At 43.7% G+C, this 72,089-nt stretch overlaps 1 protein-coding gene across 5 annotated transcripts; it reads right to left on the reverse strand.

The window, feature by feature from the left end:
• Positions 1–21,198: 21,198 nt before the first annotated feature.
• On the reverse strand, positions 21,199–52,529 carry eif4h (eukaryotic translation initiation factor 4h). 5 transcript variants are annotated; one of them, XM_084327750.1, is made up of 8 exons: positions 52,383–52,529; positions 48,799–48,989; positions 44,157–44,221; positions 38,626–38,761; positions 35,281–35,352; positions 34,230–34,400; positions 32,532–32,647; positions 21,199–21,395 (listed from the first exon to the last, which is right to left on the reverse strand). In XM_084327750.1, exons 1-8 carry the CDS (start codon positions 52,442–52,444, stop codon positions 21,378–21,380), a joined length of 831 nt encoding a protein of 276 aa, XP_084183876.1. In that variant the 5' UTR covers positions 52,445–52,529; the 3' UTR covers positions 21,199–21,377. The 5 variants fall into 5 exon arrangements, with proteins under 5 accessions (XP_084183876.1, XP_084183875.1, XP_084183874.1 ...); XM_084327749.1 differs by having other exon boundaries at positions 35,266–35,352; XM_084327748.1 differs by having other exon boundaries at positions 38,593–38,761.
• Between the last annotated feature and the right edge of the window lie 19,560 nt (positions 52,530–72,089).

A 72,089-nucleotide genomic window follows, 5' to 3' on the forward strand; every position in this document is an offset into this window, starting at 1 on the left:
AGGTGATGTTAAAGTGGTTAGTCAGTTATGCTGCAGATTATGTCCTCTTGAAGTTTGCAGGCTTCAAATTTGAAAGGACATAATCTTCATCAATTTCTGCCATGTTTTCTATGCAAAATGTTTGTCTTCTAAGTAACTAGTAAGGGATGGGTTCAGATGAATGTAGTAGAGTAAAAAGTACATTTCCTTTGAAATGTAGTGGAGTAAAAGTAGAAGTTCCCTAAAATGGAAAGTCCCTCAACATTGTGAAATTGCTTAATTCACTCTCCATCAATGAACATGTGTAACGATAAGGATAATTAACTAATAATTTAATTGTTCCAGGCTATGGTTGTATTTGTTTATATTTACATGAATGAATGAATGAATGAATGAATGAATGAATGAATGAATGAATGAATGAATGAATGAATGAATGAAAACTTTATTGAACAGATTGCAGAATGGGTACAATACAGTACGGCTCAATACACACAATTGTCAAGGGGATGCAGACCAGAGAAAGACGTTTGTCTTGTTTACATCAGGGTCCCCCATTTTCAATTCATAGTGACATTTATGACATACACAACATACATGACATCATGACATGTATGGCATAGGGACATACATGACATACAGGTATAGTACTGTTACATTTGTGACATATATGATATGCAAATATACAGTACTGTTACCCATAGATCCTGACAGAGAGTATATACATATGATGGGGAGGAGACTGTACATTAGGAGGGGGTGGGTGGGTGGGAGAGAAATATACATACGGTGGGGAGAGAATATATACATACGGTGGGGAGGAGACTGTACATTAGGAGGGGGTGGGGGGGTTTGGACATTTACGGTGGCCAGTTTCGAATTGCAGCCTCCCGTAGGTGCTCTTTTAGAGCGGTTTTGAATGTGGGTAGGGATTCACATTCCTTTACAGCTTTGGGTAGGGCGTTCCACATTGATGTGGCATAATTGCGAAACGTGTTTAGTCCTTTGTTTGAGCCGAATCTGGGTTTAACATGATTTGTTGAGCTTCCTCTGGTGTTGTGGTCGTGGTATTCACTGACCTTTGGGAAGTATTTTGACATGTACATGGGTACCTTAGTCGTATAGTATAGTGTATCTTGTAGACCAGGCCCATTGCAAGTTGCTGTACTCTGTAGTCTACTCTAAGCCATCCTAGGTAGTCAAAGTGGGCAGGGGTGAGGTGGGTTCTAAGAGTAAGGTCAAGTAGTAGTCTGACCAGTTTGTTTTGTGATGTTTGTAATCTTGTTTTTAGCACCTTTGAGATGCTTTGGTACCATGAGGTGCAAGCATAGTCGTAGTACCCTTGAATGAGTGCTCCTGCCAGAGTCTTCAGGGTATTCTTGTTTACCAGAGAGGAGATCCGGTGCAAGAATCTAGTTTGTTGGTTGACTTTTTTTATTACCTTGGATGCCATTTTGTCACAGGAAAGATTTGCCTCTAGGATGGAACCTAGGTATGTAATTTCATCTTTCCTTCTGACAATATTGTCACCCACTGTAACTGAGAAGCCGTCGGTCTTGCTGAGTTTGTTATTTGATCCGAAGAGAATGGACTCTGTTTTACCCAGGTGTAATGATAGTTTGTTATCAGCGAGCCAGGTGCAGATTCTGCCGAGTTCTGAGCTGAGGGTTTTTTCAACCTGTAACTTGTTCTTGTCAGAGACCAGCAGGGCTGAGTCGTCCACGAACAAGAACAAGTTGCAGTCACAAGCTGACGACATGTTATTTGCATAAATTAGGAACAGTAGCGGTCCTAGTATGCTTCCTTGTGGAACACCACAGCTCACTGTGAGGGGGGGGTACCCTTTACCTCCACCATCTGTTCTCTCCCCTCAAGGTAGGATTGCATCCAGCTCACTGATAAACTATCAAAACCAATAGCTTTTAGCTTGTCAATCAGAATGGAGTGATTGACAGTGTCGAAGGCCTTTTGTAGGTCCAGCATGACCATGCCGCAGTATTTGCCCGCGTCCACCTCTTGTTTGATGTGGTCGTTCAAATAGAGAAGGCATGCGTCAGTGGAGTGGGATGTTCTGAAGCCAGATTGGAATTCGTAGATTAGATTTTTTTCCGCTAGGTACTTTTCGACCTGTTCGTAGACTATTTTTTCCATGACATTCGAACATCTGTGACGAGACAGAATGTTTGCTGTGAAAAGGGCCTATTAGAGCTTGAACTGATAGAATAATTTATGCAAATTACTTGGGACTGCAACTTGTTCCTGTTCGCGGATGACTCAGCCCTGCTGGTCTCCGACAGAGACAAGTTGCAGGTTGAAAAAGCCCTCAGCTCTGAACTCGGTAGAATCTGCACCTGGCTCGCTGATAACAAACTATCATTACACCTTGGTAAAATGGAATCCATTCTCTTTGGATCAAATACCTACCTGGGTTCCATCCTAGAGGCAAATCTTTCCTGTGACAAAATGGCAACCAATGTAATTAGAAAAGTCAACCAACGAACAAGATTTTTGTACAGGATCTCCTCTGTTAAATAATAATACCTTGAAGACTCTTAACAGGAGCACTCATTCAAGGTTTCTACGACTATGCTTGCACCTCATGGTACCAAAGCACATCAATTTCAAAGGCCCTAAAAACAAGGCTCAAAACATCACAAAACAAACTGGTCGGACTACTGCTGGGCCTTACTCCTAAAAAACACCTTACCCCTGCACATTTTTACAATCTAGGATGGCTTAGAGTAGACAACAGAGTACAGGAACTTGCAATGGGCCTGGTCTACAAGATACACTACACCACAAAGATACCCATGTACCTGTCGAAATACTTCCTAAAGGTCAGTCAAGTCCAATCAGTTTATTTGTTTATTTGTTTGTTTATTGATATTCGCACTTACAAACATACATTCTGGAATAAAATAAGTAAAAGAAGAACAGTTAAAATGTGCAGGAAAGGTAAAAAACAAGAACCAAGGGCTTATAAGCGACCTCCCCTCTTAAACCTATATAGGATAACTACACAACCCCCACCCCCCACACACACATTATGCACAAACACATGCGCATATCCCTCTCTCATACACACAGATACATACAATACAGCATTATACAACTATTATAATGTTGGGGGGGGGAATTAAAAAAAACTTTACACAAATACACATGGATAATAGACTACAGGATCTGTAGTTCTTTTTTAAGCTTACTTTTAAATATATTTAAAGTGGAACATGTTTCTATTAGATTTTGTATATCATTCCACATCACTGCACCTTGATAAACAAATGAGAATTTGGCAACAGAGGTCCTACAGAAAGGAATGCGTAAGTCTTTATTTCTTCTTGTGAGATGTGCATGATAATGAGAATTAAACTCAAAATAAGTTTGAAAAAAATTAGGCAAAGATAAAGGAAGACCAATTACTTTGTACATAAGAACCCCTGTTTGATACTTGTTGACCGCATAAATTGTGAGTAGTTGCAGTTGTTTAAATAATGGTTTGGTTGGGGCTAAATAAGAAGAGTTGATTGCAATTCTTACAAAGGATTTCTGAGCTCTATGGATTGTTTGTAAGTAAGATGGGTAAGTGCTGGCCCAAATTATATTGCAGTAAGAGATGTGAGGATAAATTAAACTGTATAGTATAGTGCTCTTTTTTAATTGTTTTTTAACCCTTTTTATAATGCCCAACGATTTTGAAACCTTCTGGCAAACAATTTCACAATGATTCTTAAAGGAGAGTTTCTCATCGATATTGACACCTACGAATTTCACTGATGAAACTTGTGCAAGTTCATTGTTATTGATACAAATCTTGGTTCCGTCTGAAATGTTTTTGTTCTTATTTCTAAAAAGAATGAAGTTAGATTTTTTGACATTGAGTGATAGCTTGTTTAACTGAAACCAATAGGAAAAATGGATGAGTCCAGAATTTGCTTTATCAATAAGGGAATAAAAATTCTTGTCAGTGACGAAGAGATTTGTGTCATCAGCAAATAATATAGGTGACAATAAACTGGATGCATTTGCAAGATCATTCACTTAAATCAAAAACAACAAGGGTCCTAGAATGGACCCTTATGGAACACCACATTTTAGTACAGCCAGCTGTGATCGATTACCATTGAAAACTACAAATTGCTCTCTGTTGTTTAAGTAATTCTCAACCCATTGTATAACCTGTTTTTAAGACCATAACATGACATTTTTGATAATACAATTTCGTGATTCACTGTGTCGAAAGCCTTTGATAAATCTAAGAAAATGCCGAAGGTATATACATTTTTCTCCAGTGCAGCTGTAATTATTTCTCTAAGGTGCAAAAGAGCCACATATGTAGAGTATTTTTTTCTAAAGCCATACTGATGTTCGAACAAGATATTGTTATCATCTAGATGTTTCATGATTCTACTATATACCAGCTTTTCAAGAATTTTTTAAAAACAAGGTAGTATCGATATAGGACGATAGTTTGAGAATACAGAGGGGTCATCAGCTTTAAACAGCGGTATAACCTTGGCAACTTTGAAGGCTTGAGGGAGGGACATGGAAAAAATGAATGATAAAGGATCAATAATTGAAGATTTAACCTTTTTGATCAAAGAGGCTGGAATTTCATCATGGCCAGGAGAAGAGTTTTTTAGGCTCATAATAATATCAAGTACTTCTGAGGTCTTTACAGGCTCAAAAGCATTTAGAGAAGCATACTCTTTACTTATAAAATCAGTTGGAGAACCATGAGCATTGCCTATATGTTTTGCAAGACATTCCCACATTCACGAAGAAGTTAAAACTATTCGCAATTTGGGATGGCTGTTATCTTATCCGTACCATCCTGAAATTCAGTTCTGTATCACAATAGCTCCCGCTCAGCGTCTCATTGCATATATCTCGCTTCAGCATATATATACTGAATACATTTAAAAAATGTACCTTTAAATGCCAGCATTCATCTGGCCACACCCCCATCCGCTTACCTACATAAGCAGGGGTGGTGCCACACACTCATCTCCTTCTCAAATTTCATCACAAGCAACGTGTTGCTCATATGCCCACTTGACGTGGAGAAAAATATTGGTTGACAATGTTTACGAGGAAAGGAAGAACAGGAGATACGTTGACATCATATCTTTATTTTCTCTCTCACTATTTTCGAGAAAATACGGCAATATTGTCTTTGTCACTGGAGTGTCTGGAAGATGGTGATCATTCTAAAATCCTCCACCGGTTTTCGTATTGGGAGCACGCCGCTGCATGCCTCTCAACTGCAGTTCCTTGCTGTGCTGGTTGGGGTGAAACCTTTCAGGACACAGCTGAACTGTAGGACGCGCCGCTGTTGTAAGAAGCGGTGGGTTTCAGGTTGGCGAGTACTGTTTTGCTTGCGGCTCCACTTGTCTGTTAGTGCTATGGGGGCTAACTGACAATGTTTACGAAAACCGGCCCCAGATTAAAGTCTTTTGTTCAGCCTCTTAGGCAACAGCGGAAGACCTTAGTCTGAAGCCCATTTTAGTTAACTAGTGGGCCACGACCATTAACACTGGTGATCCCTGTGTTTTCTGGACGAGTGGATGTTTCCTCTGTCACCATGTAGGCCCCATCTTTCATATCCAAATGAGAGTATTCCCTCACGAGGAAATATGGGCATAGATGTTCGTTAGTGGAAGATCTGTGTTCAAGTCAGCTACAGGCCAGTTTGGTATTGTGCTGGCTCCGTCAGGTGTTGGTAAAATCACCGTTGTAAAACTGTGTTAACATCTTGTTTCTCTTTTCTCTTAAAAAGTGAGGAGGGTTTCAGAACGGCGGCCTGTCTGATTGAGTGTTATATCATTGTGTACAAGTTCAGGTGATAGCTGCTTAGCTTACGTGCTAGTGGTGGCCTACTGTTAGCCAGTCAGCTTTTAGCTGCGGCGCTAGCCTGCTGTGATCACTAGGCTAGGAAACGTTAGCTTGCTGCTATCGGCCGAGGCCCAGCGCGGGGTGGCTCCGACCCCTCGCGCGCCGCCGTGGTTCCCAACTCCCCTCTCCCTCACGGGGAGAGGCGGGGGGGGATTCGAAGTCTCCCCTCTGGTCGCGTGCGCTGTTCGCTCGGCGTCTCGCGGGCAGGGGCGGTAGCGACCGACGGTTAGAGCGGCCGTTAGCTTAATGCTACTCTGTTGAACGTGCTTTGATTATAACATGTTTTAAACACTCTTGACTACGATGTCATCTTTGACAGAGGATGTTCGTCGAACCTGCCCTGGGCCAGGACGGCAAGGACTGCGTCAACAAGGGGGACCGTAGCGACGGGATGGAGCGGCGACGCTGCCCAGATCGACAACACAGTACGGCTGTGTTTACTACGGTGCCTTGAGACTGCACTTCGCTTGATCTACGCTCCGGATAGGCAAGGTTTGGCCAGACCTTGTACACTTCTTCTGGCTTTCCCTTCTAAATGTTTTGTAAATAACGGTGTTTTCCAAAACGAGTGTTGCTGCACTACATTTAGGATACGACGCGAGTTATGTGTGAATTGTCTTGTCACTGGTATTTAGCTTCTCCATGCAAATCGGGTTGTTGTTACAGATGTGAAAATGATCTGGTTTGTTGTGTTGAGAAACATCATGTGTGTTTATATGTACCGTGTACTCACAACTAAGGGGGTTAACTAACCTATAAAGCTATGCTTAGTGACAAATGAGTAAAGAATGATTCTTTTCTCAGCCTGTAATGACAATGAACAGTGTGTTCACATATTAACAGGTTTTCCTGTTTTAACTGGCCGTATTAAGGGTAAAGTAGGAGGATTGTGTTTCCCCCCGGTTCCCTGGGGACTTCTTCATCCTCCTCTCAGACATGTTGTTGCACTACATTGTGTCACTGTGTGGTAGGGATACGATGTAACCCTTAGCTTGATTGCTGAGGTTGTGCTAAAACTGCTGGAGAAACTTTATTTTCCTAAAAGAAAAGATTGTTTGGTCGCTTTCGTGTGTGCTTAGCAAGGCCTGTGGCCGATACTAATCGAGAATTATGTATTCTCTCATTATGAAAAACGGCGTTCCTCTGTAGAGTGTTTTTGCCATTTTTTGTAGGTAATGATGGGTTGTGTGTGTCATGTGACCTACAACTGGGTTGGACTGGCCACAGAAGCACATGTGTAAGTTTGGTACCGGGGCTCTTGGAGAGCCCTCTCTATTCTGTGTTTTTTCCTTAGTAAAAATCAGATAGCAGGTTAGCTCATGCGCTGTGTGAAGCTGTCAGACGCTTCATGGAGCTGACTATGACTGTGTCATACTCTCTTTTTGTCATTACATCGTATCATGGGTGTGGGGTCGTACAGGGGTGAACTGGTAACCTTTCCTCCCCCTTCTTTTCTGTTGGTCAGGGGTAAACCCACCTGTCCTTCAAGGTTCCTGTCACGTTGCGGTTCGGCACGTTACAGGGTGGGGGGGGGGGGAGGGAGTTTCCTGGTCCCACGGCCTGGAATATTGGGCGTGTGCACCACAGAAATTCCCCCGCCATAGAGTACGTCACCGTGCGCGTCTCTGTTGGTAGGACTTCCGTGTGCTGTTCAGGTCCATGTGATGGATCTGTTTCGGGGGGTGGTCAGGGCTCCTCCTCACCAAGCTTCTATTCGGGCCTTCTGTGAGTTGGGACTCCTTCCGTGAGGAGGGAGCCTCCTTCAGAGTACAGAGCCTCCTCCTCAGATTGTCAAGGTGAGTGGACCCTCTAGAAGGAGTCCTACTCTATTGTGTATGTATTCGATTCAATTCGATTATTGAGTGTGTATGGGTTCAGTGCCTCTTCCCCGGAGAGCCCTAAAACCAATTTTTTACATGGCTCAAGGTGCAATATATTCTTTTCAATCTGTACAGCTCGCGTGGGAAGTCTCTCTGGGGATTCCCGTCTCCTTCCTATGGGAGGGTGGTGGGATGTAAAAATGTGAAAAATGTTTACCCCCGGCTGTGTAGACTGGGATACATACTGTTGGTGCTTCCTTCTTTTCTATTAAAAAGAGTTGGAGTTAGGAAGTATCACACCCCTCTTGTCATTCCCCTGGGCGCCTTGGGGATTCAATGACAGGTCTAAATAGCCTGTTCATTGATGTGGGTGTGTCCCGACGCACGTATAGTGCTAGCTCGGGGTGTTCTGTAAACAGGCGACTGACTGGCACGCCTTGGTTGCTTGAGGTTAAAACGGCGTTTTTATAAAGCAACTGGGATGGAGGTTTTTCCTCTTCCGACGACCAAATCCGACGACCTGGTTTGGTTATCGACGGATTCTCGTTCATATCTGGGGGATGATGACGGAATGGATCTGAACATATGTAGAGAGGTCTCACGCCCTGGGGGTGGGCCACCGGGCGCGGTTCGCCCGAACGTCTGGGTGGCGCCTTCTTTTCATGTTAAGATCAACACGCATATCGGCCCCTTCTCCTGGAGTAGGCATGTCGGTGTGGTTAGGGCACGGGACTGGTTCTGGTCACGCTGGTCCGGATCAGTTGAACCCGTTGTCCGCCGGGGATGCAGATCTGCTGTTCTGGTACCCTGAGGGACTTGGGCTTTTTTCAGGGGGAAAAATGCCAGGTCGGTCCGGGTGTCACAGGGTTAAGCGCTATGGAGACCCTGGTTGGGTAAATTTTTTACTCAGCACTGTCGTAATGGCTTACGGCCATGCCAACCTGTACACGCTCGATCTCGTCGGATCTCGGCCGCTACACAGGTTGGTCCTGGTTAGTACTTGGTTGGGAGACCGCCTGGGAATACCAAGTACGGTGTGCTTGGGTCTGGTTCTCCATTATTTTTCGCTCCTCTCTCACGCATGGCGAAGAGGGGCCTGTTGGGTGGTCTTTGACCTCCTCTGGTGACCCTGTGCTTCCCGTATCGCTGGGCCCGGTCCGAAGTCATGTTTCGTCGACCCGTAGGCCTGGGTTAACCCTTTTTTGAAAAACTGAAACACTTGTACTGCGGTATAGCCGGTGTATACCCGCAGGTGTGTTTTGGAGTTTTTTTCTTGAGGGGTTATAGGAACAACCACCGCATTGGGTAACACCAAGGTGGTTGATTCCCTGGTGTGTTGGAGCAGTGTCTACTCCCGGGTTCACCGGTTGAGGGTGCCCCTGCACGTTCATGACGTCTGCCACTCGTGTCAGCCTTCTCTGCCTCAACCCCTCTTGGTGGGTTTTTTTTTTAAATGGAGGCTTGGTCATGCAACGCCAGCTTCCGCCCCTTCCGCCAGGCGGCTGTGTTCAGCTGTCCCCTCTGGCGCCTGTCTCGTCCGCAGTTTCCAGGCTAGGGTTAACAGCCTGTTGCCTGGTTTTTCCCCGGTGCGCTGCCTGCTTCCGTTGGTTAACCTTTTTTGTGTGCTTACGGCCATGCTGACTGCCTGTTCTGCAGGGTCAGTGTGCCAGGCGGTGTACTATTGGGGGGACAGGGCCCGCTCGGCTGAGGGGCCTTTGTCCGAATACGCTGGCGATGTGGGGGGCGGGGTCACTAAGTGCCCACCTGGTGGGGTCTTGATGCTGGCATCATGGACTTCTCCGGGCCCCCGTTCCAGGGGGTCCAGTCCCTTTGGTGGGTCTGGGTCTTCCTTCGCGCTCCGCTGCTACGGCCTTGCCACAGGGTTGGGTTTGCCCTTGACCCCGTGATTCTGGGGGCAGTAACGAGGTTGTTCCCTCCGTTCCCGGGTGGCATGCGGGTTGTGCGTGTGTGTAGTCGTGGGGTCAAGCCACGGTCTGCTCACCCTGTGCGTTGAGTTGCTTGAGTGCCTCTTCGCACGGTCGGGTCCGTCGCCCTCCCGTGAAGCCCCCAATAGGGGGGGTGCCCTCCATTAGGGGGGGTCGGGGGGGATGATGGTTGTGGGGGGCCTCAGCGGGGTACATTTGTCGAGCTTCTAGCTCCCGCTCAGCTCCTATTATGCAATGAGACTCTGAGCGGGAGCTAGTGTGATACAGAACGTTAGGTTATGACTATAACCAAGTTCTGTTAACACTAGTGGACGCTCAGCGTCTAGACGCCGCTGCGGCCCTTGATTTTTCATTGTGGTGAAATTTGTTGGGAAGGAGATGAGTGTGTGGCACCACCCCTGCTTATGTAGGTAAGCGGATGGGGGTGTGGCCAGATGAATGCTGGCATTTAAAGGTACATTTTTGAAATTTATTCAGTATATATATGCTGAAGCGAGATATATGCAATGACCACTAGTGTTAACAGAACTTGGTTATAGTCATAACCTAACGTTGTGGATGGAGAAGAGGAGTGTCTCATATTGAGTAATGTTTTCAGGGTGTCCCATGTCAATTTAATATTGTTTGAAGAGCTAATAAATTGGTCACTATAATAATCCCATTTGGCATTTCTAAGAAGATGATTATGTTTATTCCTGTGTGTCTTATATGAAGCATACTTTAATGGAGTAGGACTTTGTAAATATTTTTTATATAATTTATTTTTCTTTAGAGCAGATTTTCTAAGTTCAATGGTGAACCATGGTTTGTTCAAGTTTGCAACGTTTTTGTTACTGTTAGTTATAAGAGGAAAACATTGGACAAAAACTAAATAGAATTTGGTATAAAAAAAATGATAAGCTGTATTTGCATTTTGCGCCTCGTAGACTGTTTCCCAGGACAATTCTGCCAACATCTCTCTGAAGTTGATCATATTTATATCATTGAACCTTCGAAATGAAGACCTCTTTGGTTTAGACATAATTGACTTATCATGGAGAATAGAAACTTGAAAAACAGGCATATGATCAGAGATATCAGTATAAAGAATGCCTGATTTTACAACATGAGGGAATGCATTTGTAAAAATATTATCTATTAGTGTAGAAGATGTACGAGTTATTCTTGTAGGCTTGCTAATTAAAGGATAAAAGTAATTGGAAGACAGTATGTTTGAGAGGTCATCTATGTGGTGTTTTATTTCCTCATTTAGAAGGTCGATATTAAAATCACCTAGTAAATAACACATTTTACTCTCCTTATCAACTTGTTCCAAGATATCTAATAGACCTACTTTGAACTTGTTGATGTCTGTATTAGGAGGACGATATATACAACCTACAATCATTCTTTTATTCTCATTCAGAGCAATAGATTGAACCTCTAGAAAAACAGATTCACAGTTGCAGTCATGAAACTTCACTTCAAGGTCAGATCTCTGTTTAAATTCCAGATCCTTTTGAACATAGAGAGAAACTCCACCACCTCTGCCTTCTCTACACCTATGTGTGGCTGTATAGTCGGTGATTTCAAATAGCGAGGTAATTTCCTCTGTAAGCCATGTTTCCGTTAGTGCTATAATTGAGAATACATGGTTCAGTGATGAGAGATAATGGTAGAAATGGTCATAGTTTTTGGGAAGACTTCTTATATTTAGATGTAGAGTAGAAAAGATGTTGGTCATATTGAAGGCTGAAATAAAGGAGTTAAAGTCAAGGTAGACCGCGCTTCTCAATATACTGAGAAGCGCGGTCTACCTTGACTTTGATATATAGCTACTTTGGTATCTTAGAGACCTGCAGCTCCAGAGTTTAAAGTTCACCTGTCCCTAGTGGACATACAGCAGCTTTCGTAGCTACAACGATGGAGTCAAGAGACTCATCCTCGCCTGAAGCAGAGGGAGACTCTTATCCTCCATGGCGTGACCCTTACTAACTACTGGCAGGACGCCATCATCCCGAGGGGCCTGCTTATCGCCAAGGCAAGACATCGAGCGGCATAAGAGACGCTAGAGACTACCTACACACATGGTGCCTCCTGCACTCCTGCAGGCCTACTGGGCAGCCCAGAGACCGACCTAGGAAAGAGATGTCTCCGTGCAAGAAAAGTTCATCGGTCCCGGAGATATACACTATTACAAACATTGGTAACATTGCAGCTGCATATTTGAGTGATTAGCACCACAATGTCCTTTCTTAAGGGTGAATGTTTGTACTGTTTTTCTCCTAATGCAATCTTATTGTTTATGGGACTCGTTAGTCTACAATGCTCTCTAGAGGGGGAGACAGGTTACTATATTCATTTGATTAATGGCACTGTACCAAAGGGAATGAATGAAAAAAAAATGTGTTATCCTGTTTCCTATAAGTGACTTTTTAACTTTTACTTTTATTATCAAGATTATATTATCATTATTATTATTATTGAATGGTGAAAAGTTTCCTTCTGTTGTTGTTCTTTGCTTATAGAATTTTGTGTTTGCTACTGGCTTATCTAAGTTTCTGGTTTATATTTGTTTTCAACATTCTACATTATTAAGTCCTTACGCTGAAGGTCAAAGTTGACTAGCATTCCCAAGCTCACCTCTATGATGTCACTTCCTGCCCACATAGTATATAGCTCCCATTTTTACAAGCTATCACGGTTAGCCTATTAACACTGAAGATGGAACACCTGTTCCGAAACATGTCTGTATCATAGGCTGCCATTAATTATTTTTTTGAAATCTGAGAGTGCTGGTCCGGCCTTCGCCTTTTTTCCTGAAATAAAGGAGTTAAAATGATTTTCAGAAAAATAATCACATGAAGATGAATCATGAACAATATCATGCGAGTCAACCTTTGTAGATACATTTCTTTTTGACAAAAATCAGGATTAAATGAATTAGTATAGTCACTGTCATCATTTTGGAGTTGCAATGAATGAAAAACATTTTTGATTGTTACATTAGACTGAGTATTATCAGTAGGAGGATTACATGAGATCATTCCCCTTTCAGCGTGTGAACACTGGGCTTGTTTAGACATGAGATATCATGAGTGAGTAGATACATGGTTTAGAAAGCCTTGGGCGACAGTTTATTACTTCTACTTACTAGAGCTGTTTTGCTGTTCTCTCCTGGGTTGCACGATGAGTCTATCATATTTCAGATAGGCCCATTCTCCCCTTGCTCTTGCGGCTCTCATCTGAGGTAGAAGTTCTTTACATTTTTGGCACACAGCATCCGAGAAGTCTTCATTCATATAAATGTTGGTGCCTTTTAGATTGTTAGCTTTTGAGAGAATTGCCTGTCTATCTTTATACCTGAATAACTTCAGTAACATAGATCGTGGCCTCTTGCCATCACCATCAGCCGATGGCCTTCCAATACGGTGTGCTCGTTCTATTTCTATATGCTTTTGATCAATTTCATTTTTTCACTTAAGATTTCTCTGAATTTCTTTTCAGAGTCTGACCAATTTTCGTCAGGTGATTCTGGGATGCCGTCAATGACAATGTTGTTTCTCCTGGACTGGTTTTCTAGATACTCAACTTTGTCCAGCCAGCGTTTGTTTTCAGCTTGAAGAGCATCAAGAGTTGGATTGAAGGTGTTTAATAGCACTAGTGGTCTCAGTCACTGGCTAGAACCCTGTTCTCATGGTCGTTGGCCGCTAGAACACCGGTCTCATGGTTGTTGGCTAGAACCATGTTCTCATGGTCGTTGGCTAGAACCCTGTTCTCATGGTAGTTGGCTAAAACACCGTTCTCATGGTCGTTGATTGATTGAAAACTTTATTAACAGATTGCAGAATGGGTACAATACAGTACAGCTCAATACACACAATTGTTAAGGGGATGCAGACCAGAGAAAGACTTTCGTCTTGTTTACATCAGGGTCCCCCATTTTCAATTCATCAGGACATTTATGACATACATGACATACAGATAGTCAGTACTGCTACATCTATACATTTATGACATACCAGATTTGCAAATACAGTACTGTTTGTGATACAGAAGGAGTCAAGAAAAGGGAGTATATACATTTGACGTAGAAACTGTACATTGGAGGAGGTTGGGTGGGGGGGGTTGGGTACATTGGGATATTGACAACCATACTGGGTAATTTACATTGGAGGTGGGGGGGGGGGGGGGCACACTGTATAAACAAGTAAAACTGTACATTGAGGGGGGGGGGGGAGGAGACACTGTACAAACAAACAAAATTGTACATTGGACTATTGACAAAACCATACTAGGTAAATTACTGTACATTGGAGGGGGTTGGGTTAGGATATTTACAGGGGCCAGTGTTGAATTGCAGTCTCCCCTAGGTGTCCCTTGAGAGAGGTTTTGAAAGTGGGTAGTGATCCACATTCCTTTACAGCTTTGGGTAGGGCGTTCCACATTGATGTGGCATAATTGCGAAACGTGTTTAGTCCCTTATTTGAGCCGAATCTGGGTTTAACATGATTTGTGGAGCTCCCTCTGGTGTTGTGATCGTGGTATTCACTGACCTTTGGGAAGTATTTTGACATGTACATGGGTACCTTGGTCGTGTAGTGTATCTTGTAGACCAGGCCCATTGCTAGTTGCTGTACTCTGTCATCTACTCTAAGCCATCCTAGGTTGTCAAAGTGGGCAGGGGTGAGGTGGGTTCTAGGAGTAAGGTCAAGCAGTAGTCTGACCAGTTTGTTTTGAGATGTTTGTAATTTTGTTTTTAGCGCCTTTGAGGTGCTTTGGTGCGTTGGCTAGAACACTGTTCTCACGGTCGTTGGCTAGAACACTGTTCTCATGGTTGTTGGCTAGAACACCTCTCATGGTTGTTGGCTAGAACCCTGTTCTCATGGAAATCAGTGATTTCATGCATGACATGAGATACCATGGCAATGGCATAATTTGGATATTCATAAAATGTATTATTCTATATAAAAGCAAACACACACATCCCATGTCATCAAAATTGCATAAACCACCATTGTTGTAAATCAAATCAAATGTATTTGTAAGGCCCGACAACACACGTTAATGTCCCCACTGTACTGAAGGAAATGATCGTTGAATATTGCATCTAAGCCCAGGACCCATATTGTACTCACCCTCTGACTCACTCAGGCTCATTCAAATAAATTAGTAAATGAACTGCATTTATATAGCTTTTTCATCCAATGCGCTTTACAACCTATGCCTCACATTCACACAGACGACAGAGGTAACCATGCAAGGTGCCAACCCGTTAATTTGGAGCAGTTAGGGGTTAAGTGTCTTGCTCAAGGACACTTCGACACGCTGCCCGGGAGGAGCAAGAATCAAACCGGGAACCTTCTGAGGGAAATCAGTGGTTTTTCAATGTATGTGATGTATAGATTGGGGGGAGATGACCACATCTAACGGTGCCGGGTCAGAGAGATCGAAATGTGCATGGTTTGCCTTAGAAGAGGGTGGTGGAAGAGGTGTTTCAGAGCGAGCAGGAGTCACTGAATAGCAGCACACTGACCGAGCAGGGTGTTTGTTTTGAATTCCGATCTAAGACAAAACATGCTGATACCGTGGCAGGAGACACAGAGGCAGAGCGCGATGGAGGTTGACCGTAATGAAACGTTTAAAATGTGTGAAAGGTTATTAGCAGTTGTCATGACAGCACGTCGCATGACAACCAGAAGAGGGGCGGGCCGTCGTTGCTATGGCGAAGGTCCTATAAATCTAACAGTGTTTCCGGGTGTAAGCCAGACCAAGAGAGGCTAAGGGCAGACTACAATCTGACTAGAGACTCTCTCCTCTCATCACGGAGAGGGGGAGGAAGGATGCCACATCATTATTAGCTTTGGCTACCACGAGGATGGTCTTGGCTAACGACCAGGCCTGACCACCATTGGACTGAATAGCAGAAGGACGATACAATTTGATAACATCTGATTATGAGGTTCTGTTTATTGAATAAACAACGCTCTTCCAAGAAAGGTATTACGCTGTGTCAAAGTGTCGAATTCTTACGAAGGTGGAGGATTATTATGGTTTGCGGATCGCACTAACAGGGAGAGATAAGGATTGTATCAGCCAGTGTATGAGACGTCAGGACCATGAAAAGTACACAACGCAGATGGGGAGATGATTACACAAGCCAAACAGAAGACGTGATACTGGCCGATTGATCAGAATCTAACAGTTGGTGCCGTTTGCCGGATTTGCAAGAGATAAGAACAACGGAAGACTTTTCAATGCGGTGACAAGTGAACAACAGCCATCATGGACTCGAGCCAATCCAACCATGGGAGTCGATTCGAGCGGTCATGAGGCGAACCAGCGCTGTAGGAGAAACAGCGCTCAGGAGAAAGATGGTCTGGAGATGACCGACCGCAGTGGAGACGACCAGGAGACAGACTGGAGGAGGAGGAAGCAGCAGGGGCCAGGCACCGTAGCCTGGTACACAGATCATCTACGACGAGAGGGAGGAGACGGCGACGGTGGGAGAGCAGATGTGGAGAGGACAGCCAGAGCACTGAGGCCGTAGCAGACCAGAGGAGACATTTTTGCCTAGTGGACCGCACCCTGGAACGGGGACCAGCTCAGGAAAGGAGCCGTCACTGAAAGGGGCCCTTGCCCTAGAAGACGGGACCGGCCCAAGATGGGGGGTGTACTGTAAGAGGGAAGGGAGCGCTCTGATTTGACGTGGGGTGTACCTAAGTAGGAGGGCCAAAGGGTTTAGGTGTGTTGTCTGGAAAGTTGCAGATCTGTGTCTCTCTCTTTCTTCTCTCTCTCCTTCCTGACCATTGTTTAGCCTTTCTGGTTTAGGTGTGATGCGTGTAATGGAAAACAATAAGGCAAAACCGCAGACGGAGGGGCCCTAATTGTTATGAGTCTATTTTTGGATGTTATTAATTAAAAAACCAAATAATGATTTATGATTCTGAAGGGGTGATAAGAATCAAGGGGGGATTGAGGGAAATCGGTGGTTTTTCAATGTATGTGATGTATAGATTGGGGGGAGATGACCACATCTAACGGTGCCGGGTCAGAGAGATCGAAATGTGCATGGTTTGCCTTAGAAGAGGGTGGTGGAAGAGGTGTTTCAGAGCGAGCAGGAGTCACTGAATAGCAGCACACTGACCGAGCAGGGTGTTTGTTTTGAATTCCGATCTAAGACGCAATATGCTGATACCGTGGTAGGAGACAGAGCGCGATGGAGGTTTTGACAGTAATGAAACGTTTAAAATGTGTGAAAGGTTATTAGCAGTTGTCATGACAGCACGTCGCATGACAACCAGAAGAGGGGCGGGCCGTCGTTGCTATGGCGAAGGTCCTATAAATCTAACAGTGTTTCCGGGTGTAAGCCAGACCAAGAGCGACTAAGGGCAGACTAGAATCTGACTAGAGACTCTCTCCTCTCATCACGGAGAGGGGGGGGGGGGGGGGGAGGATGCCACATCATTATTAGCTTCGGCTACCACGAGGATGGTCTTGGCTAACGACCAGGCCTGACCACCATTGGACTGAATAGCAGAAGGACGATACAATTTGATAACATCTGATTATGAGGTTCTGTTTATTGAATAAACAACGCTCTTCCAAGAAAGGTATTACGCTGTGTCAAATTCTTACGAAGGTGGAGGATTATTATGGTTTGCGGATCGCACTAACGGGGAGAGATAAGGATTGTATCAGCAAGTGTATGAGACGTCAGGACCATTAAAAGTACACAACGCAGATGGGGAGATGATTACACAAGCCAAACAGATGAAGACGTGATACTGGCCGATTGATCAGAATCTAACACTTCCGATTACCACCGTCGCCCCCAAGTACACATTTTTTGCAAAGACCAACTGCAAACAGGCTTCCACTTCTTGGAGTCCCGTACTTTTAACAAACACCGGGCTACAGAACCCCTCTGTGGCCTACTAAACCTACAGTAGAATAGTCAAAGAGGGTATACATAATGTGCACCTACTCCAGCCCATCTACCGCTTTATTATTTACTCCCCTATCATCCTCAACCATGTCTTCGAAGATGGGATTACAGCGTCGCAGCCAACAGATCTTGAAACAAGTGGGAGACACATAGATACATAGTTTAGAGTGAATATTTATTGACAAATATGAGGTCAACACAATGGCCCATACTTTTAAACAAGAGCTTTGCCTCAACCTCTTCAAGGCTGTCCTTTCAGAAAGTAGACTGTGAAAATGAGGTACGTCATGCAAGAGTAACTACAGGTACCTTCAAACGATAAATAACTCTTCCGTGTAAGCAGCAAAAGAGACAGTATTTCAATTGTGTTATTTTATTCAGAAGATAAAAATTAAACACCCAAATCCTGCAGTCTTATTGACTTGTTCTTATGCAGCAGAATCAAGCATATACCGTCTCAATCCACTAGCTGGTGACCTCTGGTGAAATGAAATGCAAATGGTTAAGGGGAAGAAAACACTATCAATACTCTGAGCAGACCCGACATTCAGATTGAGTACTCAATTATTTGTTTGCATGAAAAAGGATCCAAATACAGCTGAATAACTCCCTGACAATCACCCTAAGCCTAATTCTAGAATAAAGATAGTCCAAACCAGTAGTGAAGACCGGGGTTTGTATGCATATTACTGTACATCTTAGAAGGGCTGATCTGAGAAGTTTGCCATTTGAGTCCTAGTGAAATAGTCCTGTTACCTGACCAGTGATTCTAGACATTAGGGCTGGGTTAAAAAAGAAAAGAAATATCAGTTTGATTTTCATTTGAAAAATCTGCCATTGATTCATAAAAAACCCGAGATCAAGCTAATTTAAAAAATATATATATATATATTAAGGCTGTCAAAGTTATCGCGGTATTAATGCGTTATCGCCCGATTCTATTAACGCCACTATTTTTTTTTAACTCAAGATTAACTTAAATTTTTTTTTTTTTTATTAGACTTCACGTATTATTGATACTCTCATTGATACTATGTTTGTTTCTGACTCAACAAGTGTGTGTGTGTGGTGTGAGAGAGAGATAGAGGGGGGGTGAGAGAGATGAGGAAGGGGCAAGAGAGAAAGAGAGCTGGGAGTTCTCAGCCCTTGTGTGGGTTAATGTAACAAGTTCCTAACGTTTTCTTTCCCCTATTATTTCATGCACTTTATTCATTTATTTTCTTTAAGTTATTTTGTGCATCACTCCGTTTTGAATTTGATGCAAATTTGCAATGCATGAGGGTCATCCTTGTGTGTTAAATGGCTGCATAAAGCAAGCATTTGTTGACTCTCATGTTGATAAGAGTATTACAACTTGAAAAATATCAGTTTATGGTAAAAAAAAGAAAAAGAAATGCGATTAATCGCGAGTTAACTATGGACAATCATGTGATTAACAGAGTTAAATATTTTAATCGATTGACAGCACTAATATATATATATAGTACATTAAGATAAGATATTGACAGTAAACAGGATGTAATTACGGCATTGAGGTAAATAATTTATGTGAACATTAAAGGTCCCCTCCACTCAAAATCATGTATTTCTGCAGAACTAGTCACCAAAGTTTCTCTGTACTCCCTCAAAAAAAGCCAAGACATTTTCAATAGTTTATTGAACATTTTTGGTGGAAAAACCAAACATTTTTAAAGTGTTAAAAACACATGTGGATGGGATCTTTAATATTTTTTTTATAATGTACCAGGTTAGAAGGTGTCTTGTACAATTTACGGCATTAGTTCTCAGATAATCTTTCATATCCAAACAAAGTTGGTATTGTTAACTGAAATATCCCTAACCTAAGATGAATCAAATGGGAAATCGAATCGAAAACAAGTTCATCGGAATCAAATCGGGAAATTGGTGGTTACCCAGCCCTGCTAGCCATGCAGTACTTAGCCCGGTGCTAACCGCATGATCCAACCCTTTTAACCCTAGGGTAACTGGGCACTTAATACTTCACACAGGCACATTCTAAAAGCTAGCCCCGACTAGCCTTGCTCTTTGCTGGGTTAACCATTTCAGGTATACGGTCACACCAGTGTGATTAGAATTGTTTTGAGTTACATTCTAGTGATGCAACAATGGCTACTTGGCATTGGAAGGGTAAGAGTTCTAGAATTCCAAGAAAAAGTTCAGATTTTTTTTTAATAATTATTATAACTTTTGTATACAAAAACTCACACCTGAAAGAATTCCAGAGCATAGCTGTGGTGCCAACTTGGACTCTAGATCAGTGCTTCTTTGCTCTATGCATACCCTAGGCTTAAAACTGCAATTGACCGATCTCAAACCCCACCCTCTTTTCTCGATCCTCCAATCAGAAGCGACAGTTGCGATTGGAGGATCAAGGAAAAGAGGGCGGGGTTTGAGATCGGCCCCGTCCCGAGTGGCATTTCACATAATCCTCTGCTTTGACTGTCCTGATTATGAAGAGGTTCGGGGGGAAAGTTGCCTGCAAATATAGAGGTAACATAGCTCATCGTTTCTGACGAACAATTGAGAGGCTCTTTTGACACTTCAAAAACAGGGGTGGGGGGGGTAGACATCAAATGCAAAAGTGTTATGTTGGCATTAATATACTGAATAGTGACTTTATTCTCAGCCTTAATTTGCCCAAACTTAATTTGGAAGAAAACTCTCGACCCTCCCCTTTCCCAAAATGTAAACACATTCTTAATAATGTAAGATGATACATTTTATTGCCATAAACAGTGTAGGAAAAAAATGAACCAAAAATAATAAAAACAGCTGATCGTTCTATAGTACAGTAAGAAAAAGGTATCACGTTCTCAATATCATAGCCAGTAAAATGTAAAATAAAAATGGTTTTGCAACACACAAATCCTCAGAGAGCAATCTAGACTTGATCTAATGATAGGCAGACTAGTTACAGCACATCTCAGCCCCAAGTCTCCACCAGACAAATAGAGAGCAGTTGATTTTTTGTTCAGCACTTTTTTCCTATGTTAAAGATGTCAGTTCCGCAGTGGTTTAAAAACGACCCATAATTTGGTGAACAAAATGCCTAACTGTCAAAGCTGTGTAAGTAAGTACAATGTTGCGAGAGAAGACTGCAGCGTGGGCCATACAATCCAAGATTCTTTTCATTTAGCTAATTAACGTGAGCATCATTTACTCTAAACAAGTTTTATTTTTATACCATTATTGCAGGAAGCCATTTTGCCTGGATTTGATCAGACCAAGAGCAAAAATCTTTCAAAATTGGGTTCCATGATTAAACATTGAGACAATAAAAAGTTAGGTTTTATTTAGCATTGTGACCCATTTAATACTTAGGACAGTGGAGGTTTGACGAAGTGATAATCATTTCACAATTAAAGCAGGAATTTAGCAGGAAAATGTGAAACACCCACAAGCGGCTTTTTACCTCGTCTAGAACTGGTAACTGGAAACACAAAATATGCCTTGGGAAAGGTAAGAGAAAATTACACATCAACGTTCCTTACCCAAAGGCAACAGAATCAAACTGAAGCCACTGCCCCGGATTCCTTTTGACGTGTGAGGGGGGGGGGGGGGGGGGGGGGGGGGGGGGGGAGGAGGGAGGGGCCAATTTGATGGATATAGGCATTAGCCCCACCCCCATTGGCAGCCTTGGCTCCGGCTGCTCGTTAGCCAATTAGACGACAGCCTGCTTTGTCAGAGTGAGGAACCCATAACCCCAGCCAGCTCTCTTTGGGAAAAGTCTTTGAAAGATTTTTGGAGAACAAAGCCAGTAGATCCAGGCAGCCTTCCAGAATAATTCAGTTACTCTGCATCTGTACCCTGCAGAACAAGGAGGGAGAGGGAAAAACACAATGCAATGGTTAGAGATGTGGTTCAATTAGGGAGCAATTGTTGTTAAAAATTACTTAAAATGGCACAAAAAAAGAATAAAAAAAAAAGATTAAGCAGGTAGATACAATAACTTTAAATAAATTACTCTACTATTGAAAATTGTTGGTTACTTTATGAACTGCTTTAAAAAGAAAATATTAATAAAATAACAAGACTGTACAATTGAACTATAAGCTGCAATTTACAAAATGGGACTTCATAATGGCTAAACAGAAACAAGAGTGTCACATATCTGAATATAAGTTAACTTGTTGGTTGGTGTTGTGGGCAATGTAATAGATATAAATATACCGGTAGTCTCTTTTAACTCATTCTGGGCCATCCACGTAACATTACGTGTTTGCCCGACAACCGTTGGGTGCCAGCCACGTAATATTACGTTTTTTTTGTTAGTTTTTCTTTTCCCCCCCGATATTAATGCTGGAAAAGGCATATTGGGAGTCCGAAGGTGCAGTACCGGCCGCCTCATTGCTTTTACCAAACGGTTTGTGCGTTTTGCGAATCTGATTGGCCACTGACGTTTCTTTGACGTTTCTGGTCATGTGACATGTGCGCCCAATCGTGTGACGGCAAGTTCTTTGGACGGTTAAGCTTAGGCGCTCTTTCGAAGTTGGTTAAGGTTAGAGTTTGTCTTAGAGCATGGCGATAGAACGCCAGCCCTGATTCCAAACTCCAACCTTAACCAACTGTGAAAGAGTCGCCTAAGCTTAACCAGTGATAAAGTTAGGTAATTTGCCAGGCTGTTCAATGCGGAAATGGGCTAAGACACTGCTCGTCATGCGATTGGGCGCACATGTCACATGACCAGAAACATGCGTGGCCAATCAGAGCGCAAAACGGGAATGCAGAAACACGAACCGCTTGGTAAAAGCATAGACGCGTACCGGCCAGATCCTGGTAGTGGCGCTGTCTAGAGAATGCAGTAATCCCTGTTGCATGCCAGGTGTCACACTGAAATCTTTCCGGGCGGACTTTTTTGTTAGTCTGCAGCGAGGGCTTCACTCGATCGCATGGAATACTCTTTGCGATGCAGAATTCATTATGTAGTAAAGGATTATGGCATGGGCCAATGGACATATGATCTACCAGATGGCGATCAAATAATTGAACAATTCTTTTTGGAATCCAACCGGCCAAAGGTAAGAGCAATTTGACGTCAATTTCAGCTTGATCGTGCAAGGATTTAATAGCCATCCCCCAGATCAGCCTATGTTGTGGTAATAACGAATGCCGTTATTGGCAATCAATTGAAAAATCAAAGAAAAAGAGATCTTTGATCTCAAGTGACTACCTGGTAAAATAAAGGTAAGAAATTAATCAGAAACGACTTCCCCCGCCCCCCCCCCCCCCCACCCTTTCATGCATTCATGATGGAACATAATACCGATCATATGCATTTGGATTTTTAACCGTGTCGTGTGTAGGGACGAAACGCCAATGGATTTAACGTTATTAGCTTAGCGCCTTATAAATAGCCTTACAGGAATTATCCCAGATCATTCCGATATAACACTCATATTCACCACGGTATAAAACGGGAACGTATTGATGAAAAAATAATATTTCTCTTATGCATCTTGAACGGAAGGTTCTTACTGTCAATTGACAATGATATTGGATACATAGCTATAATATAAAATATAGATTTAATGGAAAGATGGCCTAACTACAGCATGGCCCAGTCTAATAGCTGGCACTGATTGAGTTAAAAGAGGCAGTTAACCCAACATTCAAGAAAGCATATTTTCCCCTTGTTCCCGGAGTGCTATCTATCCATCCGGATAATTTGGGGAAACCATTTGCCTATTTTTGGAGATGTCTGCTGTAGACATGCCGGTCATCACTAGGGGTGGGAATCACCAGTTTCATCACGATACGATACAATATAGATTCTTTGGACAACGATACGATATTTGCCGATATCACAAAGTCTGCCACGATACGATACGATTAAATTCAGGTGCCTGCGATCGATATGAGGCGATATTATGTGCCCATTTAACACAATCAGTCACATTTAGATCAACAAAAAAAAGGCTACGGAAATATCAATTGATGTATTTATTTTTGAGCTCTTCCAGACATTTAAATGAAAAACAATCTATTGTTTTTAATACAAATAGACCTCCTGTTCACTTTTGTTTTTATATATTGAGCTTTAACACACACAGACACACACACAGTCCCCCACAGCCCCCACCCCTCCTCCTTCCAAGTCCCCTCTCTCCTCTCCTGTTCTCTCTCACGGTTAGCTGCTTAGCTTTTAAGCAGCCAACGCGACGTTCATTTAGATATTTAACGCGACGTTGGCATAAAGGAATGGCGACGATGCAACGCCTGTTATATGCATTTGACCCATTGCGGGGGAAAAACTGCACAGACTTATATCGGCTCGCAAAATAGACGCTCTGAGTGCTTTACAGCAGACGCAAACACTGCTGTAATGTCTACACGGAGTTTCACAATACTGGGCGCCGGCGGATATGACTCGCAGGGATTTTCAAAATAAGAGTATCGCAATATGAATCGATCTTTTTACGTTGCGTCGATCCTATTTGATTATTGATAATAGATCGATATATCGATCTGGATCGATGTATTGTCCCACCCCTAGTCATCACTCCAATACAATGGAGCTGAATGGCACTGTTTGTGGCGCTCAAAATGGCAAGAAATGCATTTGGAAAAACTCAAAAAGCAATGTCTCTTTACAGAAATCATGACCGGGTTCCTCGAGATAATCCACATACCTTGTTGTGAGCAGTTTCATGTAGGAACTATTTTCTACCAAAGTATACACTCATAATAATGTGCATTTCAACCTTTATTTATACTCGAAAATCATTGAGTGATTTATAGAAGTGCTGCTCCTTCCGCTCAAACCTCTAGACACGATCCATCATTCTGGACTGGTGATAGATATGGTACTCACCCCTGCATCCTGTATAATAAGGTGGGTTGGTCTTCTCTGGCAGAGAGGTAAAATAAACATTGGTATCTGTTTATCTTCAAGGCCATTGCCGGAAAATTACCACCTTATATAACAATGTTGCTAGATTGGAACTATGGACCCTATCGGACACACTCAAATAACGGTCCCTACAGTACAGTACAGTACAGACTGAGCTTGGGAAGGCAGCCCTTTTAAATTGATGCCCCTGTTTTGTGGAATGATCTTTAACTCTCGCTAGAAATCAATACTCTATTTCAGTCATCATGTGTATTTCCGCCGTTGGTGTCACAGCGCATGCGCACCAGGCAGCCAAATACGGAAATACACGGCTCGCTCTGATGCCGCGTTCACGTTACGTGGGAAGAAGCGGAAGAACCAGAGGACATCTCATTGCTACAACTAGGAAGCCTTCACGCGTTGACTCGATGAAACGCCCACATCCATACTTCCGCAATTCGTGACGCTATCGGGGTCTATAAAAAAATCCCATATGTCCTATTAGGAATTACCACTAGGAGGCTGACGTGAATGGTTTTTCCCAGTCGGAAGCTGGTTCTTCCGCTTCTTCCCACGTAACGTGAACGCGGCATCACAAAGCGAGCCGTGTATTTCCGTATTTGGCTGCCTGGTGCGCATGCGCTGTGACACCAACGGCGGAAATACACGGCTCGCTCTGAGTACCACTCGTTTTGTAACAATGATTTAAACTGTTTATTAGCAACTCCGAGCTTCCAGACCCCAGCCCCTCGCTGTGTGAAACCCATATTGTACGCTGGGTACCTTTGAAATTCATATCCGATATATTTTTGACCCACCCCGAGCTGGGAAGCAGTGCTTGGTGCTCCAAACGAGCCTGGTAGCAACATAGCTGAGAGTGACTGTGTATTAAAAAGCCAGCCCCTGGCTTGCACATCGCAGTCACGTAAGGGGCTATGTGGACCCCAGTAATAGTAGCCTATGCCTGTGGCAATGGCTAATGGGGATCCGAATAAACTAAGAAAACTAAGACCGGTCTTTCCCAGCAGAACAATTTACCGTACTTAACGTTACACAGGTCGAGCTACACACACTTTGCTTGCTAACGTTAGATAGCAGTGTTGATAAGAAGGAGCAGTCTGCCCACAAAGATGTTTAAAAAATGGATTACCATTCAAACGTTATTGAAGACTCCTGTGACCAGTAACTTTTGCTAACCATTTTTTGTGTGCTAACAGATTTGGACATTTAATGTGAGAAGTTGCAGCCTTTCACATGCATGCATTGAGTACACACACATTTATTTTATTAAATCGCAGCTTTTGCACTTATATGGTAATTTCACAGGCTGACATTGCAATTAGATTAATCGTGCAGCACTGATTCAGCCAGTTCAGGTTAAAGTAAGTATGGAAGGTATACTTCGGTAGAAGGTAGATCCTACATGAAACTGCTCACAATAAGGTCTGGCTTGTGTCCACAGCGGATGTTTTATGAGTTGTCAGCTCCTTTCTGTCATTCATTTCTATGCTACAGACGCGACAGGCGCGCTCCTTTTCCCAGCGCCGCGCCTCGCATTTTTGGGCGGAGCGCTCCCAGCGCCTAAAGTTGAAACTAGTTCAACTTTTGGAGAGGAGCGCGCTCATCAAGGTAACTTTTTTCGACCGACCAATCAACATCGATCAAGTGGCTGAGCCGCGGCAGTCGCGAGACTCAGGAAAACGCTCTGAGCTGTTTTTTTTTTGCTTTTCAAAGAGGTCCGCCTTGAAAAAAACATCAGCTGTGGACACAAGCCCTAACTGGGTCATCATTTCTGGAAAGGTCATAATTTTGTGTTTCAAATGTGTGTTTTTCTTTGTGCCATTTTGAGCACCAAGTACCATTCAGCTCCATTGTATTGGAGTGATGGAAAACATCTCTACGGCAGATATCTCCATAACTAGGCAAATCACACCAAAACCATCTGGTTTCGCCGGACAGCACTCCGGGTAAGGGGGAAATGTGTTTAATCTGCCCCTTTAAGACATTGAAGGCATAATGTCACATATTCATCAGCCCCAGAAAGAGGCAATGCAAGATTTTTTGCAAATCACACAAGCATAAAAAGGTATACATATTTTTTTCTATTTCACATGATCAAATCATGTTTAGAGTGGAGGGTCTTTTAGTCCAGTGATTCCCAACCTGGGGTCCGCGGACCCCCGGGGGTCCGCCAGGGGGCGCAGGGGGTCCGCCAGACCACAGATGATTTGAGGTCTTTTTTTTTTTTTTTTCAGAGAAATATTTAATTAGCATATTTTTATCATCAGAAGCATGAATAGTCTCTCCACTACAATAAAAAATAAAGATAAATAAATAAACATCTAGACATGATTTTTGAACGTTAACAGTAGGCTACCGGGTAGCCGCTAAAACGCGAATCAGTTGACTGTATCACTTTCTGTAGCTAGCCTAGCACGCTAGTTAACTTTCTCGGCTCGTCTGCAGTCAGCTGCCAGAGGCGAAAATGTGTGACAAACGAAAAGGAGATGACAGCAGCTCATCTGCAAAAAAAGTTATGACCTACAGCAATCGCGAAAATTACATCACCATGGGCTTCACTGAGGGACCAGACAAACGACCTGAGTGTGTGATTTGTGGAGAAAAGTTGGCAAACTCGAGCCTGAAGCCCAGCAAGCTGAAGAGACATCAGGCGTCTAAGCACCCAGAAACCGTTGGGAAGGATCCGGACTTTTTTCGGAGGAAAGAACAGTCTCTCAAGGCGAACAAGCCTGTTGATGTTAGAGTAGCGTGGAGCAGGGGTGGCAGTGATTTACAGAAGGCTACCGAAGCCTCCTTTGAGTGTTCGTTTTTAATTGCAAAAGCAAAGAAACCGCACAATATTGGCGAGCAGCTCATCAAACCAGCCTGCATCAAAATGGTTTACAAACTGTGCGGCCCACAGGTGGCGGATAAACTAAAATCAGTACCACTCTCGAACAATGTAGTGAAAGACCGAATTGATAAGATGTCAAGTGATTGCGAGCAGCAGCTGTCAGAAAAGCTTAGAAAGGGTCCATTTGCCATACAACTTGATGAAACTACAACTGTCGCAGACGAGGCTGTGCTCATCGTTTATGTGCAATATATCGAAAATGAGGATCTGAAGCAGGACATTCTCATGTCAGTCAACCTTATTTGATAAGGATAAGGATATTTTTACTGCAGTGGATTCTTACTTCATTCAACATAAATGCAAACCGTTCACCATTAGGGCCTGATTTGAGAGGATGAATACAGGATTTGAATATTGGCCAAAATTTTGAAATACATATGGTGCAAGATTAGATTTGTTGATTGAAGGCACAAGTCAAAGAAGCATAGTGGGTCTAATTATGATGCATATGCCTGTGTATAAGCAGTTTGTTATTAAAATGACAAAAAAAGTATTAAACCCAGCTAGGACAGATTCTCTCTGCTACTGATTGGAATTTCCTGTCTCATATTTAGTTTAATTTGTTGCATTGATTTGTTCCATAAATGCAAACCGTTCACCATTAGGGACTGCTTTGAGAGGATGAATACAGGATTTGAATATTGGCCAAACATTTTGAAATGCATATGGTGCAAGATGAGATTTGTTGATTGAAGGCACAAGTTAAAGAAGCATAGTGGGTCTAATTGTGATGCATATGCCTGTGTATAAGCAGTTTGTTATTAAAATGACAAAAAAAAGGTATTAAACCCAGCTAGGACAGATTCTCTCTGCTACTGATTGGAATTTCCTGTCTCATATTTAGTTTAATTTGTTGCATTGATTTGTTCCATAAATGCAAACCGTTCACCATTAGGGCCTGATTTGAGAGGATGAATACAGCATTTGAATATTGGCCAAACATTTTGAAATGCATATGGTGCAAGATGAGATTTGTTGATTGAAGGCACAAGTCAAAGAAGCATAGTGGGTCTAATTGTGATGCATATGCCTGTGTATAAGCAGTTTGTTATTAAAAGAAAATATATATATATTTTATGGTATCTTATTAGGAGTAGGGTTGGGCACCGAAAACCGGTTCTAATAGGAACCGGTTCCTAACTTCCGGTTCTGGAACCGGAAGTAACATATTTGAATTTCGATTCTAAATTTCGATTTTTTTTTTTTACTTTTTTTTTTACTTTAATACCCTAGTTACAGTACAGCAACCAAATTAAACTGTATCAAGTCAACTGAAAATGTGAATAGTATGATTTTCTTTTTGAAAAAATAAAAATAAAAAAAATCTCCTTCGAAATAAGCTGTGACCTGTTTTGACCTGCACCTCAAAGGATCGGAATCGAGAATCGTTTAGAACAGGAATCGATATGGAGAATCGGAATCGGAACCGGAATCGTTCAAATCCAAACGATGCCCAACCCTAATTAGGAGGGGGTCCGCGAATTTCATCAGAGATGTTTGGGGGTCCCTGGGGGGAAAAAGGTTGGGAACCACTGTTTTAGTCTATGATCGACTACAAAGAAGCGTAGACCACATGCAGAAAATAGCTTAAATTGCAAAACAACCAAAGAGGTGCCATGTCTGAAAACCCAGCAGTAGTCTTTTCAGTAGATTCTGTATTCGTATGGTTGAGTAGGCCTTTTTTTGGGTACCCCTTCAGTCATCTTAAAAATATTCAGGGTTTTTAATGGAGTATATACATAGCATGGTTTCAGGAAGTGGATTTATACTTTACTCACAAATTACAATAAAAAAGAGAAAAGACGTCACTTCACGGATTTACTATATAACCAAAGCAATCATGGAAGCAAACTTTCAAGTGCAAGTAGATCAACCATTTACTGTTGCTGTTAATCACAAATGATGTAACACCCAACCAAGTTAGATGCTGCATATCGTTACTGTTGACACCAATAACATGCAATGAGATTTATTTTTCCATGACAAAGGGCGGGACAAAAACACAACTTCCCTACTGCACAGAAGAGGATTTTCCACCTACTGAACAGTAGCTTCTAAAAGCATAAGAGAGTGGGTACTGGGTAGTAGGGTTAGTACCCTGTCTGATTCTGTAAGATTTTGGTTGAATTAGGCCATTATATCTATTGTTACGTTGCAGTGGATGTGCGAGTACGCCTTTTTCACAGGGGCCATTTTTATTCATCATTCGGCAAACAAAGATGTAACCATAGATATAGAATACTATATGGTTACACCTTTGTTTACCCATCTAGGACGAGTCAAAATGGCTGCTATGAAAAGTGCCTGTGAACCCCCCCCCCCCCCCCCCCCCCCCCCACATAGCTACAGGAAAAAGCAGGCACCAATCACAAAGCAGAGGTGTATGTAAGAAACAATGTTAAAACTGTTTGACATGCATTCACAAGCTGCTCGTTGGTGTGCGAGAGTGGGTTTGTGTGTAATCGTGTAATTTTTGTGTATGTACACAGGGCTGTACACTGCGACGAGATGATTGCAAATTGCCCCCTAATTTGGTCCGTGCGAGTGGAAAATAATATCTGGGGGCAAGCTTGCGAGTAGTGATTTCAACCCTTCATTCGCATTTCACTCCTGAATTAATCCATACAAATTGGATACAAAAAATAGTAAAACATTAGCCTACAACCAGGGCTGTAGTGTGAGACATAATGTTGCGGTTATAATTTCATTAGACAGACCAGCGCGGACCTTTAATAACATGCAATTTAATTGATACGAGCAATGGGCTAACGGTAGCTGCTAACCAAGGTATCCATTAGGACTATGCTAAGCTAACTAGCGATAGCTGCTAACCCTGGAAAACGGTCAAAGCAGACTCCACAACACTAGTTCCATTCGTGAGGAAAGGGGGTGGGTTATATTGACAACGCTTGACAACAGAAGTTTAAACATAACTTCATATTTATTGGTTATTCGTTTCTGTATATCATCCAGCTTCCATCTCCGTGTGTTAAACTCTTCCTGTTTACATTCGAGTGTGACGTCATCACCTACGGCAGCTTAGACGCGTCTCTACATTTCGTAGCTCCATTTCTGCAGACCCCTCTCTGATACTCTAGACAAGAGTATCGTCACATTTTCTTGAAGTTCGTCACAGGGCTAATGCTACGTTGCAGCCAGCTAGCTACTGAGCCAAAGAAGAAGAATAACAACAGTGCATGCAGGGCAGAGGTCAGGCAGAAACAGCACTCCGACCTATTAAGTGGAGGTGTTGTTTGACACAACATTCCCTCCTAGTAGGGATGGGCATTTTACAAAAAGATCCAGATCGATTGATCGCATGATGTACTCGAGTAGTGATCGATTACTTGTGGAGGAAAATGCTGTACAAAATAAACGTCTTTTCCGGTGTTTTAGACTTTGCTCTTTTATTTTGAAACCCCCGACCGGAAGTATTGTTGTTATCGCTAGCGGAACCCATCTATGAGCGGACAACTTGTGTCGTCCGGTTCTGTGTTTTTGAGCTAACGCTAAAACAAATGTTGAGATTGTTGGTGAACAACTAACTTTAGGTTAGTTTTAACGTTAGATGCAGCTACAGGCAATCGACGATGAGGAGGAAGAGCTGCTGATTTTAATCGGCAGTGCGTCAAAGCTGTATATAATAGAATAGCCCTGTGGTGCGTAGGCATGACAGCACAGCTCGAAACGACCTGTTAATTGATGTTTAACTTGTCCGTGTCCAGTCCTTTCGACTAGCCCCACCCCTTCACTGTAAACAATGATGCATGTAATTGTATTAACGTTCTTGTGTGTTGTAGCTATGTTATACATTCTGAATGGCATTAACGTTAGTTGGGTACCGTCATTGTATTTCATTGGTTAGCTATTTAGCTAATGTTGATAGCATTGAATAGCATCAACGCTAGCTGGCTACAACGAATTCTCACAAGCTGGCATCGTAAAAAAGTGCGTCCTAGTAGATCATTTAAGATAGTTTTCTCATAGCCCACCTCTACCTCCTAGTGGCTGAAATTGAAAATTGCTTTTCAGTCAACACTGTTCGGGACTTAATTAACACATTGGTTGCCAGCAGGGGGTGCGCGATTTATCGCTTGAGTGCCACCACTAATCACTGAGAGGACGAGCACATTTGCGAACGCATAAACTATATCTTAAATTATGGCTATATGTCTAATACGCCCGTCGCTTATCAATGACTTGCTTGCAGTCAACATGTACGAAACGGATTGTTTTTTCATCTGTACATTTCCGTTGTATACCGTTTTGAATAGAGTATAGTTTGAGATTTCTAAAATAAATAAATAAAAGATTCCGCGATAATAGCTCTTTAGTGGAATACACACAACACGTTGTCATTTTCCGGCTGATTTATGAATAGTTTTAAAATAAACGCTAGATTATCGATAGTATTATGTGTACTTATGCACGCTAGAGAAGCGGGCTGAAAAATCTATTATCTATGTCCTGCCTGGCGCTAACGTTACTCCCACACACATACACACATGAGACACGTTGTGAACGCTAAGAAAAAAAACTCTGATTAACCCAATACTGGTAAAATAAAGTCCTTACCTCACATCAGATGTTCTGCAAAAAGATTAATCCAATTCCTGATCGCCATTCCAAATATCGATCGCGTTGATGATCCAACGTTATACCTCGAAACACATAATCGACATGTCTTCCAGTGCCCTCAGTGGATGCAATAGTCTCAGGTTACATGCTCAGAAGTAAAATGTGGAGCCCAGAGTTTTTTTTCCCTGATGCATTCCAATCGACCCCATTCCAATGGGTGCAATACCATCCGGGAGACAATAGGGGGCGGTATTTGCCCTTTTCGAGCTCAGAGCCAGTCCCAATGATAACGTGAGGCTGGATGGATGAAAAATGAATGGATATCGCTAATAAAAGAAATAACGATTAAATAACGAGATTTCTCATCATTGGCACTCAACGCATGGCGGCCAACAAAGAGATTTCTCGTTGTTGGCACCCAATGTGTTAAGAGGCGATAACCTGCATATAAAGAAAATTAACAGCCACATTACAAAAGTCGACTTTTGATCCCTGCAAACGATTATTCGGTTTACATGACCCATCCCTAAATCGATACAAGTGTGTCCCTGTCCTCCCCTCCGTTCCGTCCAAGGCTTGCAAGCCTGGCCACAATCTCTTATGTGGTTTCTTTGGGCATTACCTCCTCCCTCGGTTTGGCTCCACCAAAGATGGCAGAGTTGGGGTTGGCGACTTGGTTCAGAGGGCCACCCACTGTGCGTGGCTTCAGCTGCAGCCGCGGCCTCTGTGCCCGTTCCTCTGCAGGGAAAAAGAAGACAAACCATCAGGTCAAAAACATGAACAATGCAAACAGTAGAGTCCAGACCTCTGTCTCTGTCACCAGTGTCCCTGTCACCGTAACACTATGATGTCCCTGTCACCGTAACACTATGATGTCCCTGTCACCGTAACACTATGATGTCCCTGTCACCGTAACACTATGATGTCCCTGTCACCGTAACAAACACTATGATGTCCCTGTCACCGTAACACTATGATGTCCCTGTCACCGTAATACTATGATGTCCCTGTCACCGTAATACTATGATGTCCCTGTCACCGTAACACTATGATGTCCCTGTCACCGTAACACTATGATGTCCCTGTCACCGTAACACTATGATGTCCCTGTCACCGTAACACTATGATGTCCGTCACCGTAACACTATGATGTCCCTGTCACCGTAACACTATGGTGTCCCTGTCACCGTAACACTATGATGTCCCTGTCACCGTAACACTATGATGTCCCGGTCACCGTAACACTATGATGTCCCTGTCACCGTAACACTATGATGTCCCTGTCACCGTAACACTGGCGTACCCATCACCATAACACTATAGTGTCCCTGTCACTGTAACACTATGATGTCCCTGTCACCGTAACACTATGATGTCCCTGTCACTGTCACCGTAACACTATGATGTCCCTGTCACCGTGACACTATGATGTCCCTGTCACCGTAACACTATGATGTCACTGTAACACTATGATGTCCCCGACACTGTAACACTATGATGTCCCTGTCACCGTAACACTATGATGTCACTGTAACACTATGATGTCCCGTCACTGTAACACTATGACGTCCCCGTCACCGTAACACTATGATGTCCCCGTAACACTATGGCATGGCTGTACAGTGCGACGAGGTCATCGCATATTGAGCCTAAATATACAATACTTAAATACTGTCCACTTAAATTTCCCTCCGGGGATCAATAAAGTATCAACCTATCTATCTAATAACGAGACAATATGCAAATAAGATAATACTAATAATTGTCACGGTTCCCTGTATGAAAGTGGCTTGCAATTTACTGCTGGTAAAATCACTGTTTATTTCTCGTTTTCGGTGGCAAAAAACGTGATCGGGGCATCCCTACTAGAGACCAAGGGAATTCAGGAGATGTATAGCTTTCCAAGGTATGTTGACAATAAAGAGGGGTTTCTGAGCAATGTCCAGAACAGTAGTGCTCGCCAACCAATCAGAGAGAAATGCAAAATTGATACCAAACCACAGCACCTTTTTTATGGTGTTGCACAAGGTCTTGGTGTCTTAATGTGATATTTTGGAGGGATTCTTGACAGTTTCTATCAACCTTGGTCAAAAATTGTTACATTTTGCACCAAATCTGTGTAACAAATGGTATCAACCCAACAATTGCACAACAACTTGTGATAAATAAGCATGAGCCAATACAGGATTGTGATTATGAGCAATACGTTTGTATATAGCCGACTTTTCGATTTTGTTTGGTCAATATGCTTTTGTCCGACCAAGTTCTGTCTGTAGTGTGGTAGTGAAAGGGTTAACGAGTTAAGAGAGTAGACAGTCACCAGCAGTAGGTTCTCTGAAGTCTGCATCTCCTGCTCCTCCTCCTTGGGGCGGTCCATCTCTGTAACGGCCCATTCCTGCTCCTGCCGCGCCCCCCGCTCCTCCTCCCCTCCTGTCGCCCCCGGGGCGATCACCTCCTCGACCACCACGGCCTCCAAAGTCACCTCCAAAGCCTGCCAGGTGCACCAAACACACACAAGACCGCAGACAGACGAGGGAAGATACAGACGAGCAGAGAAGAGACAGGTAGACAGAGACAGAATGACCAATAGATACAGACAAACAGACATGACATACACACACAGAGAAAGAAAGGACAGACACAGGCAATCGGGATAGAGACGGGTAGAGAGAGACAAGAAGAGACCAATAGATGGACAGAGACAGATACACAAGACACACAGGCAAACCGACACACACACACACACACACAGACCAGAAGAGGAGAGGTTAGGAAATGGAGACGAACAGCTCATTAAAGGCCCAGCAGCTGGCGCTCACCTGTAACATGACTAATGAAAATGAGATGAGGATGAGGGGGAAATTATGACAAAATAGATGAATGATGAATCCCGAGTGGGGGGGGGGGGGAGAATACCGTTATGGGGGCAAGTTATTCCCATACATTGCTGCTGCCAAGTGACAACCTCTTAGCCAATTCATGACTCCAACTGGAGGTTTAGACGGTCCTTAAAAAGGATAGTTCCAGTTATTTTCAACCATGACCCTATTTCTCTAACACCTGCAATCAGATCAATTGATTAGACTCAAATCTCGTCACTTGGACCACATTTCAGCTGAGTTCTGTTCCGTTTGCTGCAGCTCAAACAGACAGGTTTCCATGTTGAAAACAACTGGACTTATCCTCACAGGTTGAGCGTGTTTCATAACCCCAGGGCCTGCGGAATCCTTTCAAAACACACTATCGGTTCAGAATGCTGAGAGGTTAGACGCTGGGGATACAAAGTTATCATCACACACCAGCCACACTAAAACTGTTATTTCAGGGGGTTTTCCCCTGTTGGATCACTCTACAACCTGACTCATTCGCACCTCCTCCTGAGGACTCGTAGTCCTCTCTGGAATCCCGACCTCCTCTGGAACCTCCACGCGGGGCTCCGCGCCCTGCATGGGGACAGTGGTCAGTTTATAGAAAAGGTACCGTGTGCTCGTTAGTCGGTCATCACTGCCAAATCAGTGGTGGGGATTCATTCCAGTGCTGGTGAAGGAAACACGGCACCCAGAGGCATGCAAGAGGTTAGTTGCTCTACTGCTGGTGGCAAGGTCGCTGGTGCTAGGGGAGAAATGGAGGTCAAAGGCTTTGCTCGTTCTACCGCTGGGGTTGGGTTATTACTGGGACTTTATGGATTAGTTTGTTTCTCCTCGAGGGCGTAAGTTTGGATTCAACATAAGACACTTTTAGCAGGGAGGTCTGGGGGTTCCTTTTGAGCATCAACTTCCACTTCCTGCATCCTGGTGTACTGTCAACCACCGATTTGCCAGAAGCCACTGACTGAACACAAGTGAGAGGAACGTCTGCAAGGTTGAGACGGTACAGACCTGTAGGGGTGTCTGAAATTGTTGGTTAATATATAGTTACAGGTAAGAAGGATATATAAATGTTATTTATTTATTTTGTACCTATTTTGGGGAGGGGGTTGTCTTTCATATTAGCTATGTTCTTTGAGCTAGCTCACAGTAGTGACGGCCCTCAGCGTGGCCTGCTAGCTCACAGTAGTGACGGCCCTCAGCGTGGTCTGCTAGCTCACAGTAGTGACGGCCCTCAGCGTGGTCTGCTAACTCACAGTAGTGACGGCCCTCAGCGTGGCCTGCTAGCTCACAGTAGTGACGGCCCTCAGCGTGGCCTGCTAGCTCACAGTAGTGACGGCCCTCAGCGTGGCCTGCTAGCTCACAGTAGTGACGGCCCTCAGCGTGGTCTGCTAGCTCACAGTAGTGACGGCCCTCAGCGTGGCCTGCTAGCTCACAGTAGTGACGGCCCTCAGCGTGGTCTGTTGGCTCACAGTAGTGACGGCCCTCAGCGTGGCCTGCTAACTCACAGTAGTGACGGCCCTCAGCGTGGCCTGCTAGCTCACAGCAGTGACGGCCCTCAGCGTGGTCTTCTAGCTCACAGTAGTTCACACTGGATGAACTGGACTGAACTGCACGTCACTGTACTTTCTGCCTGACCTGACCCAGAACCGTTAGGCTCACTCGATGCTACCAGACTGTGCCAAATCAACTCACCACCAACACTGTTGTGTGGCCATAAGCATCTGGTATAATTTTTATGGTAACCAAAAAAGAAAAAAAAAAGCCTTTCAGATTTTCTTTTTGTTTTCCAGAATCTAGTGCAATAGTTTTAGCTTTTTAAATATCGATTCTTCTATTCAGTGATTGAATGTGATATTGGGTCGTGTTTTTGTTGTCGTGGATACAGTGTCACTGGTTTAAGAGGTTCTAGCAGCTCACTCCATGCTCAGGTCGAGACGTTTCAGGTGAGCTTTGGGACCAGCACTGTGTGTGTGTAGCTGTAGTCATAGCCGTCTTGTGTACAGCAAGGAAATCATATGATGAGGAAGCAAGCATGTAGTGAACTGCCAGGACTTGTAAGTCGCTTTGGATAAAGGCGTCAGCTAAATGTAAAATGTAATTCATCAAACCAGTGACATTGCATATCCATGACAACAAAAAAACACAGCAGCTCCCATGAAACTGAATATTAGGCTACATTAAAATAATTGTAGATCATAATACCTTTTACATAATACAAAAACCTTTTTTTGTATCTAATGTGACATGATTATTTGATCACTGGTGTTAACATTCCCCTTTGAACGAGCAACGTGATAACAGAAACATAATCCCACAGATGAAGTACCCCCGTCAATCTGGTAAACGTATCCACTCAAAGCCCAACGTTCTTAGATTTGATATAGAAACGGAAGTGGATTTTGATACCCGACACAGTCTATGGCGACAGACACTGAGGTTATGCTGAAAGGTAGAAACAAGCGGCCTTGGGATAATATGCTGAGGTGGCCGTCGAGGCTGTCAAAGGCTTTTGGCAGTCTGTGCCAAGTTGTACTAACTGGAGAGAGGGAGATAAGTGATTAGGGTGACGATGTGAATGGGATGAGTAATGCAAGGTGTGTTACCAGCAAGTCTGTCGTGAAGTCATGGCGACAAGGCCGTGAGAAATGCCCTCAAACCTATTCAATTTAATAAATTCTCTACATTTCTAGGGAGTGGAATGTATATATTTCATGACTGAATAGTGCTCCCACAATTTGTCATAATTAAATGAGTAAAAAAGAAAAAAAATATCACGACAGACTTGAGTGTAACAGAAAGAGTGTCAAAGAAGAGAAATATGTCAAAGGAATTAGTCCAAAATGCATTATGCAAGATTAAAGACAAAGTTACTTAGTCAATTTATGCAATAAAATATAGTAGAATGTAGGGCTGGGCGATAAAACGATAACGATAACTATCGCGATTAATTATTTCCTCGAAATAAACATGAAACGTGGTCGCAAAGTTTCGATATCGATTTTCCAAGCTTGGATATGAGCACACGCACTAACAACCAATCAGTGAAGGAGATGGCCGAGAGCGAAGGAGACCCGGAAGGAGACCCAGAGGTAGGACTCAACAACAAGGCTTGCTAGGCTAATTAGCTTGCACGGCGCTATTTTATATATTTACGTGCCGAGTGGGTGTGTGGCGTGAATTCTGAGGCCACGTTTATAGTAGTGTGGGGTATACAGTGGACGTCGTTGCAATGTATTGTGGCGGAAGAGAGTATTTTAGTGTCATATTTAGTACAATGTCATGGAATACACCGCTTAGAAACAACAGTCTGGCTAGGATAACTAGCTTGCACGGCGCTATTTTATATATTTACGTGCCGAGTATGTGTGTGGCATGAATTCTGAGGCCACGTTTATAGTAGTGTGGGGTATACAGTAGACGTCGTTTCAATATATTGGGGCGGAAGAGAGTATTTTAGGGTCATATTTAGTAAATTGTCATGAGATACTCCGCTTGTCGGCTAACTGCTAACGTGCGCGGACTGATGACATCAACTCGACTCGAGACATTCGCAGCAGCAAAACAAGTCTATTATATATATTTATGCTATTAATAGCCCGTCCATCGCCGCCGGGCATAAGAAGTTAATTAAACTTGACAGACATTATATCGACGATAATTATCGATATCGAGTTATATGAAAATAATTTTATAATTTTATCGCGATAACGTTTTTGGCCATATCGCCCAGCCCTAGTAGAATGTAGTAGAATAGCACACAATAACACAGTTCAGTAGTATACAGTATTAAAAATAACACGGCAATATCTCCACCATTGTCACGGTCCAAGCCAGTAGATCCGCTACCTCGGTCGTCTTTCCGGAAGCCACCAAAGTCACCACCTCCACCACCACCACCACCACCACCACGTCCTGGTCCTCCCCTCCCCTCTTGTCTCCGGCCCTCAGCGATGTCCACCCTGAGGGACCGGTCTTCAAGGAGCTGGGAGGGACAGAGAAGGGTCAATGTTGTCTCCATGTAGAATGTTGAGTCAATTAAAAAATCTATTCAGAAATGTGGATTTCTTCCAAGATTAAAACAAAGATGATGTTTTGTTAGGACATCATCAAACCTATATAAACACACATTAGGAGAAAACAGAGAATGAATCATTAGCTAAATAACTTGTAGTTGCCCATTACATTTTGGGATTGGATTCTAGATTACAATTTATCAGAAGTAAATAACTCAATAGACAAACACGGGACCAGTGTTGCTCCATATGTGACTTTTCCGAAACCTAACCCAATGTTAGTGAAACAGCACCAGTGTCAACATTTGAACACATTAACACTTTGAATGCCAGCCACGACATAACGTGTTAGCAGCCCGCCCCCTGAATGCCCAGCACGATAATTAGCGTGACATTTTTTTTATTAGCGATCTGAATTCATATTTCATCAACAGAGTCTACCGTTGGGAAACCAGCCCCACCAGGAGCTCAGATGTGAAAAAAGCACCCACTATCGTCTCCCAGATGGTAATGCACCCTTTTGGAATGGACTCAATGAAAATGGATGAGAAAAAAAAATTCCGGAATCCACATTTTACTTCTCACGCATGTAACCGGAGATGATCCCAGTCATTGTGGAGCCTCAGAACAGCGTGTAATATGTGTTTTACAGTATACGCGTTGGATCAATAAAAGGATTGATTTTTGGAATGGCGATCAGGAATTGGAATAATCTTTTTGGATACCATCTGATCTCAGGTAAGGAATCTATTTTACCAGTCTTAGGATAATCAGACCTGTTTTCACGGAGATATACGCTTTTCCCCTATGTGTCATATGGCTGTGCGAGCGATCAGGAAATATATCAGATCAGATATCAGATCGCGGCCCCAGCGTGCATACGTACACATATACTATCGATAATCTAGCGTTTATTTGAAAACGATTCATAAATAGGCAGAGAAATGAGTTTGTGTATTCTAGAATATTCCGTTTATTATGGAATATTTTTATTTTCCTTGAAAACGAGGGCTTTTCAAGATGCTATAAAACGGGAATGAACCGATAAAAAACAATCCACTTCGACAATGTTGACTGGAAAATGAGTCACTGATAAGCGACGGGCAGATTAGACACATAGCCATAATTTAAAACATAGATTAGGCGATATTAACGCCAACATTGAAGTGGATGGTGGGCATTCAAGCACTAAATCGTGCGCCCCCGCTGGGCACTGAAAGTGTTAAGCTAACATTAGCGTAGGTCTGTCGGCGCTACATTGCAACATCGGCATGACGAATCATCCATTTTCAACACGTCGGCACTGCGCCGCTGCTGAATTAGGACCGCCGCTGCTATGAACTAGACCAGGGGTAGGCAACCCTAGGCACGCGTGGGGGGGGGGCAGCAGCAGTATAAAAAAAAAATATATATATATATATATTTTTTTTTTAATATTATAGTTAAATATTTTGCACTGTTGTCGCATTTATCTTGTTGAAATCCTCCCACAGGTTCTTTTTACTACCACATATTTAATTGAGACCCTTTATTTGTTTATTATTTCAATTTAGCTGGAAATACATTGCTACATCATTCAGTAACATTTGCAGAGCCTTATAACAAAAACATTATTACGGTCACCATTGTGACCAGTGGGATTAATCAACAAATTTTATTATTTATTTGTCTATTTCATTGAACATTGCACATGTTAAAAGCCTTTTTTTTAACTCAAAATGTGAGTATTACCAAGTCAACTTGTGTTCTTAAAACAATGATAATAAACATAGTTTTATTAGGTTGAAATAATGTGGTTGTGTACTTATTTTTCTGTTAACTTATTATGGATTGAAAACTGAAAACCTTAATGCGCAGTAACTGAACTCAATATTTTTAAGTTCTGGTAACTTTTTTTTTTTTTTTTTACAGTGTAGTCTTGCGATCAATCAAAACTTATTTACATGATATACCTCACATTCACCCTCCATTCACATCCTGGTGTTCTCCATTAGGCCTGTAGGTGGAGCTATGACAGCACACGTACAGTACACAAACCGATGGTGTGTGATGTGTCCAAAAATGAATGGGCAAATGTGAGTGAAATGGTCGCACTGTATGCAGCTGTTTGTCTGCATTGCACCCCCCCCCCCCCCCCAACTCAGATTTAGGGTTGATACAACCATCATAATAATAGTTAATAATAACAATAACAATAATGATGTAATAATGTAAAAATTATCATTAAAAATACCTGATTATGAGAAAAAAAAATTACGATGCATGGAATATTGTTGAGGCACACTAGTTACAACTTACAACTATATTTCAAACAGGCACTCCATGTCAAAAAGGTTGCTGACCCCTGAACTAGACTATTAGATTTTTTTTTAAATAATATATATAAAAAAAAAAGTGCAAGATTTATCGTTGGATGCCACCCACTTCACTTCAATGATAGCGCTCTAAACGCAGTCTTAAATTATGGCTATGTGTCTAATCTGCCCGTCGTTTATCAATGACTTGTTTGCAGGCAACATTGTCGAGACGGATTTTCTTTATTAATTTTTTTTTTATTTCCGTTTTATAGCATTTTGAAAAGCCCTCGTTTTCCTGGAAAATATATAGATTCCGTGATAACTGGAATATTCTGGCATACACAAAAAACTGTCATTTTTCGGCCTATTTATGAATCGTTTTCAAATAAACGCTAGATTATCGATAGTATGTGTACTTATGCATGCTAGAGAAGCGATCTGAAAAATATATTCTCTTATGTCCTGATCAGCGCGCACACACAGACACACATATAGGGCACACGTTGATATATAGGTCAAAATAGATCCGATTACCCCAAGACTGGTAAAATAAATTGCTTACCTCATATCAGATGTTCTCCAAAAAGATTATTCCAATTCCTGATCGCCATTCCAAATATCGATCGTGTTTATTGATTCAGCGTTGGGTACTGGAAATACATAATCCACGCTGTTCTGAGGGTCGGCGATCAACTTGGATCTCTTCAGATGCCTCGCCCGGAGAGTAACATGAGGAGGCTTTTAATTTACCTACCTCAGTCATAAAAATAAAAAATCCAAACTTCAAATAACTACAATTTCGACAGATTTCGGCTTGTCATTGCTCCGACTGCTTTGTTGTTGAATCAAGTCAAATCCTAGGTAAGCATATATTGTGCGTGTGAACGTTGACATGAAAAGAAAAAAGTTTAAAAAAAAAAGTAAAAAAGAAATTTAATACATTTTTTTTTTTAATTTTTGTTTTGGTTTCTCACTTGATTCGATACTCGGTAGTACCGACGTGTTTCGGTTCGGTACCTCAAAAGTACCGAATTCGGTACCCATCCCTAGCAGTTACACAGGGAGAGACGATAGGGGGCGCTATTTTCCCAATTGAGCTCAGAGAGAGTCTGCAACACTAGCATGAGGCTCGATTGATGCCCACCGGACCCCCCTAGAGGCACAGCACCGCTGCTGAATTTTTTTTCCAGGGGAAACACTGAACACGTTCAAATAAATTAAAGTACTTGCTTGTGTGAACAAGAGAAACTGCTAATTTAATCCGGCAATTATATGGGTTCTGTGTATCGGGAATCGCCAGAGACCTCACGTTACGATACTATCGCGATACTTGCATCACGATACTAAAAATATCAGGATACGCTGAAAATATTGCGATGTTTTTAATTTTTTTTGCTTACATTTTATTTATTACCTTTTTTCAACTGCAAAGAAAAACTTTGTCAACATGTTTTATCTAATAAAATAAAGTTCAGTCTGTTCATCTCACTTCAATAATTTTTATTGCAGATCATGGTATTTTCTCAAGCAGACAGATGTAAACACTGTAATCTGTGTTGCATGTACCTGACAAACTGAACTGTTTGTATTACAGTCATATTCCATGTGTGTGTGTGGACTACTGTACTATTATACTATTATGGCGCTTTTCCACTGCATAGTACCTACTCGACTCTACTCGCTTTAGGTACCTGGTACCTGGTTCGTTTTCCACTGCAGGTAGTACTTCGTTTGTCTCCATGTGGGGAGGCGGGGCCGCTGACGTACAGCATGAGAGCTCCGTGAGCATAGCTATGTCCTTGAGGGCTTGGAGCAAGCCAGAGTTTAACACAGTTTCAATCAATCAATAACAACATTAACCAGACTCTCGTTGTGTCTATTTTGCTAACGCTAACGTTACCTCTCATTGTGTCTATTCTACAAGCTTTAACGCTACCTCTCGTGTCTATCTGCTGACGTTAACGTTAGCATTAGGCTAACAACAAGCTTTAACGTTACCTCTCGTGTCTATCTGCTAACGTTAACGTTAGCATTAGGTAATAACCGGTTTAAAATGGATGGTGATTACCTCACGTTGTGTCTATTCCACTAGCATTAACGTTATTAGTACAAACAACCAATAGCGAGTTATATTGATCACGCTATGTTCGCTAGCCATGCTAGAACTCAAGCACATAATAGCACCTAAGCTAACAACAAGCTTAACAAATCAGCTATCTTTTTGTGAGAGTAAACTCTCCGCTCGTGGTAAATTGGGTTGATGTCGGTTTTGTTTCATCAATAAATGAGGCAGAATACACAGTGAATCCATCCTTTTTTTGTTTATTGCACTTGTTCCTGCTGCAAACAAATAATGAATGAAATTAATCCTAAGCGAGACATTAAAGATGGGGCTTTCTGCTTTTGTGCAGATGCTCCAACGTGTGACGCATCTCTCTTCTGACCAATCAGTGTTTCACGTGACTTTTCTGGTACCACTTCTACTCGCTTGGAACCTCGACAGAGCAGGGACTAAAAAAGTACCCAAAAAGTACCTGGTACCAGGTACTTTGGTAATGGAAAACCGAAAATTCAGAGTAGAGTCGAGTAGAGTTGAGTAGGTACCATGCAGTGGAAAAGCGGCTATTACAGGTATTGAAACTTCCGTATACAAAAAAAATATTAATTTATTTAATTTTTTTATGAATAATTAAATATCGATACTTGCCGTCCCTGTATCGATACAGTATCGCCACGCAAAGTATCGCGATACTACTACGTATCGATTTTTTCCCACACCCCTAGTTTTGTGTGTGAAAGGGATTTCCATTTAGTTTCTTAATGTTTGATTAACAACAGTTTTTAAATTAAGAATTCTGGTTCCATCCCATGAAATGATGAATCGGTCATCTTCTGACAGAATTATCTTATTGGTTGTAGCTTGGTTTCAGGACAGCTCACGACTACATGTAGCCAGGGCCTGGTGTATTCACAGTATTCCATTCAAAGACATCTTGGTTGCAAGCAACAGGTGTAATGAAATAACAGGTGATTCGTCATTAAATAGATATGTAGTGTTTTTACTTACGGCACCATCATATGTCAAAGCTTCTTTTAGGGATTCCAACTCGTCAAACTCTACATAACAAAAACCTGAAAAATATAACAAATGCATGAATAAAAACAGGAGCCAACCAAAAGAAAAAGATCAATCCTTCTGATGTCATGCCTTGCATTTGTTCTTTAAAAAGGGCTACTTATAAAACAGGGTTCCCACACTTGTTTTCCCATTAAATTAAAAAACCTTTCCATAACTTCATACCCAATATCCATAACTGTATTTCTGTGGTGAAATTAATGAACAACCTTTTTCTTTAACTGCTATGACACTGTAAATGTGACTGAAGTCGACTGTAGCTGGAGGTTGGAATGGAGCACAACAATAATTTTCTCCTCGCAGCTACTTCATTTCATATGTATATTATTCATATTTACATAAATGCTAAATCTATGACCATGATCGTAAATTTCCATGACTTTTCAAAACGTCTCATGACCGTGGGAACCCTGTTATAATTATCCGATTCTCATATGAACTTACTCATTCTGCCCAGCAGAAGCTAACCGCAGTAACTACATTATTTTCTTCAAAATTTAGTTAAGTGAAATTGAACTTAAAAATATCTTGATATCTATTATCTTGTGACAAAGTTTCAGAGTTCAATCTTACTCTGTTTTAGAGAAAAGGGGAATCACTGGATAGTCAAAGAATTTTAAAGAAATGTTTCAGTTACTATGGTTAGCTTCTGCAGGGCAGTATTGTAGGACCATATATATATATATATATATAACTTTCCGTTTTACGCAAATCAGACGGAATTACGGTACCTGGGTTTAAAAACAGAATTCAGACATAGATGCGGAAAGCCGCAGAATGTTGAGATTTGGGGGGAAATTTGCAGAAATATGACATTTCTCTTTGCGAGTAATTAATACCATGATAAGATACGAGAGACAGAATTCCTGCTACACCAAAGGCAATAGAAATCAGGGCCAGAGCTGTGTTAGTGACATGGTGTGTGTGTCTCTGTCAAGGTTTGTTTTCGCCTTAAATTAATCTATCAGTAACTTATGAGACAATGAAGCAAAGATATTAAACGATCGATGATCAACAGGGGAGAAAAACGAATATCTAAGAGCTCAAAAAGTTAAAACCAAGTAGGTTATCTGAAAGCAGAGTAGTCTCAGTTTGACTAACTAGGTTATGTCAAAGCAGAGGCATCTCAGTTTGACTAACTAGGTTATCTCAAAGCAGAGGTGTCTCAGTTTGATCTTAATGTGGTTGTTTTGGAGTTCAGAAAAAAACACGAAGAGAAATCTAGAGGCGGTAGGAATGCATCAAGTCAATAGGAGGAGGCGAACAGAGCGGTTTTTACAAGGCCCTTATTATTGTATGTGGTTCTGGACATGGGAATTGGCTAAATGCCTACATTTAATTCATCAAGGGTGTTGGCTAAATGCCTAGTAAATGTTTTATTAATCCATTCATTCAAAAAGTTTTTCTCACAGAAGCCATTGTTCACCTTTTCCCCAGTAAAAATAGTGCAATAATACAAATATCGGGGTAGGTGTGTGTTTGTTTGCCTGTGTTAGGGCGGTCTCTTTAAACTGACTTCAAACTAAAAGGTGAAATGTTTTTTTTTTTTTTGTCAAGCAATTACAAGGTAATGAATTAGAGCTAGTGTCACTCAATATGATTGAACAGACTCTGGGAGGCTGTGTCAAAGTCACGGTCGGTTACCATATCAAAGCTTATTTTGCGTCATCCAACTTCTGTTCCGTCAAGAGATTTGAAGAGACAGCTTCAAACATCAGAGGAAAAGCAACGCCTTGTGTGTGTGTGTGTGTGTGTGTGTGTGTGTGTCTGCATGTCTCCTCAAGACAGTGTGGATACAGTGCCTTTGGAAAGTCTTCATCCCTTTCACTTTCCACATTTTGTGTCGTTATTCATTTAAAAACCTTTTTTTGCCATCAAATCTACTCTACACAATATCCCATAATGACAAAGTGAAAAAAAGTTTTGAAAACAAAATAGATACTTGAAAACGAAGCCGGTTCTTCCACGGTTCCAAAATTGATATTTATATTAATAATTACTATTACAGTCTTTCTGTTTCATCTGCTTGTGGTACTGGTTGATTTGCTGAACTGTACAGGGGGGGGGGGGGGGGGGGGTAGAGGGCGAGGCATATCTTTCTTGAAATACGACACAGAGCACTTCCAGAGTCAAGTCTGTTCATTTTCAAATAATTATGCCCTGATGCCTCTAGCTCATGGAATGAACTCCGACAGTCGTTAAAGCTTGAGATTATCCCCTCTGTTGCAGAGTTTAAAACCTCGATCTCCAACCTTTGTCAATAAAGTTGTATGTTTTAATTGATTAGTTATCCTTGCTTCTTGCCTCATCTCGTTGTCTTATTGTTGTGAATTTATATACTGTGTGAATTCATGCTTTTTTTGCTCATTTCTGTAAATACACTCGACGTGACTGTAAATGAGGGAAACCTCAGTTGCCTTTAGAGTTTAAATAAAGGTTTGAGATTAAATTAAACTGTGTGCGCAGTGAGACAGAGGGGTGGAGACTGGAGAGACACTTGCGCTTGATCAAACACAGGCACAGCTCAGCTTGTGCAGCAGATTCAATTAAGAGACGTCCTAAGTGTATAAGTCCTTTGTATGTTTTGTATGTCTATAAGAAAAAGAAAAAGACAAATCTTTGACTTTGTATGTTATGCTGTTGAAAGTTTTCCCCTGAACTCGAAGATTTGTGCAAATATATTAATAAAAAATAAAAATAAAAATAAAAGACTTTCTAAGTAAAAAGGTGCAAAATGCAACCAATCTTCTGCTGCCATCAGTGAAGTTAAGCCACACTTGAGCGTTTTGCTTTTGACACGATGCTGTTCTGCTTATTGACGGTCACTTTTCAAGTGCATGTGAGACTGCTGACTGGGCAGTAGACGAGAGAAACACGTTCTGCAACTTTCCCGACCACAAAAGGGCAATTGATGGTCGTTATGCATATGCATAAGGTGCTTGCCAGTCAAAACAGTCAGTTACCATTTGTAATAAATACATTACCTGCACTCTGTCTGCAACAGCTCTCTCCGCTCATGGAACGGCATGTCCGTATCAATACTAGTCTATGAAGGCTACGCAAAGTGGGCGACATGTTGTTGGCACAATTTGGATATGCAAACACAAACCGCTGTTATTATCTTTTAATTAATGCTAAGCTAACTGTTTTTCTTTTAGATAATGCTAAGCTAACAGTTTTTATCTTTCAGATAACACTAAGCTAACCGTTATCTTTCAAATAATGCTACGCTAACTGTTTTTTTTTTTATCTTTCAGATAACGCTAAGCTAACTGTTTTTTTGTATCTTTCAGATAACGCTAAGCTAACTGTTATCGTTCAAATAATGCTACGCTAACTGTTTTTATCTTTCAGATAACGCTAAGCTAACTGTTTTTTATCTTTCAGATAACACTAAGCCAACTGTTTTTATCTTTCAGATAACACTAAGATAACTGTTTTTTATCTTTCAGATAACGCTATGCTAGCTTTGAACACAAGGTTTTCGCGATTACGCTCTCATGCTCCACAGCTAACCAGTGTTGTTTTTAGTGTTGGATTTCAGAGTGTGATTTCTGTTTCAGTGGCACAAACTAGCACTTTGTGATAAAAGAAACATTTTGCAGCCTCAAAAACCACTCAAGTTCAGTTGAAACGGCGAGTACTAGCGTAATGGATTACTCACAGCCATCCCTAGGCTAACCCTAGTAGTACCGTTTGCAAAAAAGAAACTGCATGGTTTTGCCCCAAAGCCACAGGGGACTAGCATGCATTGGGTGTAACGAGGACACTCCAATGGTTCCACTGAACCCCTTTTCATTCCAATAGACATGAGGTCAGGTCTTTTTGAAGATGCCCACAACCATTCCTCACCAGAGATCTCGAGTTTCATCATACCACTATGTTCTATTTAAACAACAAAATGTGGAAAAAGGTGATGGGGGCTGAATCATTTCCAAAGGTTTTGTAAACAGTGTGACACTGCACAATAAAGTATGTGTAAGTATGTGTGTGTGTGTTATTGGTGTGAGGTCTCGACAGTGTGAATAGATAGTTGGTATACAACGACAACCACAGGTTGTCTGTATGCGTACACACATACATGTGCATTCCCAAGTCAACGCAAAAGCTGTACTTAGAATGTAAAAAGGTGTACGTAAATATATTAAAGTTGTACTTTTAATGTATTTATGATTAACCTTTAATACGTTTACTAAAGTACAACTTAAGTTAGGCAAACTTTTTATTAAGTTTACTCAGATTAACGACTATCATACTAAACATTTGCTTTGAATTTCTTTGAATCTCAGAAAAGTGCATACGAGTAGAAATACACTTGATTATACACACTTACTTGATATATACTAAAACTTACTTAAGGTCTTCTACTATCATGCACTCTTCCCAATATACTATGTCTCTACTACTATGCACTCAACACTGCAGCACTCTAGTTTCAACACTTTGATGAACATCGTTACTCAGCTGAAAGTTGTACTCTTCCTGCCGACTAGTGGCTTTGGATAAAAGAGTCAGCTAAATTACTAAAACGTACTTTCAGCACCCCCCCCCCCAGCCGGCGGTGCTTTCTCACCTTTAAACTTGTCTGTTTCTTTGTCTCTGACTAGCCGGACGCTCCTGACGTTCAGGTCTTTGAAGATGTTGTCTATGTCTCCCTGGACTGTGTTGAAGGGCAGGTTGCCCACGTAGGCTGTGTAGGGTGGCTCCGTCGGCAGGTCCTTCTGCTTGCGTGATCCACCGGACCCTCCACCGCCACCCCGGGGTCTGCGGCCCAGAGAGAGCAGTGGACGACAGGGTCAGAAGGTGCTTTGCATTCAGTCAAAGACAACAACGCAAATCTTGAAAGATGAGAACATCCACATGCACACACTAACTTTAAAACTTTTTTTTTAACACCACACCATATTCAATCTATTTATTACTAAAGGATTTGCACTACATCTCTACCTCATTTTTGCATTTTGTACTTTCGTTTTGTATATTTTGTAGTGTTTGGTCTTTATTCTTTTTACTGTATCAAGCACAATCTCAGGGAGCTCATACAGAACAAAGCATTTCACTGTAATGAACATGTACCTTTATATGTGACAAATAAAACTTGAAATTTGATGACGAGTAGATTACTAAAATGAGAAAGTAAACTTGTTTTGACTGTATATTATCTATCCACATCCATCTGTACATACCTGCATAATCCTTTTACATATCTGTAGATACTAGATACTACATCTATATCTGTACGTGTATGTCATATCCCTTACGATTCTTACTCTTACTAGTTACACTGCTGGCCAGTATGACTTATTAGTCTTTATACCTGTATCACTGTACATACTACTACAACTCTGTACGTACATCCGATAACTATTACTTAGTACTAATTCATGTACTTTAGTTTATACCCAGCTTCATCACCTGTACATTGTATATTACTATTGCACTTTACTGTTACAGTTGCTTTGCCTACTATTACACTTTACTGTTGGATGCCAAACTTCTTTTTGTTGTGCTGTATAATGATGATAATACATTTTGAATCATTCTAAATCTAATGATGCCTATTGGTGGATTTAAGTTTAAGGGAGAATGAAGGGGAAAAGCATAATCTCCTTTGTTAATGCAAGTTATTATTTGCAACCCCCATTAAGTTTAGATTTCAGAGTAAAAGTGCAGGAAATTAACTGCCCCCCTTGTTGACCTTGAGCAAATTGAGCCCTGAATAATAACCCCTCAACTGCTACAATGCAGTGATGCACGTTTTGAAACATTTTCTGAATAGATCTGCACTGCCTAATGACCCAAGAGTGTCTACTAAGAAGTCAACGTGAACATGTCATGTACATCGTAGAACTCAAAGAATACTAGTTTCTAATAGAATTGTAAAATGCAGCGCTGTTCTATCTGTATACCGCTACTGCATCGTATTTACAACATGCCTAATCTCTTAGTGAACAGACACAGAGGACCATGCTACCCTACTTGTATCGCTCATCCTGGTTTCAAAGTTCAGACAGCAGGTGCCATTGCTTGGATATGAATTCCTCTTGTGCGCAAATTCTTAGTGGACTAATCAATTAGTTGATTACATCAACAAATCTGTTTTAGTTTCCCACATGCAAAAATGCAAAAGGACCTCTATAAATCTTGTGCTTACCAGAGATGTGTGAAAAACTCATTCAACATAATAATTTACTAATTGACTAACAAAGTCTGGGTCGACTAAGACCAAACCAATCGATGAGAGGGCAGACTTACAAATTACCGGTAGGCTAAATGTTAACACATTTAATATTGGGGATATTTTCCAGAGACTGACGACTCTTTTAGACTGTTGTTGTTGTGGGCCCAAACAGCCCAATATCTGGTACCCCGGGGTGCCGCCCTCCCACCACCCATCTATGGTGCAAAGCAGACAGTGACACACTATCTGATGAAGCAGAGAGGCAGATGGGACCAACGTGCCTCCAGCATTCCACTGGTGTCAGTGAATTGCAAACTAGACGACTGAAGCAGACGCAGAGCTCACAGATTTCCATGACTGGACAAGTCAGTCGGACAGAGATATTTGACCAAACTAGTAGCCAACAATGAGCACAGGAAGCCCCCCTGAACCGTTTTTTCTTGTGTTTTTGTGTGCAGTGTTATTTTTCTTCATACCACCTGAATGACTGTGAAATGCACTATATATATATATATACCCCATACAGCCTTTGAATGAGTTCCAAGCCAGAGCAGCATATTACAATGGCCTCATATGTGCTCCTAAAATGCATTTTCTGACCTTCAACACCTTTACCCCTGTACGAAACTCACCACACCCGCAACATTGACGGCGTGTCACTCTGAAAGCAAGAGACGACTCTAAAACAGGTGTTTCCAGCTCATACATGCCGATATCCCAGCCAAAGGCGTGTTCCTTCTGTACCCTGAGGTGCAGGTGAGCACTGCTCTTACTTGGTGGTGCTAACATTCTAAACAGAGGGGATCAGAAGTTGAAAAGAAACAAACACCCGCCTGCTTTCAACACCGACATGTTCCAGGTGTCAGTAGGTTTGTGTTGCGTTTGCCGATTAGGTTCATAACACCAGTTGGCATCAAATCTGAATGCTTTTTTCCCTCACCCAATAGAGCAGAGCACACTGTTGAAGAATAGCTCGTTCATTAATAAACCTGCATTATTACACACGCCACAATTGTTCTGTGGCTACACACCCCCGTCGCCCCTGGCTCGTCCACATGCAACAAGAAGAAACAAGGTGCCGCCAGTGACTGTGGGCCAAATCGCAATCTGCTATCTATCTATTGACATTGGATAGAGTAGTCTGAGAATGTTGCTCGTTTTCTACTATGCAGCATGGCGCATCAATTCGTTCCAATTCACAACAGCCAACAACAAGCGGCTTGTTTTTAAATCGCCAGCCGCACCGCTCGGCTCCAAATCGAGGAGGGATAGCAGCTACGTAGCCACTCGCTAATGGAGGCGAAGCAGGGCCCCCACACATACAGAGACAACAGTTGCCATCCAGCAGCAGGATAATAATTACAGTACTCACTTTGAGAATAGCTCGGCATATATACATAGTGAAAATGTTCCAAATGAAAGAAGTGCACCAAGATCGCCCATTCGACGTGTGAATAACAGCGAGCTGTAGCATCATGCAGCAGCCCCATGTGTATCGCGGCTAACACCCGAGGAAACGCAGCTAACGACCCGCTGCCCTGTTGTTGGCAATGGCAACGCCACACAAAGCAGATAAAGTCAAGTAAACCCGGACTGCGGCATCTATGCGGCATCTATACGGTCTGAACAGTTTATAACCACGCGTTTTTATAAAAAACAAGCTAGCTAAAACCTCATGGGCACATCTGTGTGATGAACGGTAGCAGCGTCGTGTTGCTAACCCAACTAGCTATAGCCCCGCTGTCCCAACAACAAGCCGCGGCGTTTCCCAGGTCCCCGCCGCCGGCTTCCCATTCATCTGGGCGGCCGCCGCGAGAGCAGGCGCCCGTCGGGTGGCGCGGCCGGGCCTATCTCTCCTCGAGTAAAGCTTTACATGTTGCTGCGTGGACGAGGCGCAGAGCGTTGTTATTTTTTCTCTCGGTCCGACACTATGGCAATGATTTCCCCGCAAGCAGAGCGGTTATTATTTTTCTCACCCTCTTCCACCGAAGCTACCGTAAGCCCGGTCTCGGTCATCGTAGTTGTCGTAATCCGCCATTACCGCCGAGATTGCTGTCCAGGAGAAAGCGGCAGAGCGTGGAAGGACCTTCGATTCATACAGTGGCTCGTTTTTTTTAGTTGTCCTCGCGTTGCCTGCTGTGAGCGCCGCGTCTCGGGTCGCAGAGCGATAAGGTTCCAAAGAAGAGTTCTTCTAGGCTAAACGTTTTAAAGGTGTACCGTTATTTGACCGTACTTTGAATTATACTACGAGAGCTCTAGAAAGTTAATTTTGAGTGAAAAACAAATGGATGCAACCGGTGGATTTATGGACATAGGCGTTGGGATGCTGCACACACATACGCATCCTGATGCAGTTCGTTTTTGCTATTTGATAAACACAAATGTTTCACTGTGCATGGTTGTATAGTTGTTCTCCCAGTTACCAAATGCTGTCCCTCTTTCCAGTAGTGTTTCTCACTACTTGGCCTTTACACATTGTAATAATAATAATAATAATAATAATAATAATAATAATAATAATAATAATAATAATAATAATAATAATAATATGATTCACATATTAAAGCAAAATTACAAACATCACAAAACAAACTGGTCAGACTACTGCTTGACCTTACTCCTAGAACCCACCTCACCCCTGCCCACTTTGACAACCTAGGATGGCTTAAAGTAGACGACAGAGTACAGCAACTTGCAATGGGCCTGGTCTACAAAATACACTACACTACACCACTAAGGTACCCATGTAGGCTACATGTCAAAATAATTCCCAAAGGTCAGTGAATACCATGACCACAACACAAGAGGGAGCTCCACAAATTATAACCCTTATGTGGTGTTAGGGTCTCCAGCGACCCGTTTCAAGGTTATAATATGTAATAACTACCATGTAGTTGATTTTATTAGAACAAGGCTTTATGATATATCCTCCTCATTCATTCATTCATTCATTCTTTCCACAACACAAAATATATAAGCACAGCAAAACTATGTTTCACCATTTTGAAAATTCTGAAGGTATCTGCAGAAAAAAAGGTACGACTGTGGTGTTAGGGTCATTCTTGACCCGGCAAGGTAAAACTATACTATAAAAATACTAAATATAAATAAATAAAATAATAATAAATATACTAAACTTTTTTTCAGAAGTTATATTCTAATATTGTTCTATTATAGTCAGAAAACATTATTATCTATGGGTTTCACATTTAGTATATTATGATTGAACAACCTCATTTTCATCTTAAAAATAAGGGACATGATGTGTCTCGGGGGCCATAAAATCTAATTACAATGGGATTATATGGTTATGAATGCATATAATGTTAGTTAGGATGTAGTCTTAACTATATTGAGTGATACTCCTTTCTTTTTAGTGGTCAGGACTGAGTTAGACCCCGGGTCAACATTGACCCGCTAACAACGGTCAGTGGTGCCAATTCCTAACACAACATGAGGGGTAAACCCAGATTCGGCTCAAACAAGGGACTAAACACGTTTAGCAATTATGCCACATCAATGTGGAACGCCCTACCTACAGCTGTAAAGGAATGTAAATCACTACCCACTTTCAAAACCACTCTCAAAGAGCACCTACGGGAGACTGCAATTCGAAACTGGCCCCTGTAAATGTCCTAACCCAACCCCCTCCAATGTACAGTAAATGTCCTAACCCAATAATACACGAGACCCTCTTCTTGGGACCAAGTAAGGTTTAGTCGATAATCCAATGTACAGTTACCCCACCCCGCCTACCCAACCCCCACCCAACCTCCAATGTACAGTTTCCCACCCCCCCCCATCCACCCCACCTACCCAACCTCCTCCAATGTACAGTTTCTTCGTCAAATGTATATACTCTCTTTTTTACTCTTTTTGTATCACAAACAATACTGTATTTGTAAATCTGGTATGTCATAAATGTATAGATGTAGCAGTATTGTCTATCTGTATGTCGTGTGTGTCATATATGTTATGATGAATTGAAAATGGGGGACCCTGATGTAAACAAGACGAAAGTCTTTCTCTGGTCTGCATCTCCTTAACAATTGTGTGTATATTGAGCTGTACTGTATTGTACCCATTCTGCAATCTGTTAATACAATTTTCAATCAATCAATCAAACCAGCCATTGTTATGCACACCATCTGATATTTAAATCCCAAGCCCAAGCCTCTCTTTAAAAGCGGCACTGAACAAGATGGGTATCAAACTTGAATTGACACATTGTGCTGTGCTGTATGGAAAACAATGCTATTTGTAGAGTTCTCAATTTATAGTCCCAATACAGGATTCAGAAAACAGTCCTGGTTCCAGCAGTGTTTCTGCCATGTGTTTGTAACCCGTGTGTTACGGCTGCGTTGTGTTCTGGTGTGTGTGTTGACATGAACCGGTCCAGGCAGGAGGCAGTACTGGGTCTCAGGCTCATTTACTGGCAATCTGTGTGTGTGACACACATCAGATGTACAAACGTTAGGTTTGGTGTGCAGTTGCTTGTTTTCACCTTCTCTTATGTATCCAAAAGTACGGTGTTACAAATTACACAATTACTATATATATTTTGTTTGGCAAAAACCAAATTGAATTCCATAAACAATCTTAACGAAATTATTAAATATGACCCATATTTAATTGCTATAACAAATAGGAAAATAAAACACATTATAATCACAAACAGTATCACTCTTAACATTCAAATAAAGCTTCAGTAATATTAGAGTAACATGTAACTCTGTTGTGTTATAATAATACCAATCACACCAGCCAGACTCAACTAGCTGAACTGGTGTGGATTAGCTATAAGCCTTTAATTTCACAGTAAAATAATATAAAATGTTTTCAAAAGAAACAGACACAAACATCTCCATACCTGTGTGACACACATCAGATGTACAAACGTTAGGTTTGGTGCAGTTGCTTGTTTTCACCTTCTGACAAACATAAGAATGCACAAAAGTGTCAGCTATGTGCGTGACAGTCTTGGCTCCCCTCATAGGAAGAACAAAATGAATACACGACACGTTATGAAAAAGAGCGCAAATATAGCAGTGGGTTATGCTAGCTAGGTGACAAACTATAACATTAGCCCATTTTCTCCAAGACTAAACTAATAAAGAATGGGTTAGTGATCTTGGATCCGAACAGAATGTACACAGGTCACAGGATGAATGGAATATTTAACGGAACATGTAGCAACAAGTAGATAATGTTTAAATCATGAATTACTACTTTTATAAGCATTTATCAGGCGGAGATTAACCTGACGCAGCTGACCTCATATGTATCCAAAAGTACTGTGCCTGAGCCCCGCACAAACACGCATAATTACGTTGTCACGTGGGTGAGTTCAGACACACCAAACCCCAGAACAACACAGGTAGGAGATTCAAACAAAACAATGAAACAGGGGTGTTTTGGTGAAATTCATAAGTAGACCATATTAACCTGTTACATTCACCCCTCCTGAATTTCACCAAAATCATCCAGCACCAAAGCTGTACTTCAATACCAAGGATGTGCGTAAGGCACCACTGAATCTGGCCCTCTGGACCAGTCAACACAAATATCTAATACTTGAGTTCAGTTGAAAAACTATCCGTAAAACAGATTAAAAGGCATTACAGGTTGATCAGACCCCCAACCCTTCAAAAACATAGATGTGCAGTCTACACCCCATTACACCTGATCCCCAGGCACTCATGCGATGGCGTCCTATCGATCCCACTCCAAAAAACGTGTATGAAGCGACTTTAAAGCTTTATGCTACACCACGCCTTGCGAGGCGGCAACAGACCCCATTTAACAGGTTTCTGAACCATATTCTCTATGGTACGGCTGGACCACCCTCCCCGCCCTTGTAATTACCCCACCCGGAATTGGAACTTGGACAGAATCATGCTCGGGCAAGCGTGAGAGTGGTCTGTCATGTTGGCAGCCAAAGGTCTGAGGTAGGTCAGGCTGAGGGCTGTCACGTCTGTGTTCAGAGGTTTGTGGCATGTCTGAGTCGACAACAGGAACAGTCTGTGTCTCTTCAGAGTGAAGTGGACAACTGGCCGGAGTGGAGGCTGTCAGTCAGTGAGTCATTAACGTGATCAGAGAGATGCGAGTCAATGACCTCCGCCACTGTGCTCCCATCTTTATTATGGTCTGTGTCAGACAGGACCCACAAGGATGTCCGCGCCCCAGAAGACTCGTCACCCAAGCCACTGAGATCATCAGCATCGGATGAGATGTACAAAGACTGATCCTCCAGCAGATCCTGAACAGGGAGGAAACTGACATCCAACAGCAGGTTCCTGTGGACAACCTTATGCCGGCCCGAGATGTCACTGATTTTGTAGATATGAATCTTGGGGCTTTTATCGACAACAGTATACACCACAGGCTCCCACTTATCAGCCAGCTTCCTCTTGCCCCGTTCTCCCTTGTTGGCCAGCAGCACACAATCCCCAACTTGTAGACTGACCTATTGTACTGACCAGCCTGGTGCGCTTGCCTCAGACAGGTATGTCTGGAGGGTCTTAGAGTAGCTGCTGAAATCCACCACAACAGGATCATGCAGGGAAGACCTGAATACAACGTCCACCGGAAGCCTCGGCAGGCACACGCCTGTGAGAATGGGTTTAGGCAGAGCCCAATAGCTGAACACAGGAGAAGAGAGAATGGAGCGTTTTAGGGTGTTTTAATGTTGTTCCCCAAGCAGACAGTTTACAGCAGGAATGTGCAACAGACAGGGATTAGAATGTTCTTGGGGGGTGAGGACAGCCAGGTGCACTCCCAGTGCAGCTGTGGGCAGAAGACACAGGTCTGTGTCGTGGAAGAGAGAGCAGGAGCACTCCTTGTGCAGCACGAGGTGTCCAGGCAGGGAGGTGCACTGGAGCGGAGGTCCTGGGCACAAGAGAAACAAGATTAGAGCAAGGAATAATCACAAGAGCAGGTTAGCAGGTCTTCAGGTTGAGTCGTCGTACCTAGGTAGCTAGATTAACACCATGACGAGGTCTGGTCAGAATCTGCAGGTAGAAGTACTGTCTTGCTGATCAGGGGATGAGGTACAACGGTGTTGAGTGAGGTGCCTGGAAGCGTGTGAATCAGGGGATGAGGTACAGCCGTGTTGAGTGAAGAGCTTGACAGCGTGTGAAGGGGTGCTGCCCATATATGGGTGTGAGGCTTCCTTTGTGAATGTGGGAGAGGATGAGGAGGAGTGAAGAAGGTGTGGGGCTTCCGTGGTGAATGTGGGGGAGGAGGAGGAGGAGTGAAGAAGGCTCTCACCGTGATTATGACAACGCCCAAACATCAGGGGGAACGGCGCATAGCCAGTGGTCTCATGGACAGTCGCATTGTAGGTCAGCGTCTGGATCTGTTGAGGCCATTCCTGCTTGGCTCTGAGAGGGAGTGCTTGCAACATATTGCAGAGGGTGCGGTTGAACTGCTCTGTGCCACCGTATCATGGGGTGACAGGCGGTTGTATGAGACTTGACTATGAGCCACACCAGACAGCTGCAGCAGCTCGGACACCAGTTCACTCTCAAAGTTGACACGTTGGTCTGAGTGAATGAGCTCAGGGAAACCATAGATACAGAAGACACAGTCCCACAGCCTTCTGGCAATCTGTTTGGTGTCCTGCCAAATCATGCTATCCCTCCAACGCCTTGTCCATCAGACTTGCCGGCAGCACCAACTGAAGCCTCTTTATCTTGCTTACTGGGTCTCTTGTCTCCCTGTACAAGACACTGTCTCGAACCTTGATTTTCTCCCAATGCTTCAGAACAGCCAGTGATCTCGCATCCATACCACTTCTCTCCCGCCTGGAAGGACGTCACTTGCGGACAACGAATGGCAGCACACTGGCGATGGCAGAATCTTGAAGCTGGTGATCCTCCAGCTCACGTAAGGCGAGTGAAGGTAAACTATCTTGACCAGCAGGTTGCAGCCAGGTGCACTCCCAGTGCAGCTGTGGGCAGAAGACACAGGTCTGTGTCGTGGAAGAGAGAGCAGGAGCACTCCTTGTGCAGCATGAGTTTCAAGTTTCAAGTTTCAAGTTTCTTTAATAGTTGTCATACAGAAGTACAGAATACTTTTGTACAAAATGCTTCTTACTGTTGCGCTCCAGAGACTGTGCATGACAAGATAAGTATGAAATAAAAACATAGTAAAAATTAGAAGAAAAAAAAAGAGGTCACAGTGTTCAGTTTAGACATATGTACAATGTTCGTAGACGTAGTTACCATACAATATACAATACTGTGCAGTGTACTAATATACAATACTATATAGTGCAAGGCATAAATGGACAAGGTGCAGTTTAGGTACAATTCACAGTAGGTGTACGAGTTGTAGTGCAAATCCTTTATCAATAAATATAAAGTGTAAGTGTGTTTGTGTGATCTAAAGTGTGGAGTGTGGGTGCTGCAGTGTGTTGTTTGTTTGAGTGAGTGTGTGTGTGCGTGTGGGTGTGTGTGCTGTGTGCATTTGATGGTTGTTGCATAGTGATTATTGTTCGTTTAGCGATTATTGTTCGTTTAGCAGCCTGATGGCCTGGGGATAGAAGCTCCTTCTGAGTCTTTCTGTGCTCGCCATAAGACTCCGGTATCGCTTGCCTGACGGCAGCAGTTCAAAGAGGCAGTTGTTCGGGTGGCTCGAGTCCTTAATAATTCTCTTAGCCTTCCCCTTGCACCGCTTGTTGTAAATGTTCTGGAGGGTGGGAAGCCCCCCTCTAATTGTGCGTTCGGCTGAACGTGTCACTCTTTGTAGTCTGCTACGGTCCTGTGCAGTGCTATTCCCAAACCAGGAGGTGATGTTGCCGGTCAGGATGCTCTCTATTGTACATGAGTAGAAGTTCCTAAGGATCTTCTGACTGACTTGGAACTTCCTTAGGCGCCTGAGGAAGTAGAGGCGTTGACGTGCCTTCTTCACAACACTGTCAATGTGTGTGGTCCATGTCAAGTCCTCGGATATGTGGGCTCCGAGGTACTTGAAACTGTTCACTCTCTCAACTGGTGCCCCGTCGATGCTGAGGGGGCTGTAGTCCTTGACCCCCGACCAGGCAGGGAGGTGCACTGGAGCGGAGGTCCTGGGCACAAGAGAAACAAGATTAGAGCAAGGAATAATCACAAGAGCAGGTTAGCAGGTCTTCAGGTTGAGTCGTCGTACCCAGGTAGCTAGATTAACACCATGACGAGGTCTGGTCAGAATCTGCAGGTAGAAGTACTGTCTTGCTGATCAGGGGATGAGGTACAGCCATGTTGAGTGAGGTGCCTGGAAGCGTGTGAATCAGGGGATGAGGTACAGCCGTGTTGAGTGAAGAGCTTGACAGCGTGTGAAGGGGTGCTGCCCATATATGGGTGTGAGGCTTCCTTTGTGAATGTGGGAGAGGATGAGGAGGAGTGAAGAAGGTGTGGGGCTTCCGTGGTGAATGTGGGGGAGGAGGAGGAGGAGTGAAGAAGGCTCTCACCGTGATTATGACAACGCCCAAACATCAGGGGGAACGGCGCATAGCCAGTGGTCTCATGGACAGTCGCATTGTAGGTCAGCGTCTGGATCTGTTGAGGCCATTCCTGCTTGGCTCTGAGAGGGAGTGCTTGCAACATATTGCAGAGGGTGCGGTTGAACTGCTCTGTGCCACCGTATCATGGGGTGATAGGCGGTTGTATGAGACTTGACTATGAGCCACACCAGACAGCTGCAGCAGCTCGGACACCAGTTCACTCTCAAAGTTGACACGTTGGTCTGAGTGAATGAGCTCAGGGAAACCATAGATACAGAAGACACAGTCCCACAGCCTTCTGGCAATCTGTTTGGTGTCCTGCCAAATCATGCACTCCCTCCAACGCCTTGTCCATCAGACTTGCCGGCAGCACCAACTGAAGCCTCTTTATCTTGCTTACTGGGTCTCTTGTCTCCCTGTACAAGACACTGTCTCGAACCTTGATTTTCTCCCAATGCTTCAGCACAGCCAGTGATCTCGCATCCAGACCACTTCTCTCCCGCCTGGAAGGACGTCACTTGCGGACAACGAATGGCAGCACACTGGCGATGGCAGAATCTTGAAGCTGGTGATCCTCCAGCTCACGTAAGGCGAGTGAAGGTAAACTATCTTGACCAGCAGGTTGAAGCTGCTGAACATGGTGAATGAGGCAAGTAGCCCTGTTCTCTGCAGTAGCCGTCCAGTCACTGTGATGCAGCAAGGCAGCCCTTACTTCAGAGGAGCCACAGGAACCAGCCGTGTCCGGTGCAGACTCAGATCCCTGGACCACCTGAACATGCTGGATGCTAAGCCTGAAAGCATCCTGCACTCGGTCAGCTTCTTCACCCTCTACTTCATGCACCAAGCTACTGTAGGGCTCCTGAATGAGATGCCTGCTGATGGAAGAAGTGTTTCTCGGACCTGGGATGTACTTCAAGTCGAAGTTGTAGGCCGACAACTTGTCCACCCATCGCTGTTCATAGGGGTCAAGCTTGGGCTTTGTCAGTATGTGGGTGAGCGGATTGTTGTCAGTCCACACCGTGAAGCCGTGTCCTTTCAGCCAGTGACTGAACTTCTGTGAGGATTCGCCTGTCCCTGGACCTTTTTCCTGTGTTTTCCCTGTCTACTCTCCTCAACAGCCCCCACCCTTGCGATGATTTACTCTCCTTTACTCTTCACCAGCCCCCACCCTTGGACATCCTTGATCCTCTACCTTCACGCACCTGTTGGGAGTTTGCAATCACCTCGGGAGAGTACATAGGTTGCAGACTCCCCTCCAGTCCTTGTTGGGTCGTTCTGTGTTCTGGACTCTGTATCTGTATCTGTGTTCAGTGTTCATGGAGTTCTGGACGTTACCATTCTGTACGTCACCATCACCTGCCGCGTCTCCGGCGTGAGACGACGGCCCAGCCGTCACCACCTGTCGCCGTTTGCCTGGAGTGGGACACCGTCTTCGCTCTCTAATTCTCTACGGGAGGTTTTCCAGTGTTCCCACTCCAGACGTCAAGGCGGCACGCCATCGCTCCCGATTCCACGGGAGGAAGGCGTCTCTTCGTGATCCTCGTTCCTGGGGTGAGGCTCGTCGTCGCTCCCTAGTATTCCACCGGAGGACGGCGTGTTCCCATCCCGGTCCCCTGGGACCCCCTTTGTTCTGTGCTGCCCGTCTGCAGCATCCGAAGAGGAGGAGGAGGATCCCCGTGCCAGGCCTCCGCCGTCGGGCCCCTGTCCCCGTGCCAGGCCTCCGCCGTCGGGCCCCTGTTCCTGTGCCAGGCCTCCGCCGTCGGGCCCCTGTTCCCGTGCCAGACCTCCGCCATCGGAACCCTGTCCTCATCCCTGTAAGCAGCTCTGGCCCTCGCCCTGTCCAAGGCCTTAACCCTGTTCTCTGTCCCTGTCTCCAGCCCGCCTCTCCGGGCCTCTGTCCCTGTCCCCCTCTCCAGTGCCCCTGGTCCTGGCCCTGACACTTAGCCCTGGTCCTTAGCCCTGGCCCTTAGCCTTAGTCCCTTAGCCTGTTCGCCTCTTAAAGGCACAGTGCCGCATTTTCCAGATTTCCTTGTCTCTAGTGTTTTTGTGTTCTCCCTTAAAGGGACTGTGCCGCTTTTTGTTATGTAATAAATAAATGCCCTGTTTTGGCTTACTCTCATACCTGTCTTGTGTTGTGCGATTGGGGTCGGTTACAAACCATAACAGTACGACCCGACCAGTCGACGACCCCAGCCAGCACAGACAGTGTATGTGAGTTAGCCCCTTTTAGTTCCCCTGTTAGCTCCCCTGTTAGCCTCGTTAGCTCCCCTGTTAGCTACCCTGTTTCCCCACAGCTAGGACTGTCCTTCCAGCTAGCTTGTTCTCCTTTGCTAGTCCAGCCCTGTCTGCTAGCCTAGCTCCGGCAGCTAGCGCAGCCTCTATGCTAATGTAGCAGTACAGCTAGCATAGGCCCTGTAGCTAGCAATGCTCTGGCAGCTACCCAGTCCCTCTGCTAGCCCCACTTTAGGTGTAGCTTCCCCTGCTAGCATGGCCCAGTTTTTTTTTGTTTGTTGCTTTGTCATGTTCCCCTGCCCCGCTGTCTGATTTTTTGGGTCGCCCGGTGGCTCCCGTGGAGGGGGAGGTACTGTGAGGATTCGCCTGTCCCTGGACCTTTTTCCTGTGTTTTCCCTGTCTACTCTCCTCAACAGCCCCCACCCTTGCGATGATTTACTCTCCTCTACTCTTCACCAGCCCCCACCCTTGGACCTCCTTGATCCTCTACCTTCACGCACCTGTTGGGAGTTTGCAATCACCTCGGGAGAGTACATAGGTTGCAGACTCCCCTCCAGTCCTTGTCGGGTCGTTCTGTGTTCTGGACTCTGTATCTGTATCTGTGTTCAGTGTTCATGGAGTTCTGGACGTTACCATTCTGTACGTCACCATCACCTGCCGCGTCTCCGGCGTGAGACGACGGCCCAGCCGTCACCACCTGTCGCCGTTTGCCTGGAGTGGGACACCGTCTTCGCTCTCTAATTCTCTACGGGAGGTTTTCCAGTGTTCCCACTCCAGACGTCAAGGCGGCACGCCATCGCTCCCGATTCCACGGGAGGAAGGCGTCTCTTCGTGATCCTCGTTCCTGGGGTGAGGCTCGTCGTCGCTCCCTAGTATTCCACGGGAGGACGGCGTGTTCCCATCCCGGTCCCCTGGGACCCCCTTTGTTCTGCGCTGCCCGTCTGCAGCATCCGAAGAGGAGGAGGAGGATCCCCGTGCCAGGCCTCCGCCGTCGGGCCCCTGTCCCCGTGCCAGGCCTCCGCCGTCGGGCCCCTGTTCCCGTGCCAGGCCTCCGCCGTCGGGCCCCTGTTCCCGTGCCAGGCCTCCGCCGTCGGAACCCTGTCCTCATCCCTGTAAGCAGCTCTGGCCCTCGCCCTGTCCAAGGCCTTAACCCTGTTCTCTGTCCCTGTCTCCAGCCCGCCTCTCCGGGCCTCTGTCCCTGTCCCCCTCTCCAGTGCCCCTGGTCCTGGCCCTGACACTTAGCCCTGGTACTTAGCCCTGGCCCTTAGCCTTAGTCCCTTAGCCTGTTCGCCTCTTAAAGGCACAGTGCCGCATTTTCCAGATTTCCTTGTCTCTAGTGTTTTTGTGTTCTCCCTTAAAGGGACTGTGCCGCTTTTTGTTATGTAATAAATAAATGCCCTGTTTTGGCTTACTCTCATACCTGTCTTGTGTTGTGCGATTGGGGTCGGTTACAAACCATAACAACTTCTCCGTAACGCTCCACTTCAAGGCCAAGAATTCAAGACAATAGGCGGGATATCTCTGCTGTGACTTGCTGAGGGTCTTGCTGGCAAAGGCAATGGGGCGTGCCTTATCCTCTCCAGCGGGCAGCTGTGACAAGACCGCCCGTAGTCCATCCAGAGATGCATCGATGGACAAGATGAAGGGCCTCAAAAATTCTGGATGAGCCAGCACAGCACATCTGAGGAGCTCCCTCTTCAGCCTATGAAAGGCTTCCTCACATGCAGGACTCCAATCCGCAGCGGTCAACTTTTTGAACATGCCAGCACTCCTTCCACCGCGGCCCTTCCTCTTCTGGCTCACCGTCAGGGCAAACAGAGGCTTGGAAATGGCGGAGCCATCCAGGGATGAAGCTCTGATAGAAAAAGACCATGCCCAAAAAGGACTTAAGCCTCTTCACAGAGGGGGTGCAGCCATCCTCCTCCATTAGGGCCTCCCTCAGCATGTTAGAAATCACATCCACCTTGGTTGAATCTACAGCAACACCACTCTGGTCGATTACGTGACCAAGGAACTTGACTGACTCACGCAGGAGATGACATTTCTTTGGGCTCAGCTTGAGATTACTGCCCCTCAGCTTTTGGAAGACCACTCACAGCCTGCTAAAGGCTTCCTCTTCAGTGGGGCCGAATACAAAGAGGTCATCCAGGTAGCAGAGCAAACTGGTGAAATTGAGACTGCCAAAGATGTCCAACATCATCCGCATAAAGGAAGCTGGACTGTTGCAGAGCCCCTGAGGCATTCTGTTATACTCATACAGGTTAGGTTTAGGTTTTAGGTTTACTTTATTTGTTCAAGGGGGACAGTGTACATTAATAAAACATTTTACAAATGTAAATGCACCCAATTTTAGCCAAAAGGCTAATTTCCATTGGCAGTCCCCCTGCCAGAAGGTACAGGCTAAAATCCTGTGTGAAAAAAGGGTTAGCAATAAAAACAGTACAGGCCATACAGGCCAACAGGTGTCATGAAGGCAGTGTCATTTTTGTTTTCCTCACACATGGGGACATTGTAAAACCCAGATGTTAGGTCCATCGTTCTGAAGAAGGCATTGCCTCCGAGAGCTGTGAGACAGTCGGCTTGGTACAAATCCTCAGCCCGCCATTCCTTCTTCCAGACCATGACGAGAGGAGATGCATATTCGCTGATGGATTTGCGGATGATGCCCATCTCCTCCATCCCTGCGAGCACCTGCCGGAGACATTCGTAGTGGGCAGGGGGCACTCTCCTATATGGCAATGGCATGCGGAGCGGGCAGTCATCTGTCAGGCGGATGCGGTGCACAAACCCCTCTGCTTTGCCGCAGTCAAGTGAGTGCCTGGAGAAAATGTCCTGGTACTCTTCAACAAGCTCAACAAGCTCTTTTTGAGAACAGAAGCTGGCATGGCACGAGTCAATGTCAAGGGCACTCAAACCGAGGGTGGAGAGCCTGTCCCTGAGGTCGGCAGCCGGCCTGATACCCTGTCCTGGCTTTCCTGCCTCCATCGAACAGTGTGTCTAGGTCTTCCACCGCAAGGCAAGGTGAGACATCAGCGACCTTGGAGTTGCGTTTCAGGGTGACTGGTCTGGGTGAGAGGTTGGTCATCTTCACAGGCACCCACCGATCTCCCCACATTGGTGTGATGACCCACCCAACGAGCACATCTCTCGGTCTGGCCTTAGAGGTGCAAGGCTCCATGATGACCATGCTGCCTGGAGACACTGGCACATTGCTGGGCAGCCGGCCCCACACCAGGTATTCGCGTTGAGGGAGCAGCGCTATGGCACAGGGTAACTGTGATATGAGCAGATATGAGTTTCCAGTAGGTGCCACTGCCTTTCATGACACGCATCAGGTGTTTGAGAATGTTTGATTCGATGAGGTCATCACGCTGACCTGGGACCACTAGAACAGGGACGACGCATTTCACTCTGTAGATGGTCAGTGTTAAGTCATATATGCATTTGGGGCGGGTCTGTTTTCCTCCACAGCCAACCAGCATAATCCGTCCTGCTGACTGAGGTTCTCCCACTAGAGCCCCAGCTGCTCTGAGCATACATTCTGCCTCCTCATTCAGGGTGCAAGCCATGGAGACCGAATCAATCATGCCCTTCAGTTCAACTTTGTCATTCACTGTGACCTGAGTGTAGAACAATTCACTGAAAGCTGGCGCACCTCTGCTGATCCTTGAACCACAACTTGGCATTCTGGCATGGCTGAACAGGTGTTAACATAGAGAAGCTCAAGATTGGACTCATCTTCACTGAGGGTCTGTTGTCCACCCCCACACTGCCCCTGTCTGAGTGTGGGTGTTCTAGTTTCCCGAAGGCTGATACCGACTGGCGTCGCCCTGACCCGGAGCAAACTGTCTTGAGCTGCCACCTGCACATTCTGCTGTGTCATCATACGATCCAAGAGACTGAGTAGACGGGTCCCCAAAGTGGGGGTCACGAGCCGCCGTGGGGGGGGGGGGGGGGGGGGGGGGGGGGGCGCTTAGATGAATGAATGATCCAATTTCTTTTTTCTTTTATTTTTATGCAGTCAGGCCACTGCACTTAGAATCAGGCCAGGCCAATAGTTAGATAACCTAGATGGGGAACAACCAGGAGATCACTGCAACCCACACAAGTTGGAGAACTGTCTCTCTCTATCTCTCTTGCTCACACACACACACACACACACACACACACACACACACACACACACACACACACACACACACACACACACACACACACACACACACACACACACACACACACACACACACACACACACACACACACACACACACACACACACACACACACACACACACACAAAGGGAGCCGCATGTGATTGGTGGAGGCGGGACCCTTACAAAAAACTAAAAATCCATCAAAATCAGTGTTGTTGCTAATCATACATATGCTAGCCTGTTTTTTAACAATAATTTGTGATGCCATCACAAACACTGGCATTTAAAGGGTTCAAGTAAAAAAATGCCTACACCAGAATGCAGGAAATGAAGTCTTTGTAACAAAATGTCCTGGTGGGGACCCCCAGACCCCTGCTTAAAAAGTGGCCTGACTGGGGCTTTCGCACTATATTTCCTAGGGATGTCCGATATTATCGGCCGATATCGGCATTAAAATGTGATATCGAAAAATATCGTTATCGGTTTTCAATTTTTTTTTCTTTTTTCTATAACCTTTATTTACCCAGGCAAGCAAGTAAGAACAAATTCTGATTTTATTTATTGTCAAAGGTACGCATAATGTTGTGTTAATTCCACAGCAAGAGATATGTAAGGGATAATGTATGGCTACGAGGTCATTGTCGCAAAATAATTGACCGACACAGAGTTTAAAATACCGAGGCGCCGCGCCGAGGTGTTTTAAACGTAGTGAAGGTCAATTATTTTGCGACAATGACCGAGTAGGCTATACATTATCCCGCTTATTACATGGCTAACTTACTAACAATAACTAATTCATTTGACAAATCGCAGTTGTTCTGTGGCTCTGTCAGCCCAAATAAAGTGATTATTATTATCGCGGGCAGCCTCTGTTCTGGCTCCGCTGACACTCCGCTGTCAGTGCAGCGCTATACATTATCCCGCTTATTACATGGCTAACTTACTAACAATATACCTAATTCATTTGACAAATCGCAGTTGTTCTGTGGCTCTGTCAGCCCAAATAAAGTGATTATTATTATCGCGGGCAGCCTCTGTTCTGCCTCCGCTGACACTCCGCTGTCAGTGCAGCGCGGCAGGTGTGTCTGATTTGCTGCACTGATGTGGGCTTGATTGCCAACAGCTGCGCACTGCGGTCATTATTGAAAAAACAGCGGTCATTATTGAAAAATAATGACCGCTGTCGGGGGGCTGTTGACCAATCACAAGCAAGCATTTCGGCGAATGTGAAAACGCCATGTAATAAGTAATGTTAATTACCTGAAATTATTCCATTTTGGGGGGGGGGGGGGGGGGGGGGGGAAACCAAGCATATATCGGTATCGGTTGATATCGGTATCGGAAAATAAGAGTTGGACAATATCGGTATAGGTAAAAAAGCCAATATTGAGCATCCCTAATATTTCCTGGCCTGAATGATTTCCCAAGTCCGGCCCTGGTTAAAAGCCTCCAATGCTTATTAGTGTGTTTGACGGTTGCATGTTTCAACCATACATTTCCATTATATAAAAAATAAAAAAGAATAAAAAAAGAATAATAAATTAAAATGTTTTTTTTACCTCCTATAATAGTGGGGGTCGCGGCTCTCTGACACTCTTATTTCGGTGGTAGCAGCCTGAAAAGTTTGGGAACCCCTGGAGTATGCATGCCATCTACATCAACATCTGCAGTGAGGGCCGGAACCGGCTGGCGTTGACTTGACCTGGCTCAAGACCAGGCTGAGAAGCTGAAGGGGATGCTAGCGACTGCGTGAGCTGAGTAGTGGGCACTGGTGCCAGGTGAGGGGATATCGGCACCTGGGGAAGTCGTGGAGTGAGGGCGGCTGTCAGAGCCGGAATTAACTGGGCTGCTGTGGGCGAAAGCTGTGGGCTGAGACTGACGCCATAAATCAAATCAAATCAAATCAAATTGATTTGTAAGGCCCGACAACACACGTTAATGTCCCCATGGGCCGTACACGTCTTCACCTGTTAAGCCTTAAGGTCCCCCTATAGGGGAACTCTGCTTTTCTTTATCATAAGTCGATCAATAGAGACCGTATTAGATCCCCAATTATCATATCATGGGATATCATTGGAAAGCCACACTCATTGGCTACAACCCTGTGCAAAGATTTTCGAGATCGCCAAATGATTGACGGAACTAGCGCCCCGGGAGTCGGGGGTGGTAATGTGTACTTTTGCGTACTTTGGGGCACGCCTCACATATCGGCATGTAACTCGAGAACCGCTGAACGGATTTTGACACCTGAAAGGGCAATCGACAGGCAACAAATGGGGCTTTAATTATATCTATATATTATATAAAAAAAAATACACACCCGAGCCACTAGAGGTCGGCAACGAATCATCCACATGTGGGCCCTTTGTTAAGAGGTTAATGTTTTTAAATATCTTTTTTTATAGCAAAGAGTAAAGACCATAACCATATCAAAAACAGTAGTCAAAGTGTATATTTTCATTTTACCGGTGTTTTATATGATTTATCGGAAATACGAATTTATCGGAAAATGCTAATTATCGTAAAAACCGCAAGGAAATGACTAAATCTAGATTCAACCTTGCCATTGGAAAGAGGAGCATTTTCCCTATCCATAGATGTATGATTTGGCCATAATAAGGTCAAGGTCAAGTTCAAGGTCAAATATGAATTTATAATTAAAATCGATTATCATTAATTACTGTATCTACAAATCCTTCTGTTTAATCATCTTCCCTTCATTCATTTGCTTAGATTTTGTGTACACATGATCTCAATAAGGTGGTGAATGAGCTCAGTGAGCATTTTCTCCTACCCGTATACATTTTTGATCAAAGATGCAAAAATCATAAATCATAATTTATATTCTCCTTTTCTTCATTACAATTTAACAGACACAATATTTCTGACACTGGAAATACATACCTGTTAGATCCTGATCAAACTGGCCAGTATCACGTCTTCGTCTGTTTGGCCCTCCATCCGATTCCTCTGCGTTGTGTCATTTTAATGGTCCTGACGTCTCTATACTGGCTGATAAGATCCTTATCTCTCCCCGTTAGTACAATCCGTAAACCATAATAATTCTCCACCTCCGTAAGAATTCGACACTCCGACACCGTGAAATACCTTGTGAGGAAAAGCGTTGTTTTATTGCTATAAACAGAAACTTCAGCTCAGATGTTAACAGATTGTATTGTCCTTGAAGAGTCTATTCTAATGATCTTTCGGTGTGTTCAGTCTATCTAATGATCTTTCAGTCCAGTCTATTGTCCCTCTGTCTCTCAGTCCAACAGTGGTCAGGCCTGTTCGTTAGCCAAGACCATCCTCGTGGTAGCCGAAGCTAATGATGATGTGGCATTCTCCCCCCCCCCCCTCTGTGATAAGAGGAGAGAGAGAGTCTCTCCTGGTTTCTTCCCTCTTAGTCTCAGCCAGATTTTAGTCTGCCTTACACCCGGAAACACTGTTCGACTTATAGATCTTCGCCGTAGCAACGACGGCCTGCCTTCTGGTTGTCATGCGACGTGCTGTCATGACAACTGCATAACCTTTAACACCATTAAACTTTCATTAAGATGAACCTCTCTCCCTCCTGCTCTGGGCCTACAGTACACTCGCTCTTATCAATTTGTTCTTGCAAGGAATGCAAAACATTCGGCTGGCTGCTAAACATTCTGCTGGCTACTGCCTCTGAACCGCTTCTTCTATCACCGTCTTCCATGCACATTTCAATCTCACCGTTTTAGCTGTGATCATCTCCCCCCAATCTATACATCACATACATTGAAAAAGCACCCCAAATCCTTCACCCATGTCCCTAGATGTTCCTAGATACCAAGAACATGCAAATTGACCTTGCAGAAGTGGAGCAATCTTCCATTTACTTAGGCATGTACCTTTAGGCGAAAACGGTCTACAGATTAACAGGTAAACAAGTCAAGAAGAAACATCACAATAAGTCAAGAACAAAACAAGAACACCATAAGGTCCAAAAAATGTAAAATAAATGCAAAATAAATAAATGCAACACTCCCAGACATAGGTCATAGGCCATACTGTATGCATGCCATACATAGGCCATACTGTATGCTGCCGCTGCGCAGGTGGGACAGAAGAGAGATGTGAAGCTGTGCTGACCTGCACTGGCTGTGGTCTCTCCATCTGCTGTGATATGGCCGTCTGGGTGTGGCTCACTGCATGTCTCTGTGGGGCTTGAGAACCGGCCTGAGTGCATGTCCTGAGCTCCCGCTGGAAGCTGTCGATGCGCTCCTGAACCTCACTGGTCGACCACTCTTCAGCCGCCCTGATGCTGAGCCTGTTGAAGAGGATACGGTCTTGTGACTCGACTTGGACTTGAGCACTGATGACTCAGACTTGGACTTGGACATTGACTGCATTCAGACTCGGAAGGTGCAGACGAGGGCTCGGACTTGTTTGTTGATAAATACAGTTATTTCTTAATATATATTTTTCATTAACGCATTAACGCACAATTCTGTTAACGCCACTATTACTGGACTGTACATTGGAAGTGGTTGGGTGGGTGGGGTGGGGGGGGGGGGTGGGTAGGAGGGGTGGGTGGGGGACACGGACACTGTACAAGGGGTCAGTTTCAAATTGCAGTCTCCCGTAGGTGTTCTTTGAGAGTGGTTTTGAAAGTGGGTAGTGATTCACATTCCTTTACAGCTTTGGGTAGGGCGTTCCACATTGATGTGGCATAATTGCGAAACGTGTTTAGTCCCTTGTTTGAGCCGAATCTGGGTTTAACATGATTTGTGGAGCTCCCTCTGGTGTTGTGATCGTGGTATTCACTGACCTTTGGGAAGTATTTTGACATGTACATGGGTACCTTGGTCGTGTAGTGTATCTTGTAGACCAGGCCCATTGCAAGTTGCTGTACTTTGTCGTCTACTTCTACTCTAACTCTAAGCCATCCTAGTTTGTCAAAGTGGGCAGGGGTGAGGTGGGTTCTAGGAGTAAGGTCAAGCAGTAGTCTGACCAGCTTGTTTTGAGATGTTTGTAATTTTGTTTTTAGCGCCTTTGAGGTGCTTTGGTACCATGAGGTGCAAGCATAGTCGTAGTACCCTTGAATGAGTGCTCCTGCCAGAGTCTTCAGGGTATTCTTGTTTACCAGAGAGGATATCCGGTACAAGAATCGAGTTTGTTGGTTGACTTTTTTTTATTACATTGGTTGCCATTTTGTTACAGGAAAGATTTGCCCCTAGGATGGAACCTAGGTATGTAATTTCATCTTTCCTTGTGACAATATTGTCACCCACTGTAACTGAGAAGCTGTCGGTCTTGCTGAGTTTGTTATTTTAACCGAAGAGAATGGACTCTGTTTTGCCCAGGTGTAATAATAGTTTGTTATCAACGAGCCATATGCAGATTTTGCCTAGTTCCGAGCTGAGGGTTTTTTCAACCTGTAACTTGTTCTTGTCAGAGACCAGCAGGGCTGAATCGTCCGCAAACAGGAACAAGTTGCCGTCACAAGCTGACGACATGTAATTTGCATAAATTAGGAACAGTAGCAGTCCTAGTATGCTTCCTTGTGGAACACCACAGCTCACTGTGAGGGGGGGGGGATAGGGTACCGTTTACCTCCACCATCTGTTCTCTCCCCTCCAGGTAGGATTGCATCCAGCTCACTGATAGACTATCAAAACCAATTGCTTTTAGCTTGTCAATCAGAATGGTGTGATTGACAGTGTCGAAGGCCTTTTGTAGGTCCAGCATGGGTCATCCTTTGTGTTAAATGGCTGCATAAAGCAAGCATTTGTTGACTCATGTTGATAAGAGTATTAAAACTTGAAAAATATCCGTTTAAGGTA

Source organism: Notolepis coatsorum (genome assembly GCF_963971535.1).
Source record: "Notolepis coatsorum genome assembly, chromosome: 1".
Taxonomy (NCBI): Eukaryota; Metazoa; Chordata; class Actinopteri; order Aulopiformes; family Paralepididae; genus Notolepis; species Notolepis coatsorum.

Coding starts and splice junctions, on each gene's coding strand:
- eif4h (XM_084327747.1), bottom strand. CDS start 52,444: ATGGCGGATTACGACAACTACGATGACCGAGACCGGGCTTACGGTAGC. Junction 48,990..52,382: donor GGTAGCTTCGGTGGAAGAGG/GTGAGAAAAATA, acceptor TCTGGGCCGCAG/ACCCCGGGGTGGCGGTGGAG. Junction 35,353..38,592: donor TGGCTTGGACCGTGACAATG/GTGGAGATATTG, acceptor GTCCCCATGCAG/GGCGCGGAGCCCCGCGTGGA.